Here is a 57,908-nt window from a genome sequence, read left to right as displayed (position 1 = left end):
ATCATCCATTCATTCACAACTTGGGTTTTCTTCTTTCTTTTGCCTTTCTTAATCGCCAGTAGAATAACTGGATGACTAAAAAGACAAAATGGTCCTTGGAAATCACACGATTATCTTACATTATTTTAAAGATTTTTATTAAGTTGCATTAAAAGGTGAGACTCTCTATCTTTTGGTTTAGTAAAAATTCTTCATGATTGGTCATAGATATTAATGGACCAATTTTGTAAACCAACCAGAAATTTGTCTATCGTTTTTCTTCTTGAAAAAAAGAAAAAGAAAAAACGTGATGCTTCTAAATATTGAATATTAAGTTAGTGTGTAATAAGATTTTCCTCTTCTTGCTTTCTTTTCACTTATAAAGGACGAGTCCTAGTTTTCAAAAGAAAAACAAATATGTCAATATTTGCTTCTTCTTTTTTTTGTGCGAGGATGAAATTGAGGATTTTTTTCATTAATTCGAGAAATAGTGGGTTTGTTTGGATACATTATTATTTTTTTAAATTACATTTCACTTACATTATAAATACATTTTTTAATTTACTTTTTTATTTCACATACATTAAGTTACAAAAAATACTACAATAATTATTGTAAATAATACTCTATCCAAACAAATTTACTTTTTAAAAAAAAAATAATTCCAGAAGTACTTCGGTCCCGTAGCGTTGAGTTGTCTCAGCAGAATGTTTTATATATTCTCTTTTTTACGATTGGATTTGCTCCAAAATGTCGAGCATTCGCTTTGAGATGCTATTGCCTAGGAACAGAGAATATGCGACTTCGTCAGATGAAGTGATGAACAACAACGAGGAGGGTGGCACCCAAAATTGACCAAATCGATTCCATGCTCCCAATACTTTCCTAAGTAACACACGTTTCTTCTAATCTTTTGCCCTTTTTGTCCCAAATCCAAGTTCATTATGCAATGCCGCAATTTTGCTTCTGCATAATTTTGCAGGATAACTCGCGGCCAAGTAATTTTTTCTTACCTTGCTCCCTTTTTCTCTTTCATTTTGAGATTTGACACGGTCATTGACCAACCACCCTGAATGAATGTTCATTCACCGGCGTAGTTAAGTTTGGCAAATGTCACATATGATGAGTCATTTGATAAGGTCAAGTACAACAACAACATTTTTCTCACAAAATGTTTCGTGTGTGTGTGTGTGTAAATCCTAAATTGATGTGAGGGTAATCTGTAGTACTCCTATGAATGATTTATGGTCTCGCGAAATATACAAAGAAAATAAGTTCGGCAATTGGTTTATTAGCTCCAATCACATGAAAATAAATTGAAGAATAACTAGCCTATGTAAACTAGTAGTACTTTGAGCTATTTATTTTTTTTGACATAATAATGATAGTCTATTCTACACCTACTCCTACTCTTATTCTAACATATTCTATGAAGGACCCAACTAGACCTATAGAGAGGTCCAACAGGAACTGAACCACCATTGGATCAGTGCATCCATCTGAATTTTTTGAAGAGCCACATACTGTGACGATTAGTGGGAGACGGTTCAAAGTAAGGCTCAAGATTTGAATCTTTATCTCCCACCCCACCAAACTTTCATGATTTGATGGTGGCCACCAGCCCTGAGCTGGTGGTTACTCTGAGCGGTTTATGCATACCTATATTTCTTGTACACTATTTTACTTCCCAACAATTAATAAAGCCACAACTGTGACCAATAAACTCAGAAAAAGCTGTGCGTACATACGTATATTTTGGCTATGGATCACCCCTACATCAGAACTTGTAAAAAACAAGTGCAATAAATAGATTTTGTTGCAAATGTAGAAGCCAGCAAACAAGTTGAGATTGTGGTCAAAAGAAGTAATTTGACAGAATGATTAGGCATAATAGCCAAGCTAACTTGCATAAGTCTATAGAAAGGAGTAATTTTACACATATGTTAGGGTCATTATTAGAAATTAAATTGTGAATTGGAATAGGCATGCTCGCACTATCATCCTCATGACACCTTGGTGGATGAGGCCACCACCGCTTGGTATGATTTGCCGTGACGGTGCCGTCCTGCACCCAACCCTAAGAAACGAATTATTTGCATACCAGGCTCCTGGATTGTTCAACAAATCTCATAATTTTCCATGAAGCAAATTGACATCAAAGACGGAACCAAATAACTTTACTGTTTGTATATGGGTTTTTCAAACGGATACCCACATTAACACATCTATACGTACATTAATAATTATTAATTTTTCTTACATTTATACATTTTTTCTAATTAATCCCTTTGCATTTATACTCTTTTTCTAATTAATCTTATATTTCAAAAAATTTAACAATTACGATAAACCTTTACGAGTATCCATAGGGCAACCGTTAACCAGACCATTTCAATATTGCTAATCAAAGTTTTTGATTGATGATCACGGAGACGGTTGCTTATTATCACACTGAATTCAGATTTACCTCTAATGATTATTGGATTTTCTTAGATAATATCAAATTTGGAAGATTACGGTCTTGTTCATAATGCAGTTTTCTAAAGAAAATTTTTATATTTTTTGTAAATATATTTTTCAATCATATTTTTACTTTATATATATATATATATTATAAATAGTACTGTTGTGATATATTTTTCTTTAAAAAATCATAAAAATAGAAATTCAAACGGGACCGTCCACTGCAAATAAATGTACTACAAGTTCCCCCTCTCCCCTCCTCGAGTCTCTCCGACTTTGAAGGTTGGAGGAGGCCTAAAGCAAAACGCAAAACGGGAAGTAGTAGTATTATTTGTTTTATGATCCAAGATTTTCTTTAGACATGGACATTTCTGAACAAAATAAAGTATTTTAAGTTAATCGCGCATGGCAATTTTCCTAAAGAACAAGCACAAAGTAGAATTTGGAAATTAGTACTCATGAATTTTTAGAACTTTTGAATTGGTCGAAATATCAAACATGAACAAAAGAATTAGGCACTTACTTTCAATTCGCATTAGGCATAAAAATTCAATGTGTCCCTTCAAATTATGGGAAGGATTGAAAATTCATCCACAAGTACGATGAAAAAGGATAAACCAGCAAAAAATTATGAAAATGAGTAAAAAGTGGAGTTTTAAATAGTCGTACACCTTTGACAGGGAAAGAAAAAAAAAAAAAAAAAAAAGTGGCACTCCTGAAAAGGAAAAATTACCTTGACCAGCATGACCATTAAGTCTCGACCAGGCTGCGGGGTCAACAAGGGACAGACTGTAGACGCGCAACTATCGATAATCTAAACCTCGCGGCCCACCAACCGAGAAAATTGCTTAGCCATCCCTCTTCCATGATAAATATAGTAAATTATGATAATCTCCCCTAGAGTTTGTAGCAATTGCACTGACTTCCCTTAGTATATCTTAGACTACAATATTCTCTCTTATTTTTCTTATGTTGATTTTGTTAATTTTGATAGGAAAAATGATATCCAAACACTCCTTTGACTTTTTTTTTTATATAAATATCATCTTCACTCTTTTTTATCGCAAAATTTTTACATAAAACTTACTTAAGAAGTTAAATAAACCCACATTTTTTCAAATAATATTTCACTTGTATCATAAACACGTTTTTCAATTCATATTTTTATATTTTCAATCATATTTTTTATCTCACATACATTATATCATAAAAAAGTGCTACATTAATTATTTTAAATAATATTCTATCCAAACAAACCAAATGTATAGATATCATTTTTGACACTTCATGAAATTTTGAAATAATAGATATCATTTAACATTAGTTAGTTCAGAAACCATTGATAGCTTACACTACGAAATGAGCTTTCAATTCCTAAACTACTGTCTCAAAGGTTTTGCAAATGCTATATTTTGGATTATTATAAACATAGAAGTGTGTTGTACTAGCATCGCAATATAGGACAAATGAGAGGCTTATTTAACAAAAAAAAAAATGGGAAGAGGTTAGCACAATTTTGCAAAACGAAGAAGCAGGGGCAATTATGTAAGAGTTTAGGGAAGGTCAAGGTAATTTGGCAAACAACTACGTGTTGAATTTCGAATTTTCTACACACACCAAGTCATAATAAATACACCAACCCGCGACCCACCAGCCCGACCCAACTCAACCTCCCGGGGACCATCCACCCTCATAAGTCATAGCCTTCCTCAGCAGAAATTATTTTGCCATTTTGTACCCCATATTTTAATGCTAATTAAAATATGGTAGTAGTAGCAGCCTAGTAGGTACTACCATTTCTCAACCTCGAGAGGTATCTGGTGTGCGGGTGGGATCCATCCAACTGACCACGTTGTCAGCCAAACACAATCATGTGATCCAGATCTTCCCGCCTTTATTCAGCTCACTGGCTAGGCTAAGGTGAGTTCCGGTAACCAGTCGTTGAATCGGCGGGAGAGTGGGGACATAAAGCAAGCTGAATCGGGGGGCCGGTCCACTCTGACTAGTTGACCCATTATCTCGTAAATTGAGGGGGCTCCGTGTCACGCCAACCGGCAGATGGTTTTGGCTTTCACAAGGCTTGGTTGAACAATTGAGCTACACGTATGAGGCTTCGCATTGGATTTTAGGGATAATTTCAGTCTCACGACCCTCTCCTAAGGTTTTTAAAATATCAGAAACTTCCCTGTCAGATTATTGGGTTCAATTGCCACGTCAATCCTGAAGAAACGCCTTAAATACCCACACAACTAAAGAGACATTTCACAATTATTTTCACATGACTAGTTAAATTGTTATTAACTAAATTTAACAGAAATAATGACATTTTATAAGTTTTTTTTAATTCAAATATGCCATTACAAAAGAGGGGTCAAATATAGGCATCTTTCTGTGATTGATAATTGATGTGCGTAAGCGGAAACAATTATTCAAACTTTTAGTAGTTCTTGTGGAACAAGAGAAATTGAGTTTCTTTGAGCATATCTAAGGATTTATGAGACTTGAAGAGGAAATTTGTCCTTAATTTTTTGGTGATTGTGAAAATCTTAAGGTCAGCCTCTAAGATTTTTCTGCCCTTAAGTTTTGAATTTTTTATTATTTGATTGTAGATGTTAAAGTAATTCTTAATGGTCATGCTTAATAGTGACCTTGCAAGTGAAATGAATAACTTTGATCAAACAAAAAATGAAAAATATGACATTATCTAGTTCGTATTATGTTCTATATGATCCTCTTCATTTGATGATTGGTATTCAATTATAGTGTTTTTTTCTTTTTTCTATCCTAATTGTTACTTTTATTATAATGGAAAATAGGTGTTGATGTTGTATAAAATATAGGTAAAGATTGTTATTACTAAATTGAAAAACCTTTTAACGATGACAAATTTTTTTTTTTGTTTCTGATTATTCAACAAATGATATTTTTTAAACCAAAATGTTGCCTGTAACTGGGTTAACATGCTTTATTTCTCTTGTAGCAGATTATGCAACTGATGTGTTATAATAGATGTGATAGTATGATATTACACGTGCAATATGTAAATGAGACATTGAGTTGCTAAATTTGTTGTAGAGTTAGAAAGCTGATCTTTTGTTTACACTCTATGAATATGGTAATAGTTACACTCCTCACATTTGATAAAGTTAAAAAAGATATATATTGTTCGTAGTAAATTAACATCCTAATGCAAAAATTGAGGGTAGTTATGGAATTAAATTGCGTTCTCTCTCCTAATACCAATTTTATATTACTTTTGTATTTGAATTGGGCTGATTTGTTACTAACTAATTAGTTTTATAGGAGGTTTCTGATATTTTGAAAACCTTGGAGGAGAGTAGGGAGACTATTATAAACCTCAGGGGAGGTTTCTAAAATTAGCCCTTTAATTATTATTGGGTTTTTTTTTTTTGCTTTCCATGGCCCATTTTGATTTCTTTTTAATATCTAGTGTGAACAAAAAGTTGACTAAGAAATGGTTGTTTGATTTGTTTTTGGTTTGGTGATTTTGTGGCCCAAGGCCGACCACGGCACCAACACCAACAAACCATAAAGAGTGGCACAAGACCTCTTTGCAGCTTCCTCTGCCTGAGTTCGACCTTTTCCTATACCATATTAATCTCAAATCATCAAATACACTACTTACTTGTACACCTAATTTTTAGTTGCCATATTTCTAGCATCTCAAATATCACGAAGGTTGCTAAAAAATATCTTCATAATCATAACATATTGAAGAGTAGTCTATCTAACGTTTAGCTTCGAATGAACGAGGCTCCTAATGATAAATGTACAATTCCTTCAAAAATCCCCTCCCCCATATTTTAGATATATATATATGATTTTGTCTCTTTTTGTTTTTGTTTTACTATGTTCTCCTATTGGAAATATGAAAAGTCTGATTATAGAATAGTGGATTTTCTGATTCCAAATAAAAGATTAGTAAATGCAGAAAAGAGAAAGTAATAGAACTACTACCGTTGCATAACGTTACGGTTACATTTTGGAGAAGGCAGCAAATGAGGCCAATCACTTGCACAAATCAACTTGGAAAGACTTAACTTTTAAAAAAATTGTTCAAAATGTCTCTCACATTTTTGTCAAATAAATTTTTTTATCTCTAACTTTTTAAACATTAGCTTTACGTTCATTACAAATTCAAATTAATAAAATTTAGTCTCCACCTAAGTTTTCGACCACTTTTTTAGCCTAAGATCACTATGTGATCCATATGCAATTATATTTTATATACAAAAAGGCTAGATCCTACTTTTTTAGTAGTGCAAATCAATATAAATTAAGTTAGTTTTCACTTTTTTAAGAGAAAAATAAATATGGATTAGGTTAGATCATATATTTTAGAGGCAAAAATGAATATGGACTGACCTAAAACATGATCGTGTATGGGTCACGTGATAGTTTCAATGTTAAAAATCTAGATTGGAATCAAATTTTATCGATTTCATTTTATAAAGGTTTTAAAAGTAAATGACGAAAAAATTCATTTGACGTAATCTGACAGACATTTCGAACGATTTTTCCTTACTTTAACCTTCTGCTTTTGTTCAAAGTTTGAGCATTCAAGGATCTATAAAAACAAAAGGCCGGTTTTTAATTTCGATTGCAAGTTTTTCAAACAAAAAAAAAGTTTAAAGAATGTTCGTTTACTATATTTCTTAATTATTTATTTTTTACCTTTCTATGAGAAAATGAAATCTGGAGTAAGAATGTGTGAAACCAAAAGTCCGTTTCGATTGCCAGTTTTTGAAGAAAAGTTTTAACAATGTTTTGTTTAATATACTTCTTAATTTTTTTTCACCTTTGTATGAGAAAATGAAAGCTTGACTAACTTTTTCCTATGTCACTCAAGAGGTTCTTGGGTTCTCATCCTTTTTCAAGTCAGGAAACCGTTGAATGCCCTCTAATCTCGAAAAGCATCCAATAAGCCAGCCATGAACCATCCTTGAGAAACATCCCACACACCGGAAAACATCCAACTTAATGGTAGAAACCTTTTATTTGACGCTCAATCTTTTATTTTTTTTTTAAAATTCTTTTAAATATCCTTAACCTCATAAGAGGAAGGAAAGGGGACAAGGGGAATGCTTGGACTCTGCCATTCTTCTTTAGCTTCAACAAGATTTAAATTACAAAAAGGTTTCACTGTTAAAGTTGCAAAAGCCGAAAAGCAATAAACGTGGAAAGCGTACGCATAAATACACAAATACCAGTATGGTGGCTTTGTTAATAATCAGTAGTGAAAGCTGAACCAGAAAACATTAAAAGAAACATTAAAATCTGAAAGGTTTTGTTTACACTGAAAGGTTTTAGGAAAGATTTGTTCATGAATCCAATATTTTTCAGTTTTTTAGCAAAACTGAAAAGTTTTAGGAAAGGTTTTGTTTGTTAGTAAATCTTATATACCCCTGACACTGTATACACTATCATCGTTGGATTCATGACATGTGTGTAAAAGTTAAATTTCAATTCAAATTTTGTATAGTTGTTATTCATTCAATGCTGACAGTGTATAGTGTAGCAGGAAAGATTAATCCTTTGTTTATTCATCAGGCCAGTTTATTAAGGATTAAAATATCCTCCTCCCTCGTTCTAGATCAACCAAAAAAAAAAAAAGAGAAAAATACTAGTAACAAATTCATCCTCTAGAGCCACGCTTGATGTTTTGGCCCCGTGCTGACGACTGATGACATAACTTCAAATGCAAGCTACCGTGATGCATGTTTCGGATGTGGATGTAGTAATCAAAAACTCATCTTCAAATGGGTTGGTTCCTTTCACATTACGCTTGGATGCCTAAAATAAAACGACGCAGCTTTGCCATTACCCTCGCCTTCCGACCATTTTACTTACTTTTCCCCTTTTCACCGAAAGTTTTCTTTTATTTTATTTTATAAAAATTATTATTGTTGTCATCATACACAATGCATAATCAAACCATTACGCAATGAATATTGAGATAACCAATTAACAAATGCAGATATTTCCGTAGACAGCAACCGTTCCTATCACTGTAAACAGATGCATTCGCTTGTTAAAAATACTCGGTTGAATTAATTTTGTGCAATTTCATGAAAATTAACTCCACAAGAAAGGAAAAAAACGCAAATCAGCTGTTATTACTTGGGCCCATGGATTGTAGCTGGTGCAGAGCAAAGTTGTTAATTCTGCCGATTTGTTGGTCTCAGGTGCTTGTCAATTAGTAGAGCGTCCACGGGTCGGGTTTGAGTCGAAATTGAAAATTTTTTATCCGAACATGTTTTTATGTAATAGCCTCGGACCCGACTCATATACTCGACGAGTATTGACTTTAAAGTTTCGAAACCAGGTTTGATGGTCCCGGATCAAATCTGAGTCGAATCCGAGTCTACTTGGAAAGAAAAGGTCAAAATTTAAACAATATAAAATTAAATCCAAAACCAATCATAGATCCAATCTTCAAACTTAAACAAATCAAATTACAAAATTAAATCATAAATAACTCGTAATAGTCAATCCAAAAGTAACTACAAATCAATCTATAAAGTCATTACAAAATTGTTAATTTGATAAAAGAATATATATAGAAATATTTTTTATAATTATTAATATATTGTTTGGCCGGGTCGAATACGAATCGTAATCTTATATAGGTCTGTTTGGATTGTGAATTATTAGAGATATTTTTACTGTAGCACTTTTTGTGATGTGATGTATGTGAGATAAAAAGGTAATTGGGAAGGTAAAAAGGTGTATTGGAAATTGTAATGATGATGTAAGCAAATAAATTTGGGGAAATAAAACCCAATCGGCCTTGTTTTTTTTAGAGTAAACGGGATTGGATCTGAATCCAGATATCGAAATTAGTTTTCAACCCAAATCCGAAAAAAATTATCGGATATAAGTCCGAATCCAAATCCCGACCCGTTGACACCCCTGTCAATCAGGCTGGCTTGTGTAGAGGTGAAGTATTCCGTTTGGGTCGCCAATTATTTTGGTAAAATGATGGGATTGTTTGCTAGTAACTTCGGAATCAAGGATTATCGTTGGGCAGGCACCATAAAGAATTGCTTTTTCTTCTCTTTTCACACACTAATGCGACTCGCATGAATTTTTACAGTACAAAATGATTGAGAGAGAATTGCAATGTATATGGACTGATGACGGTCGGTATGATATGGACCTTATGTTGTTCATGTCCATAAATTTGACACGGGTCTCTCTCTCTCTTTTTTTTGGGGGGGGGGGGGAGGGGGTTGCGAAATTGTGACAGCTTGTTAGTCGTAAATCAATAAGAGGGTGCAAAAATACATTCGCAAAAAATGGCCTATTTTTGGTTGCGTGCAAATTGCAATTCCTTAAGATGTGATAGAAAGAGATCTTAAAAAATGATCATTTTATGCTTCACACGGGCAATTTCCAGTTTACTTGGAGAAAATCCCATCATGGGACTCCAGATCACAGGTTAAAATAATATTTTCATACGTTCTTTATTCCACAGTATAATGCTATTTTACGTATCTCACGAGAACCACCTAGAAAATACTCAGTATTGATCCCTGTGCCGATGGAAGAAAAAAGAAAATACAACGTTGGTTTCGTTCTGTTGTTTGGGTCACAGACATTCATTGTGTAATTGGGTTTTATCCGCAAAGGTAAGCCGTAAGCCCAGACCTGGTCACATAGCTATTATTCCTCTTTTTTTCTTCTCCTGAAAGAAGAACAAAGCGTGGGAAAGAGGAATGCACATATAATACGAGAATCTCTACACTCCTGAATACTAACTAAGCTATTTTCAATTCATCATTGTATTAAAAAATACACTCTTCAAATCACACTACAATTTAGTCAGTAAACAATATTTGATTTCTTTTTTATGGTTTGTGAATTGTGTCAATGTAATAATCCCCCTAACGATTGGTGATAGAAATGCAACGAGGCTACTACAATTATGTATATTGAGAGACAGAAAAAACTTCCGTCTAGCTACAACTGCATCAAAGGTTACATACACTTTGCTGATGTTTGCGATCTTGTTTTTGGAGATTTTTGGCTTGTAACTGTAATTTCTTTTACTTTTTTTTTCCCTATCTAGATTTGGTTTTTTTTTTTTTTTTTTTTTTACACAGGTCAGTAAAGTGAAATGGGCTGCACAAGTAGGAAAATTTGAATGTTGGGTGGTGGCTTAGTGATATAACAACATAGGCTGGTCCAACTCCATGTTAAGATTCATGAGCTTGGGCTCCCATTCCATCGTCAAATCTAATATTTCTTGTGAAGATTTCTGCACGCCAGCCACAAGCTCTCGCAGGAAATCTGTAGTGAATTTTAATCCTTGTCTTGAAAGCAAATATGATTTAAGTCGTGGCAGAGTAGAGTAAATTTGAAGCCACAGATGAGGCACTAACTAGAGACCATTCAAGTTTCTAGAGAGATTGATTACTAACTAATCATGATAGATATCTGATCACGGGAGAGGAAGAAAGCGTTGAAGCATATGATATAGCCGACCTCAAATTCTAAAATTGCAACCAACCATGGAAAACTGGAACTTTCACGAAATCTAATCATCATCATCAACGCACCAAAGAGTAGGTATTTAATTACGGAGAACAAGTCAAATAGCCATACCAACCCGATATATAATACTACTACAGTACTACTCTCTCTATAAAAAAAAAAAAAAATGAATTACTTACATGATAATTTTAAAAAATAAAATAGAGTCCCTGAAGCCAACATAGCGCAGCAACAAAAATTCTGACCTAACTCCACAATAAATTCCCTATGTAATAAAGGGCCACTAGTAGTAGTACAATCAGTTTCCATCGCAATGTCCCTGTCAATAGCCCGTCGGATAGTTGCAGCTCCCATACTCTGCAGTACAAAACCAAGTCAAATTTTCCATCGATACACACATAATTATCCGGAATCAAATTGGAGAATCAACCAATAATTACATTGCTAATTATTTAAGTATCCATCATTTGAGCAATTAAAGGTGGCTAAAAAGTATAGCACACGGGTGAATATAATCAGGTTCATAAATTAATAATGCAATATATTCATTAGCACCCCCATGAAAAAGCAAATCCCCCCTCCTTCCTTTTTTTTTAAAAAAATTACTACTAGTATAGTATTTTGAAGAGAACTTACCGGGAGATTGAGAGACCACGTAGGCTGCACCCCCAAAATAACAGGACCCACTTCTTCGTGCATTCTTCTGATAATAGCTATTGAAAGCGTATGATGCATGGGCCACAAGGGTGTTCGGATTGTAACACGTGGCACCGCGCTGAATCGGACGGCAATCAGCAGCTCCTTCCCCACAAGCATAATCCAGTGCGTCCTTCAACTTCTCCTCCCCAGCATCTCCACTCGCCACGCACCAAGTCTGGCCCGCGCTGCTGGGGGAAAAATCACCACCGCTGGATGTGGACGGAGGCTTCGTCGCCACCCGACTCGTGTTCGACGGCGAAGCCGTGGGTGCCCTGGCCAAGGCCTCCAGCGTCAGCGGAACATCGTAAACTTTCTGCTCGCTCGGATAAAAGAGTCCATAATTCCTCTCGGAGGTGGGCCCCGTCTTCTGATTCTCATTGAACAGAGCAAACAAGTAGACGTTGAGCGGCTCGTCGGGTCTCAAAGGGGTCCCACCACCCGCAAGCACCCTGCGCACCAGGTTTCCGTTGTACGACGCCGCATTCTGCTGGCTTGCACCCACTTCATTTTCGTCCCCCTTGGACGGCCACCCGGTTTCGGACACCACGACTTTGACGTCTTTAAAACCCACCGCATTCATCGCTGCGAAAACGGCGTCGAGTTGGGCATCGAACAGGCTCTTGTAGACCAGCCCGTTATTCGGGTCTGTTACGCCTTTGTTGTTGCGAAACAAGGCGTAGTCCAACGAAATCGTGTCCGTGTTCGCCGTGTAAGCGAAGAACGGATACGCATTGACCATGACATACGAACCGGTTTGTTTCAAGAAGTTCAGCATCGGTTTGATCACCGGCTCAATCAGCCCCGACTTGAACGAACCGGAGGACGATGGGTACGAGGTTTGCAGTGCGCTGAGAGCAATGGGGGAAGATATCTTGATGGCGGAAACGTTGTACTTAACCAGCGAAGAGTAGACGTTTTTCATGGCGGGTACGAGGAAAGGAGTGGTGTTCTTGGGGTCCACGAAAACTTCGTTCCCGACGGCAATGGCTTCGATGAGAGTTTTGGGGTAGTAAGCAAGGATGTTGGACTGCACCCACGAGTCAGTGTAGGATTGGCCGGCAGCGGCGGAGGAAAGCTGTTCGTTGGGAAGTGCAACGGTGACTGAGATGCCGGAACCGGAGAGGGCTGAGAGGACATTGGAGTCTGTGTCGTAGAGCTTGACTTTAGTGAGGCCTTGGGCTTTGAGAAGCTGGACGACTTGGGGCGGGGATGGGAGGTCGTTGGCAACACGGCCGTAGTTGATGGCAATGGAGCCGCCGGCGGAGAGGGTGGAGGGGAGGGAAGAGAGGGAGATGAGGGAGAGGAGGAGGAGGAGGAGGAGGTGCGGGGCGGAGGGAGTTGCCATGATGCTCTGGATCTTTGGTACGCAGAGCATCGAGGAAAGAATCTAAGGGGAGATTTCTTTTCGGTGTTACAAGTATTTGGTTCTAGTTCTATGGTGGTTTTATAGATAGAAGTGCATGGAACTTGCTAAGTTTACTTACCGTTGTGGTATATTTGGGCGGGGGGAATTCAGGTAAAATAAAAGGATCGTGGAGTTAGTGGGGAAGTGTGTGTGGGAACGTAAAGATGATAAGAGGGCCGAATGGGAATGGGAATGGGAGATGAGATGAGATGAGGAGGTGGAATATTGGGACAACGTGGCCAATTATTGATGATTGATCTCATCCAAATTGTAAAAATGGACTTGATAAAATAAAGTAAATTTTTTATCCCAAATATATATTATTATTGTTCTTTAGTAGATTTGATTTGGCATTGATGTATTTATTTTTGAATTCTTGTCCTCTATTAGGCCTTACCCCATGAAATTGCCCGAATGTAAGCACACTGTCAAGTTGCAAATTTTACAACGAAAAATCAGAATTGGAAAGAGGAAAAAAAAAAAGAAACTCTTACATTGCCTTACCTTGGAACTCACCTTCGTTTAAGTTCTCAAATTTGGAAAACGATTTCAAAAGTTTATTGGTCAGTGGTAGTTTACAAAGAGTACTTAGTTACCTTGGAAGTATGAATTGGTAAGATTATGTGGTGCCCAAGTGGACGTGGAGTCGAGGCTGGTGTCACCCACAAATTCTCTGTCGCTGCTATTTTGAGCTCCCCAAACTTTTCCAGACAAAAAAATATATTGGGTAAAAATAACGGTGCCGGGTCAAAGAAAAGTATGATATTGGGTAAAATGTCGCAATCTTGTTGGCCTACTTCCTTCCTCGAAGAGAAAAAATAAATGCCTCCCCATGCTAGCAGTAGTATTTGGGGTTTAGGATCAATCGAGTGTTTATTCCATGCCAGTAGTAGTATTTTTTTAAGAAGTGCAAGTGAAATGTTGGGTCATTTTACCATAGTAAACATTAAAAAAAAACAAAATTGTCATGTCTAATGTAACTCTCTTCTAACAGACTAGTTTTTAAATGAATTAGTAACAAATAAAAATCAGGTGCCACAGCAGTAGTAGTTTGAGAAGGGATCATTTTCTATCGAATGCCAAATTCTGGTGACTCTTGATGCCTAAAAGCTAAAATACAAAAATTATTAAAGGATATTTATCAAGCAAATGAACTAGCCGTCCTTTTAACTTCTGGAATTACTCATTAATGTACATGCTTACAACCTATAGTTGTATGGTTTCCACCTTATGGACAAAATGTCAATTCATGATGATCTTGTTGAAATTATCTGATTTCACCAAATATGAACGTTGGACTCGATCACTTGCCAGCTGTGATTGGCGTTTCGCAAGAGAGTCTTATTATAACTTCAGTTGATGCTGGCCCAGGTCAGGTCATGTCACTGTACGGATGGAGGCGCTACCATTTTTCTAATTGCGTAACGGCCCAAAATCTGTCGCACGGGAAATTAAGTCAAAGTCTGCAGCCTCGGAGATATAGCATGTTAAGTTATCGAACTCTTGACTGTACTTTGATGAATATGAATGCTATTAGTGACATTCAAGACGAATTATAAGCTACAATTCAGAGTGAGAAAAGTGGCAAAATAAGGAGGGGGAATATTAATATTAATATTACTATCATGCTTTTTGTAATGTAATATGTGCGAAATAAGAAAATGATTAAAAATATAAAAAAATTTTAAAAAAATGCGTTTATAATATAATCAAATAATTTCCTTCAAATAAGAAACTATCTGAACACATTTAAAAGAATAAAATACTCTATGCTAGTGGTGGCCCGAAATCATAATCCTACTGCTATTGCTCCATTTTTCCTTGCTTTCATATTTCAAGTTGTGCATATGTCTCCATCAATTCATTGCTTCGAGGGAATAACAAATCTTTGCTAGGGGTGTTATCGAGTCGAGTTCGAGAAAAATCATATTCGAGCTCGAACTCGATCACAATCAGTACTACTCGAGCTCGAGTTTGAACTCGAACGAGTAAATAAATTTGGACTCGAGTTCGATTCGATAAAATAAAATTAAACTCGAACTTGACTCGTTTGAATTTGAGTAAATATCAAACCCGATTTACTTGAGCTTGAGCTCGAGTTTTAAATTAAACCTATAAATTTTTTTCAAAATATATAATATAAATATAATATGAAAACTCGATTAAACTCGTCGAGCACTCTAGTATTTATTTTTGGAGTTCAAACTCGACTCGTTGAATGTAACGAGTAGATCGAGCTCGAGCTCGAGCTCGGTCAAAGCTTTTGACCAAGTCGCTTGCAAGCTACTCGCGAGCGGTTTGACTTGATTGTATCCCTAATCTCTATCCTTGGAAAGGGATTTTTCATCAAAAAAATTTTCACGCTTTTTGTAAACATATTTTTCAATCATCTTTTTACCTCACATATATCAAATCGTTACAATGCATTTTTTATTACAGAAACTCTAAAACATGCAATCTAAACACGATAGCAAGAAGAACACGGGCCAGATGTTGGATCAATTCCAGAAAATAAGCCACTCGGTTGGTACTATATGAGGATTGAGGTCGTTTGGTTGAGAATGTAGTAATACGTAATGGACCCTTTTTATTAGCAGAAAACACGATACTAACGACTAACGTAGGAGGACCTGCAGGCCTCCACCCAAAAGAATAAAAAACCGTAGGAGGACCATTGTTTTGTTTAAGGCGCGTCTGTATCCACCAAAACAGGGATTTCAAGGTTTTCGTCAACCACTAAAACCTACGTGGACTTTATCAAACAAAAGCCTGAAGATCATACGTGGTAATTGGTAAACTAATCACTACTAACCATTCCGACAATCAGACGTAACTCATCACTAGAGGTGGCAAAATGGGCGGGATGGGCGGGATTTGCTTGGGTTTGAGATGGAACCGAGTCATATGGGTTTGGGCCCAATCTTACCCATATGTGTTTTGGGACTAACTTGGGCGGGATCATTTTGGGATGGGTTTAGATTGATCCCGCCCAATACCCAAATCCATTTTCTACATATTTTTTTTCCTTTAATTCATTTTTTATTTTTATATAATTTTAATATTTTTGATTTATTAAATTTCTTTTAGTTTTATTAAATAAACATGCAAGTGCTTTATACTCAAGATTCCCACCAAAAATTGGATTAACAAATAAAGGAAAAGATAGATATACAGTCATATTCCAACATATATCAAGATGACCAAGGTCCTTAGGATGTTGAATATTTATCCTTATCATTGTCCAAGGATGACAGGTCTAAACTAACTGAAATGCTGGAAATTCTTGTGGATAATGACTAGGAAGACTACTAGATTATATTCGCTGGTATGACTATAAAAATTGTTAAAGATAATTTTTGAATCTAAGATTCCGTTTGGATTGACTTTTTTTTCAAAAAATAAGTTTTTCAAATACAATGTTACAGTAATATACAATAACTCAAGAAACATCCCATCCATATTAATATATCAAATATTTCAAAAAAATTTTATAGTAAAAATTTTTCATATACACTGCTACAATAAAATATTTCAAAAACACCTACCAAAAACAGCTAATCCAAACGGAGCCCTTGCCATTTGAGCCCAATGGGTACCCAAGTATTTCCCATCCTTTCCCATTCATTAATGGGTATAGTTGGGATGTGTCCCAACTTAAACCCAATACCAAATTATAATACCCATCCCGCCCAAAGTTCCTTTGGGAATGGGTAGCCCATTGGGACTTGGGACAAATTGCCAGCTCTACTCATCACATACAAAAACATATTCCGAGAAGAAGGATGAGAACAGGCCAAATCTCGACAAAGCCAAATCTTGTGTCTCCAGTTTTAACCGTTGCTTTCGTCCTTCATATACAACGGGATGCAACCAAGACTGATAATTATTGGAAATGGGAATGCGTTAGGGCTCCAGCAGCCAATCAGGAATTTCGGCATGACATTGGCAGTGGAGAGATAATGACATTTTAATGGATAATATCATCATAAGCAGTTGTGCTTGCGTAGATTTTTCTTTTTTTGTTTTGGATCAGAGGTTAAATGAATCGGGATGAGGGGCAGGAGATGAACCGCTCCTCAGTTGTTCAGTGTTCACGGCCAAGATTTGTGCTTGCATGGATTTTTCTCTTTCTGTTTTGGGTCAGAGGTTAAATGAATCCAGATGAGGGCCAGGAACGGTCATCAGATGGACCGCTCCTGAGCTGTTCACTGCCAAAATTTGGTCCCAAAAAATTATACGGTTCAGATCACTTCTTGTATCTCGTTTTTTAACAATGTGTGTGAGACCCACAAAAAATTTTTCTAAAGTTATACGTTGTACAAACAAAATTACACCGTATGCAAACAAAATTACGCGGTGTGCAAAATGCACAACCGTTTCTGCCCGTGGTCCAATGAATCCATACTCCTCTGTCTAAATCAATACTTTATCCGATTATCATTATTCATTACTCATGATACATGAAAATTTCTACAGTCCCTTTAAAGCCATTCCCTCAAATCAATATTGCTCCATATTTTTGAATAATTCAAACTACAATAATAAGATTCAAAAAACACTTATTTACCATCTAACGATGAATTTGACTTGAAAATATAATACCCAAAAGAAACAAACGGCAGAAGAATCTCAGGTAGTATAGATCACCACAATGCATCGAACTTGTGGAATAAAGACGGAGGCTTTTTTTCTTTTCTTTTTTTTTTTTGAAAAAAACCTGGCAAGGCAATTACGGTTTAGTCTGTATTGTGCATTATACTAATTGAGTTTTTCTTGGAAAACATAATTTATTGTGTATTACTGTCTCAGACAGGAGAAACATGATTAGATTATGCTTGTTCTTTATTGTACCTCAAAATCCGGATGAGATAGATAATTTACAATTTTAACACTTTTCGACTTGAAATAAAGATATCCCGTCAGCATGGCTCTCCAAAACCGTAGAATTTTCACGAAAAAGGGAACTCATTTTCTATCTTTTAAGCTTAGAAGTCATCTCCTAAATGAATCAAGTGATTGATTATAGAAAATCTCCTGCCTTTCTTCCTTTGGCGTTGTCTTACAACACTTTATCCCAAAGTCGGTAGAGGCAGTTGAGAAAATGTGATTTCAGTTTAATGCTTTCGCCAGAAGTGGTGTAGTGAATTACTCCACGACTTGCCATAGGAAGCAATTCGTGTAGTCCTGTGATGATCCTATCAAGTCTAAACTCTCCATCAGTTGGTGGGCTTTTCCCTGGCCAGTATTTCTTTCTACACAAATTCGTATTCCTTTTGTCACCTTTCCGAATAGTAGGTGCAACTTATATCCTAGAGAAGTTGGACAACACTCCCTTTGGATTAACTGTTTTTGGAAATATTTTTGAAAAATTTTACTGTGTATATGAAAAATTTTTACTATAAATATTTAATATATTATATGAATGAAATTTTTTTGATTTATTTTTATTTGTGTATTACTGTAGTATTGTATTTGAAAATTTTATTTTTGAAAAAAATAGCCAATCAGTTTTTTAGATTGTGAGTGCATGGTAAAGTGAAAATCAATATAAGGATGTAGATGTATGTTTTGATATTTATGCGTTTGCTGGCGTAAGCCTTTTTGAGTATTGAATAACAAAAAGCGACACTTGTGCAAATACATAGGTGATAGGTCGGCCGAGATTGTGGCCTCTGCTCCTTCAATCATCATTTGATCAACCACCAAAACAAGACAGTGGCTAGTGTGTGGGGGATTCATTAAAATTCAGGCATGTCGGCCTACTTAGTGCCTAAGCTAACAACCCAACACGGGGACGACGGAATGGGGCGGCATTGCTCTTGGATCTCCATAAGCGGTTGCACTTGATGCTGCCAGGTTATGCTACTACTAGTTTACTATCTTTTGCCGGTTTGGCAAACAAGTTTTTAACTAAATTTGTCTGTAACAATTTTAAATACAGTTATTTTTAAAAAAAAATTCAAAAAAATTAAATTATATACTTCAAAATATCCAAAAATTTACACATTTCAAAATTTTTTCTTACAATTTATACAGTAAGTTATAGTAAAATTTTTACAGTAAATTATAGTAAAATTTTAGACAGACATCCAAAAAAAATTCATTTGTCAAATGGGACCTAAGATTTGAATTTTTTTTTTAAAAAAATTTCCCTTTTTGGTGAAATCTGGCATGTTATGGTTGGCAAGCATAGGCAGGTAAAAAGGAATGGTTGGTTTTCAACTATTGCTAACTACTAAAGCGTGCGTGACTTTGATTGAGCAGATGATCGCCAATGCCTTTGTGATTGTGGCAAAGTCAATCGAAGTTCTGCGCTTTTGGGGTTGGGAAGGAGGAGTAGGTAACGGGCCTTGTCGCAAGTACACGCACTCTTTTGTGTTGAGAATTTAATCCATACTTACGGATAACTCCCATGGGTGGACAATAATTGGTCCATTAAGTAAAGCCTTGTTCACCTTTGGATTAGTTATAGCAAAAATTAATTACTAAAATTGACACTAGAGAACAATTAGAATTAGTAAAAGCTAATCTTTTATTGACTATAGATTTTAGCCTTTTTTGGTTCGTAAAAGAAATTTATATTTTAATACAAACGCAAACAAGAACATTTTAAAAACTGCAGAATCTATAATCAACTACAATAATCCATCACGAACAAGAGCAGGAGTTTTTTTAAAACAATTATTTTTGTTTAACGAGCAAAGTTCAAGCATTATAAAGAAAAATGGGGAATCGATAGGATTTGAGAGTCGAACCAGGGTAACTGCAGCATGAAAGAGCCCTTCGGTATTTACATTAGTGTGATTTCAACAAAAAATTGTTACTTGAGTCAACATGTTTCAAAGAACGTTAGAGCTCATTGGGGAAGTTGAAAAGAATTCGTGCGGAGATTCTAAGAAATTGGGCTTTTCGTGGAGCACCGACACATCCTAATTGGGCCAGTTGATATGATGATTGCTTTTCTTGGAGAAACGACACATCCTACTTGGGCCAGTTGATATGATGATTAAGTCCAAATAGCATCTTACACGGGCCAGGGCCATATGCACATTTTGATTCCCCGTGAACAGTCGAAATATCATGCGACAGTACAAGCCTTTTAGATAACCAATCTCGCCCATTGATCATGTTCAGCCCCACTACATCTTAGCCGTCCACTTCCCCAATTTCACCCAAAATTCACTTCAACATTTGGCAGTGCCCGCTTTTCCCCGAAGTTTCTACATCAGCGGCGGCCAATTCAACGGCGTCAACAGCGGCTGTAATTGGAGGAGGAGCTGGAAAATGTCAGGCGTCACTACTCAAGAGGAAGATAAGAAGCCCTCTGAGCAACACATTAACCTCAAAGTCAAGGGACAGGTCTCCTATTATTTTGGCTTTTGTATTTTTCTGAATGTTTTATGTTTCATAATCTTTGTCTTCTAGCATGGTATAACTCCGTTTTAGGGGTTTCTTTGTTTTCCATTTTCTTTCTTAAACAGTTAACGCGTGTAAAATGTTTGTCAGGGTTTCGTTTTTGTTTTGTAGTACTATGTTTCTAAAATTAAGTTATTTTTAGGAATTTGATTTTTCTTGTGCTATTCTCCGAATGTTTGTGGACTATTATACATGGATCTGTGCCATGTTCGAGTTAAGGTTCCTAAGCTAAATTTCGCTTTATTACTTGGTGTTTTGGTGCTTCAATTTCCTGCTGGCATTTAAGCTCTTGGCTAACATGATCAAAATATCTGCATTAATTTTTTTTGGCCGTTGAACAAGTAGTCGATGACGGTGGTGTTTGTGTAGGATGGGAGCGAGGTGTTCTTCAGGATAAAGAGGAGCACACAGCTGAAGAAGCTCATTAATGCTTACTGCGAGAGACAATCTGTGGAACTGGGCTCCATGGTATTCTTGTTTGATGGCCAACGCCTCCAAGGGGAGCAGACTCCTGAGCAGGTTACTTTCCTTCTTTCCTTTTAAGATGTCTTTCCAAGACACTACTGTTATGTAATTTGCAATCAATCCATTTAGTTTTGTTTACATTTTATTTTGTACACAGGTGAGTATGGAAGATGGTGATGAGATTGATGCTATGCTGCACCAGACTGGAGGTGCCTTTGCCTAAGCGTTGATATGATGGGGGAATCTGGAAGGCTTGATGATATTGTAAATTTGTAATATTAAAAAGTGAGATGTTACTTTTAACCTTGAGGGCTTTTATATGTATCTATATATTAGTAGTTGATGATGGATGCTAGAGGTGCTGTTCTGGATTTTTGACGTTATGACATATAGTTACCACGTTTGGTAATTATCTTTTAGATTCGATGCTTTTTCATCAGTGTTTCAGATTTTTCTTCATTTTTGTTGTTGTTGTTGTTGTTTTCCCTTGGCATGGTGCAGTTTTTAACTTGTGATTATGTTCTTCTCGTTTGTTCGCCTGTTCTAGGGATGAGGGCAGATGCATATTTCCGTCAGCAAGCTTCTCCGGAAGCTAGCTATTAGATCAAAAGCAAAGGTGTTGTTGGTACAATTTCAATGGTTACCGGATTCTGGGAGACTGAGCGACCTAAACTAACTGCTTGCAGTCCTGGGAAGGAGATGTAAATTGAGCATCATATCATAGGATAGATTTGTTGGAATGAAGACGTCTGACCACATTAGTCATGGTAATTGGAATGAAGCCTGTTCTGTTCTGTTCTGTAAAGTACAGAACGAGACAATTTATTAGAGGAGAATGGTTTGTAGGTCAATAATTCTGAAGGCTCAAAAAAGTCCTTTGCAGCTGTTGTGATTCGGGTGGGGGTTACATTGCAGACTTCTAGGATAAGCATTTTCTTGAGCAGTAACGACTCCTCTGCTTCGTACTGGCTTCATTGTATCAATGGAATGTAGTTGCTGGGAACACCATTTGCATATTTGTTTTACTACCAATCTTGACTGCTTCATGACCTTGGAACACCATCTACATCTTCCACTTGTTCTACATCTTCCATTTGGATTGGAAGTTGTTATAAAAAAAAAATATTATACTATAGTGATGCGACATATGTAAGATAGATAGAAATGTGATTAGCAAATGTGTTCAGAGATTTTTTTTTTTTAAAAAAAGTCCATGATAATTTACAATCCAAACATGCTCAGTTTGGGAGTTGGAATTTGAAGAGGAGAAAAGATAAGTTTTTCCCTTGTTTGGAAGTTTGAGATGAGAAGAGAACTGGATACAAATGGAGCTTTTTTTTTTTTTTTTTTTTGGTATTTCGGTTAAAAGGCTCTCCAAAAGTGGAGATGAATTGAGAGATAACCAATTAAAAAGCTCCATAACTTTTTCAAAAAAAAAAAAAAAGAATTTTAAACAACAAAATGGTAACGCCTAGTTAATCCAAATCATTCATAAGGGTTTCATTCAATTTTTCTACGTCTTTCACTTCTCTTCTTTTCTTCTCTCTTGTAAGTTGTCATCTTGTCTCTTTCCTTCTTCGTTTTTTTTCCTTTTTTGTGTTTTTTTTTTTCAAGTCTAAACTCTCAAACAAGCGCAAGAGTCGTTCTCATTGACGAGAAAGGACCTTCTGCGGATTGCCTAGTTAAGGCCAGGAGAAGAACAAAATCCTTTTTGAAGAGAAAAGAGAAAAAAAATAGAAGGTGGACAGGAAATAGGAATGGAAGAAAGATGGGGACCAAGGATTACATCCGATTAAAAAAGAAAAAAAAATGCTACATCCCTATGATTGGTGATTGGGAAAAGAAAAGTGCTTAATAATATATTATAGAGTATTTGTGCAAAATAAATGTATCGAAATAATAGTGCAGTAGAGCTGGTTAGGGAATTATAGGTATACTTACTCGCGCATGGTAGTAGATTCACAGTTACGAGTTGGTGGAACAAGTGCATATACTGATCCTCAAGTAATGCTATACATGCCACTGGCCATTTGGTCCAGTGGTCATCACCATTAAAGGTGATGCTGGAGGTCAGGGGTTCAATCCCTGCCTCCCACAAATTTGCCACAATTTGTGGCGGTCTTAATTGACCTTCATCGATGGAGTCTGTACTCACATCGAACCCCCTCCCCTTCCCCTTAGACTAGGCTAGATTAGGTTATAGGACATCTATCGTTTAAAAAAAAAAAAAAAAAAAAGTAATGCTATACATACGACCGTTGACCGGGGGGATAATGATCTTCTTGTTCAGTAGTCCACAGTGGAATAATAGAAGTACTACTAGTAATTTCTTAGACGGAACCAGCACGTCCTAGTCATATTGATCCTTCTGCAAGAATTCCTTTGTTTGGATTCCATTTCTCTTCAAAAAAAAATTTTTTTAATATTTTTCCTGAATATATTTTTTAATCACTTTTTTTTTTTATTTCACATACATTAAATCATTATAATATTTTTTTTCTACAAAAACTCCAATAAATAATAATTCAAACGAATTACGAAAAACAACCAACAAAAGGCTATGGCAAAAAGATTGTTCTCGTTACCCTTTTGAAGGACTCTGTTTGGATTGACCATTTTTTCTAAAAACAAGTTTTTCAAATATAATGTTACAGTAATACATAATAATTCAAAAAATATCTCATCCATATATACATTACTACAGTAAAATTTTTAAAAACACCCCAAAAAATAGCTAATCCAAATGGAGTAAAAAAGGGGGAAAAAAGAAATGGAGAAAATTTAAAATTCGAAAATCTAAAAAAAATAAACTAAAATTAGAGACATAAGCCACGTAATGGCACAAGCGAACTTTTTTAAAGAAGTCACATGCCTCAGATGTACATACGAAGGCGAAGAAGAAGAGGGAAAGGTGGAAGTGACTCAAAAGCTGAGAGAGAGTAATGGAGGAAGAAAGGAAATGCAAAGCTCCCAGGAGGCAATGGGCTGCCGCTCTAGTCTCCATCTTTGCCTTCTTCCACCTCCTCCCTTTCTCTGAATCTTCAAACCATTCCCGTTACAGAGAAGCTCTTTCAAAAAGCCTCCTTTATTTCGAAGCGCAACGTTCCGGTCACTTGCCTTACAATCAGAGAGTCCCTTGGCGACACCATTCTGGCCTCACCGACGGTTTGGAACAAGGGGTTCGTACGACCACAATCTCACCTTCTTCTTCTTCTTCTTCTTTTTTCTTCCGTCACATTCTACTTATTATGATCATATACGGTACAGCGTGTAATTGGAACATTACTTAAGATTTTCTTGTACACTTTTTTCATGTATATATATATATATATAAAAAAATAGGCGGACTTGGTAGGAGGTTACTATGATGCAGGGGACAACGTTAAGTTTGGTTTGCCAATGGCCTTTACCATTACGATGCTTTCCTGGAGCGTCATACAATACGGGGAAGAGATTGCGGCCGCGGGCGAGTATCGCCACGCGCTCGAAGCAATCAAATGGGGGACTGACTATTTCATCAAAGCACATTCTCAGCCTCATGTCTTGTGGGTTCAGGTAATTTATACCCAGTTTTACTGCACCCAATTATTAAAAAATAAGTGACGACGAAGCAAGCGATTCAAATTTCAAACTGTTTTTCTTTTTAAGCAAAGAAATTATGCCCATGTTGAAAAAATTATGGACTTGTCTAAAGTCTATATGTAGCAAGACATGCTAAGTCATATCAAATGTTCCCTCACGCGCCGCATTCTGCCCCGAAGAAATTGCTCCAATCACGCCGGAGACGTGATTTTATTCATTCACACCATAGATTTTTTGCGTGGGTCCAAATCTTTTCTGGTCAAATATTTGTGCAAACAAACTGTTTTTGTCCTAAGCATGTCAAGTTAACGTTGATCCTTCAGGTGGGTGACGGGGACACGGATCACTACTGTTGGCAAAGACCGGAGGACATGACGACGTCCCGAAGAGCTTACAAGATTGACGAGGATCATCCGGGTTCGGACGTCGCCGGAGAAACGGCGGCTGCAATGGCGGCAGCATCCATTGTGTTCAGGAGAACCAATCCTCATTACTCCCACCTTCTCTTGGATCATGCGCAACAAGTAAGTTGAGTTCAGATGGTTAATGAGGTTGTTATAACTTGTTAGTTAGAGGGATAGGTACGTGGGGTTTGATTGATCTTCACTAGATTAGATTCAACTAATTACGTACACAATTCAGACTATAATCTATACCCGCACGCAAATTCAATTCAATTCAGACTGCTTGAATAGAATATCTTTGTGCTATGCTATCTGTATGATAGCGACCAACCAAACTGAACTAAAGGAGAATGTCTAGTTGTTAGTGAATCTGATTAATGTAAGTAAAGGTAGTATAAGTATTTCTTTTGGAGGTACCGTTCAGCTAATCAAAGACTTAGGTTTGATTAAATTTGTTGCGCAGTTGTTTGAGTTTGGTGACAAGTATAGAGGGAAATACGATAGCAGCGTAGGAGCGGCGAAGGGGTACTATCCGTCGGTGAGTGGTTACATGGATGAGTTGTTGTGGGGAGCATTGTGGCTGTATAAGGCCACCGACAGGGCAGATTATTTGAATTATGCAATTGGAAAGGCTCAATTTTTCGGTGGGATCACTTGGGCCATGCAAGAATTCAGCTGGGATGTCAAGTATGCTGGTGTCCAGGTTATTGCTGCCATGGTAAACTTGCTTTTCCCTCTTCCCATTTTTTCCACTGCCTCATCCAAGACCAACACACTTTAGTTGTGGCTCTTTTTAGTTGCCTTTTTCCCATTTCGTGTTTCACTGCATCGTTTCTTTTGCTTTCATTTCAGAAATCAACCAACACACTTTAGTTTAAAGTTTAAGGTTTTACGTACAGAGCCCAGGTGAATATCATTTCATATATATCGGAAATACTACCACTGTGGTTAAATCATCATTTGATTAAAATGATGATGATGATATGGTGGTACCTCCAGCCCCAGTATGCAGACCTGCCCATCCGCCGCCATTAATTTTACTGTTAGGTGTTGAATAATTTGGGAAGGACAAAAGGATGACCCCTCCGACCTCCAGAATCCAATAATCCAAAAGATTTCATGTCTTTCTCAGCTATCAACCACATTATTTGAGCGGCAAATAGTAGTAGATTGGGGTACTGAGTGCAAGACAGAATTAGGAAAGAAAGCAATTAAAACGTCACATTATTATTGTTAGATTCATGCACAAGATTCGCACAGATTCCATGACGGTGGGGAAGAATTAGCTGTTCTTAGGGTCCGTTTGGTTCAGTGCAAAATATTTTCCGAAAAATCTTTTCCAGTGTTTGGATGCAATTAGACCACTGAAAACCTTTTTTTTTGGGAAAATGATTTGCATCCTCTAGTGGAAAACCACTTACACAATAGATCTTTAGAAGTTATTTTTTCCACTTGCCATGAGTTATGAACCTAATATTTCAAACTGCCTATTCGTATTACCATTGCATATTCTTATGGAACCTTGCTTTCTAGTTTGGAAAAGAATCAGTTTATGCCTTTAAGAATGATAGACAACGTAGAGCAGAGTACTTGCAGATAGAGCTGCAAACGAACTGAGCCGCTCATGAGTCAAGATCGAATTCGAGTTCAAGATATTAAGCTCAGCTCGAGTATATATATATATATATATATATATTATTTTTTTATTTTAAGTATATATATATATTTTTTATTTTTTATTTTAAGTATATATATATTTTTTATTTTTTATTTTAAATATATATTTTTTTTTATTTTAATAGTAAAATTACATATATATTCTTAATATTTTATTATTTATTAAGAAAAAATATTATTTTGTTTATTTTTTAAAAAATAAAATAATTGATTGGAGCTTGAGCTTTAAATTGTCGGCTTGTCGAGCTCGAGCTCGAGTTCGAGTTCATTAAAATTAAGTCAAGACTTGGCTCGATTAGATCAAAACTCAACTCGACTCGTTTGCAGCTCTACTTGCAAATATTTTGTCGAAATGATATTTTAAAAATTAACCAAACATCAGAAAAATATTTTCATGAAAAATGTCTTTCGCTGAAAATATTTTCTCATGGAAAACATTTTGCGTCGAAACAAACGGACCCTCAGTATAATGATAACGGGGTCGACTTGCTAATGGCCCTATTTGTATCCCAGACTGGGTCGGTCAGAAGGAAAAGCAAATGGGATTCATCCCATACATTCAATACTGCATTGAAGGTAAAAATTAGAAATTATTTTCCTTTTTGAAACTGATGAAGCTTGATGGGGATTGTGATTTATGCACTAGGCAGCACTAAATACAACAACAAATCAATACTTGAATAAAATTGAAAATACTTTTCCCTGTTTAATGGCTTTTCTACAATTTATCCATACGTTTCCTTTCATGCAGCTGGGAATGAAAAAAAAGCATGAAGAACACAGTCAGATTCTCCAAGAATACCGCTTCAAAGCAGAATACTACATCTGTGCCTGCCTGAACAAGAACAATACAACCAATATACGTCGCACCCCAGGCGGCCTCATCTACATCCGCCAATGGAACAACATGCAGTATGTTTCATCTGCAGCATTTTTGCTTATAGCCTACTCTGATCATCTCCGAGCTGCCAATCAAAAGCTCAATTGCCACGGAGGAGTCTTAGTGGGTCCAGATGATATATCATCCTTCGCGAAATCACAGGTTGATTACATCTTAGGCTCTAATCCGATGGCCATCAGCTACTTGGTTGGCTACGGTTCAAGGTACCCCCAGAGGGTGCATCACAGAGGAGCATCCATGGAGTCTTATAGGAATAACAAGGGATTTATCGGATGCACACAAGGTTATGATAACTGGTATGGACGCCAGGAATCAAATCCTAATGTCCTGGTGGGAGCACTGGTAGGTGGACCAGATATTAAGGACCAATTTAGAGATGGTAGGGAAAATTATGTGCAGACAGAAGCCTGCACTTATAATGCTGCGCCTCTTGTTGGAGTTTTTGCTAACCTGCATGCATTAGAACAGAAGAATACTAGTCACGTTTTTGATCCTCCGTTAATTGCTTCAAGCTAGAGCCCATGTACAGTAGAGGAGTCAAAAGACAATCAAGGTGCCGTTATCCCACCTCAAATAATCTTTGCAGATTTGAAAAAAAACCAAATGATATAGGAAAAAAAGAAAAGAGTGACAAATCTTGTGTGAAATTTTGGTGTTCAACATCCTTGTATTTTCCTCCAATTTGACTTGGAGATCATTATCATTTTCTATGCTATACTTTGAGTAAAGGGCTACTCGAATACAATGGGTTCCACTTGCAATTCACCACCTTCAATTTCTACCACTACCCAACAATTCTGAAGCATTAGAACAATCTCAAAAGTTAAAGACAAGCATGAACTTCCTTTTACCAGCTTTAGAAAAAAAAAAGAAAAAAAAGAAAAGGGCTAAGTAACCAGATAACTACTCAAGATTACTGGTATCATTTCTAAATCGTCATTCACCACCTTCAACTTTCTCAGAAATTTGACCAGATTTAAAGCCCGTTCAACAAACAGGGTTTTCTATATAAGCTGATGCATCCAACGATTAACATACACCAGACATGAGCAAAAATATAACATTTCTGGTTTTCTTTTGTTTCTCTCTCTCGATTCCTTGGTTAAATGAGCTGGAGTTGCTCTTGTTTCTTGGCTGGTGTTCAAGGTTGGAGAAGGTAAGAGAGGTTTTCTGTTTTTCCTTGTTGTTTCTCGGTTTTAGCCAACAGAGGAAGTGAATGGAACGTGGTTTGTTTTCCTTTCTTGTTTTCTCTCAGCCAACTAAGAATGAAGCACTAGCTTTGATTCTTCCATTAGTTCCTCCACTAGATATTAGTAATGCTTGGACACATGTGAAGGCAAGTATCTTCCACTTTTTCTTTTCTTTCTTTCTTTTTTTCTAATACCACAACATATTCTAAATAATACTAATGGTTTATGGTGTAAAACGGTTTTCTACAAACATGAGTGCCAAATAAATCCGACGGTTTAGTCCACTAATCTATGATCTCATTCCAAAAGAAAAAACCTCTCATGAAAAAAGCATTAACTGCCTATGTCTCTGCAGTCTGAACTAAATTTGCAACACTTCAAATTTTATTCATCCGCCAGGAGATTACAAGCTTTAACACAAGTTCGGCCACTAATGAAACTTCTGTTCTTCAAAGATCTGAATCACAATCAGTACTATGCTATGTATCTGCAGAACAGAGAACATTACATAAATGGAAGGACCAAACCAGAGAATTACACTAATGGATAAGACAGCAAATAAACAATTGCACGTTCAACTACATCGGATAAAGAAATGAAAACAGCACAATGAAGCATAGAATCTTATACACGAGCCTTGTATCCAACCCTCTTTCCTTCCTCCCAAATTCGATATCCTGTTTTAGTCACTACGTCATGTTTCAAGCCAGACAATTCTATTGCTTTGTGTCACATTTTAAATAAGACAATTTGCAATGACAATCTAGCTGCAGGAGACAATCTTAAATCTATTTCTCAAATCAATACGATTTCTTCTGTTCATCGTCATCCCCACTTATCTCATCTAACCTGAAATTTTACAAACATCATCCTGATATAATTTGTAGAGAAAAAAGGTCCAGCACTACCCTCACCAACCGCAAAACACATCACCATTTTACCTGTAGACACGTTATTAATGCTTTATCTACCTTCAAATGTGTGCTTCTGTGTCTGTGTTCACTTGTATGTAGAGAGATTAAAGCAGAAAAATAAAAGAAGCATGCCTCGAAGAATCTCTAAGATAACTGAAAGGATTCAGTCTTTGGGGCTGGATGATGACTAATAACCAACGGTGCTCGCAGAGCTCTGTGATTAGCGTCTCTTCGTTTCCGAGCCTCGTGCATTTCCTTTGTCTCAATTGCAACCAATCGTTTTACCTGATATGAACCAATACACATAACAGAAAGAATAGTAATGACTATTTGCAATCTTATTGAAGAATTGTCAGTTGCCAAACCAGAGTATGACCACATAAGACAAATATGTAGTTGGATCAAGCTAATTTCAGAACCTGCTGAAGCATTCCACGAACTGTAGGAGTATTTTTTCGCACAACTGTGCGGTTGCATTTGCGAAGGCGCAGCGCCTCTAATGTCCGCCTATGGAGCTCCCTGGTTCCAGGTATACCCCTAACAAGGGTTATGTAGAGCTTATCACTCCATTCAATTGGCACGCAAGCTTTAAAAGCCTTGAAAGCGCTCATTTCTTCCTGGTTGAGCAATGCTGTCCAGTTTCCAGATTGATCAGTAACTGAGTGTGGCTGTAACTTGGCAGGTCATAACATAAATTATCTTATTAAACCTAGCACTCAACAATAATCTGCTAGCCAAACAGGCAAAGCGAGAAAGAATTTGTTACCTAAGTGGTTAACAAAAAAGAAACTGCTTTGACATTTGAAACTCACAAGCAAATTAATGTGCTAGTAACTCTAGGGTGTTCATGAGCCTAATCAGTTGGACACTATGTTAAAGCTTGGATTAATTTTTCACGAGCATAATTTTGCAGAAAAGCTTTGCTTGGTTCTTCTATATGCAAATTCTCAAGTGTTATCCTTGTCAAGCAGAGCCTGAGCTTAAATAATTAAAAGGAGTAAGAAATCTTGCTCGCGTTAGATTTGATTACTTGACGAATCAATTTAGAACATATTGTCATTGAACAGAGCTCCAGTCTAGTATTGACAATTGAATAGCATGATTATGTTTTTCAGCTGTAGCTAAATCCAAGTGCCAATCACTTTAAACTTGACGTAAACCAAATAAAATCCATATGAGACTGGAAAAAGTTTAATTCCCCAAATTTCTAAACCTAGTAACTTGATAAAAAAATTTAAAAAAAAAGCGAAAAACTCTATAATCCAGAATATCCGTTTCACAAAAATCCCCAATCAAACAAGTTTATTCGGCTAAGCACAAAGACTCAATTTTTATTCACACCCCATGTTTACAAAGTAAGAGAAGCGCACAAATTTATTAGTGCATTGCGAATGCTGCTATATATGATGTAATTACTCTTGAACATCCGGATTAATAAAAGGGCAAGAAGAGTAGTACAAATGATGTTACCAAAGTGGTTTCCGAGTCCTGGGAGTTTCAGTTGGAGCAGAAGACGGGTGAGGTTTGTATTCCGGCTACAATGAAAAGTTTGAAAACTCGACTCCTGAGAGAAAATGGGCTCACTACTGAAAGGTCTTGGTCCCACCTGACTGAAATGGGTCGGACTAGAACTCAAATACTTACTTTTTCTTTTTTTATCCTACCATCCACCATACCTTTTTTTTTTTTTTTTTTTTTTTTCTTGAAGTAACCATCCACCATTCTTCGCAACCTTTTTAATTTTTATCTCTAATTGTGAGATATAAGATTTAAACTTAAATCCTTCCCTTCAACTCAAATTTTTAATTTGTGAATAATAATTTTCTTCACTAATATACGTCCAATAGCCGGAACACAAGATATGTCAGTATAATTGGAACCAGCAGTTGATTAAGATAGTTGATATATAATGAAAAAATATAAAAAAAAGTTATTTATACTTCCATTTTTTGTTAATCAGACACCCGCTATCATATTAATCATATAAATTTTATTTATTAGATTATATGATAAAACAAATGATGAAAATACAAATAATAAAAAATAAAGTGTAAATAACATTTTTCAAACATATACATAATAGCTAGGCAATATACATTGCGTAATTTACCCATCAAAAGCTACGAAGTGGTAAGGTAAATCATTCTCGTTCAGTGAGCACCAAACAAAGATGATGCATGATCAAGTGACATGCCACCTGATGCTTATCCTTCCTTCGGCACCTTTCCAGGCTATCATACTCAGTATACGTAATTGAGGCTGCGTTTGTGATTTGTTATTTGGGATAATTGCAGAAACCTCTCTTGAGATTTCCAACAGTTTTACTCACCACTCTTAAGGTTTGAAAAATAACACTAACCTCCTCTAACGTGAATTTGGGGCATATAGTTGACTTAAGATATGATAAATTTACTTCTATATCATAAGAATTTAACATTGTTAGTAAATAAATTTGGGGCAAAAAAATTAGAGCAATAAACAAGTCTAAGATAGCTAATTAAACAAAATTAACATTTACTTTATTAAGCACTGTAAGTGCACTTACAAAATGGCACCAATTGATGATCCAACATGGTGTTATTTTATGATTAACAACACTTGAGAAAACAATGCAAATAATATATTTTCTACATAGAAAAGAAGCAGAAGCAAGAAATATGTAGGAGAAATAAACCTCCAAAGAAGGCTTCATAGAAGAATAAGTTTTGGTGGTTTTGGTTGGATTTATTTCATCTCATGCATTCATGAAACAAAAGAAGAAAGAAAGTAGAAATCAACGCAAAATCTGAGGATTTTTCAGTTAAAAATTTGTGACAATCAGAAGATGATAGGTAAGTAATTTGTTATCATCTCAATTTAATACACAAAGTTGTGGTGTTAGTTATAGTATGATAAAATTGTTGTGTTGATCATGAGAGAGCATAACTATGTACGAAATATAGTAAATAGTGTAAAATCAATATACTATAAGGATTAATCTTTTCAAATTTTGCATAGTTGTCATTCATCCAATGCTGATAGTATATACACTGTCAGTGTAGGAAAGATTTACTCATACTATAAGGATTAGCATGACAATAAAAAACTATCTTGTACTGATCAAAGGTGAATTTTCTTGTTTGATCAACAGTCACTTTATATGCTTTAGAATATCAGATTTCTGAACATATGTTTGTTACTTCTTGTAGATTTTACTGCTGCCATTGTTCTTTTTGCACATATATCCTCTAAGTTTCACTAATTGTTCTCATCTTTAATGTTTTTCATTCTTTTACTAATACAACCTTGCAAGAGGCAAAACGAGTACAAATGAAACAAAATTATTATCTCACTTTTCAAAAGATTTTTTTAATGGCACTTTCTCTAACATCGGCTAAAGTTGCTATCAAAATCTTAAGTTCAGGGGAGTTAGTGCTATTTACAAACCTTAGGAGAGATGAGTGCAACTATCAGAAACCTCGGGGGAGGTTTCTGCAATTATCCCTAAATATTTTTGCTGCCTGCCACGTGGCAGACTAGTGTCTTCAAGCTATAAGCTTTGCACCAGTGACTTGCTGGCCTTAGCAAGTGATGAAAAGGTACATAGCCAATTCAATTTCTTTCTCATTATTTTCAATTCTTCTGGTGCTTTAGGATCACCGAGACAAAGAGTAATCAGGATTTGTGTAAACCAACAATTCTCTTTCTTCATCACTGCTCGAATTCAGTATGGGAGGCAAACTTCTGCAATTCTATAACTTGTCACAGACTTGCCGAATCAGATGTCTACCTGTCAAACCCATTAGCTTCAGGGTACAAGTAATCATCTAATTCCTTCCTGTTCATGCCTTTTTTTTCCTTTGTTAAGTGTTTTAGTGTTTGCAGTTTACCTAAGACATGGTTTGTCTGGTGATGGTGATCAGATGTATAGCCAACTTAGCAAGCAGGGACAGAAAGAAAATGGTTCAAAAAAGAAACCAGACCACCACCGAGATGGCCGTCCAGCGGAGAGAGCAGCTTCGACGGCTGAAGAGTTCAGACGAGTGGCGGAAGAAAAAGCTCGCCAGGGAACAACTAGTCAGACCGTAGAAAAGGAAGCTGATGCGTTTCAAGAAACCATGGCTGGTGACACCAGTTTTGAAACTGTGAAAGAAAGTTTCAAGAAGCCTCCTGGTAGGGGAAACATCCACAAGACGGGTGATGAGAGTGATCCCGTGGAGAAATAATCAAGTCTTTGCAATTTTCCAAGGCTTTTGTATACATGAAAAAGAAGTCAAGTGATCAGTCAGAACCCTTTTTGTGTTATGCTTAGACGTTTGATTCTGGGATTTTGTTCTTAATTAATGTAGTATTTAAAGTGCTATATGATCCAGTCTTTGATTGCATGGATGTTTGGTTTGTTCTTGTTCTGAAACACTAGGTGAAATGGCTTTTTGTATGTAATATTTGCGAGATAAACTGCAGATCTTTTCGTACACAGTGCTGAAAGAAATAATTGCTTTTATCTTATTTTCAACTCCGTTGAAAACGGATGACCATCTTGTATTACTACTACTACTACTACTACTACTACTACTACTACTACTACTACTACTTGAATAGAGAATTTTCAATCTTCCTATTCTGGATGGACGTATGTTTTGTTACAGATTAAGCAACGCCATGAAAAATGATATAAACTGCAAGCAACGTGGGGAAAGTTGGAGCAAAGAGTGCAAATCGCAAGGATTTGGCAAATAGTAGCCAAATATATCGATTTCATCATGCAGAACTGAGGGTTTTTCATTTCTCGGGCACATCATCATTGATTAGAATCGGAAAATGCAGCAAAAGTTAGCCATCAATGTGTGCCAAAGTAAGGTACAACTCGGCAGCAAGTATGAATTTTGTGCTCATATCAATCGTCAAAGGAAAATTAGCCAAAAAGCCTCTTAAAAGTGAAACCTAGCTGCTCCACATAGAAGCAAGCACCACTCGCTACTGTCGGAAAGAAAACCCATGGCCGTCTTCTACCAACCAAGAAGTAAAAGCTTTAAAAGAGCCATTCTAATGTAGAGACCATTCTTCGCTTGTCTGAAGTAGGCAGCTCTTGGATCTTTGTCCACATCCACCGTTATCTATATTACAGAGTGAAGGAAAACAGCTGGTAATCAGGGAAAATTATGGATGCCAAGTATCACCTAAAATCCTGCTAGTACGGGTGGCAAGCTTACCTCGTCAAGCCTTGGGAGAGGATGCATCACTACTGCATGTTTTTGCAATACATTTAAGACGTCCTGGTTAACAATATACTTGCCTCTAGCTTCTTCATAAAGATCAATCCTTTCTCCAAATCTTTCTCGTTGGATTCGGGTTTGATAAATGACGTCACATTTAGAAGCAACATCCATTAAATCTGCACTTTCTTCCCATTCAATCCCCATAGATGTCAGATAATCCTTTATGTCATTCTGAAAATACAGTTGAAAAGAAATTGCTGAGTGGCAATCCTCTGTTTCACATGTAATTAAGCGTCCAAATTATTAGCAGAAAGCAGGAGGAGCATGACTCCCAGCCTCTCTAAATCAACAAATTAAGTTTATTGGAATTGCTTTGAGGATGCAAAAGCAGAAGAAAAAACCAAATTTTGAAAAATACTACACCGTACCTTCATTCTTACAACATCAGGTGACACAAAGTAGATTTTCACATCATGGTACTTGGCTAGTAAATGAGCAAGTGATCGAACTGTTCTTCCATAGGCAAGATCTCCAACTAGTCCGACTTTAATTCCATCGAGCTTTCCAATCTCTCTTTCAATGGTGTATACATCAAGAAGGGCCTGTGTTGCAACATGTGATAGAAATTATTGACAAAACATTATTGCAAAGAAACCAAAACATGAATGTATTGCCCCAGAAAAAATCAATGGAAACATGGAAAGATCTTATTTAGATGCTTGAGACATTCCACATAATCATTAATATTTGGAAGTTGGATGAGAATTGCAGTGGAAGTACTTTTAATCCCTCCAAAACCACATCCCATCCAGAATCAAGATAACACTCCGTATCGCAGAAATGCATGCTACTAATTCACAACTTTTGAGATACTTGTGACAAATGGAGATGAGTAACATTATGGACAAACCATAACCAGCAAAGCAGAGCAGAATCTCGAAAGAATTATCAGGATTAAATTAAACGTAGCAGAAAACCTGAGTTGGATGCTGTCCGGGACCATCTCCAGCATTAATAATGGGAATGCTGGCTGTTGTTGCTGCTCTTCTGGCAGCACCACTTTCAAAGTGTCTCATCACAATTATGTCTGAGTAACCTTCAACTGTCCTTATAGTATCTGCATATAAAAAGCCCAACTTACAATGGAAACAACAAAACCACTTGTCAGGGGTTTGGAAAATGACTACCTTCAAGTGTCTCGCCTTTTGCTGCTGATGAGAACTCGCGTGCATTTTCTGTCGTCAGAACCTCCCCACCCAAACGCTTCATGGCAGACTCAAATGACAGCCTAGTCCTAGTTGAGGGCTCATAAAAAAGTGTGGCCATTAGATACCCTTTAAGAAGTTGACTTCCAGGAGTATTCTTCTCAACCAACTCCATCTCACGTGCCACTTCAAATATTGCATTCAGTGTCTCTCTGTCAAATTGCTGAGCCTCAATGACATCCTCAAGTTGAAACTTATTCCCAACCATGACTGATGGTGTATTCTCAACCTTGAATGCACTGCATATGATTCTATTCTTGGAGACTAACCTTCCATTTGGTTGCAGTTCAAAAGGAATTTCGACCGACAAGGAACTAGGCTTACCACAAATTGATTGCTTTAATTGCAGGATTGAACAACTGTAAGTATGCTCATTAAAAGTATTGGCCCACATTGTCCGCGAAGCAAGCTTACTTCCATGCAATGCATATGTAGAAAATGCAGCAGAAGATGCCATTACAGTAGGAATATCTACCAAACAGAAACATGAGAAGTTCTTATTAGAAAACTTTCTCACTAGAGAAGGAAAATGAGCAATAAAATTAAAGAAACTATTGAAATCATTTAGGAATAAGAAACAGCAACACCCAGGGTGTGACAGACTTAACAGCTGAGAGAGGAAAACAAACACAGAATTCCCAGGCAATGACTCCAGAGAAATATAGTACACATTGAATCAAATTACAAGATGATGATTGATGTAGAAATCCCTTTTTGTCTTTTACCTTAAATGCTCATTCTCAACTAAATCTACTCGAGTACTTGTCTTAGGCATTTTATCAAGCACGTAGAGGCTATCAACGTAAACATCCATGGCCTGCTCCGAATACAAAAGCATTGATGCAAATGCCGCTTCAAGTTGTAGGCTACGATCAGGCAAAAAGTTTGAGAAAAGAAGGGTAGTGGAGAGTACCTCAAAATCCGAATTTTGCGCCTTGCGGGATGGCTTAGAAAAGGCTTCCAAGGGTGTTCGATGGAGACTGCGAAATTATGGAACCCAGACTAAATTTCACCGTCCATACGTATCATGGATTTTCACTACTATTTTGTTAAAAGGAAATACTTATAAAAGCCGTTTTCAAATATTAGAATTTACATACTTTCAGGTGAGCATCAACATTTCAAGCTTTTTTTTTTCCGTTGATTTTCTCCAAAGAAAATCTTTAATGCTCAAACTTTCTGGTCATTAGGTGCATTTAAACAGGCAAAGAACTGAAAAACACCATATAAAATTTAAAGGAAAAAGAAAACGGCAAGTAATTAATGGTCGGGACTCGGGACTCGGGATCCTCTGTCCAACGGCATATCTGTCCAAGTCTCCTGCCTCGAACAAAACGACGGCGTCTTAATCTAGAACTTGTTGACGTGGCTTACCTTTTCTATCCTGTCTTTTCCTTTTGTTTTTGTCAAAATTCTACCGTCTTTCGGCTTCCCCTTTATCCAGATTTCAAGTTTTACTTTCATGCGGGGTAAAAAACACAAAAAAAAATTACTACTATCATTCTTTGTGAAAAAAAAAAAATGCAAATCTGAAGCTTCAAAGAACCTTGCAAACGGTAGAGTCCATAATTTGATGGCAAATCATGAGTACTTTCAAGGGATATATACATACCTCAAAAAGATTAAAACGCAACCATAGCAAAAAAAATTTAGTGGAGAAAAGCAAGCCAGAATTTTGATATATACATACTTCTTCTTTTAGAAGGGTTTAATTGATCAAATTTTTGTTTCAGAGAGTGGTATTCCTCAGCTACTCTGGATTGGCATTTTCCAAACCGTTTGGAGTAAAGAATTAGAAGATTTTCTTCTATTACTCCATCGACACAAGGCCCTGTAAGATATTGCAGTATAAAAGGAGTTCTACCTGAAGGTGGTAGACGTTGGGAAGGGTAATATTTTGACTGAAACCAATTGGGCCTTGTTTGTTTGAAAATGAGTTTATTTGGATGATTTATTTGAGATAATTATTATAGCACTTTTTATAATGTGATGTATATGAGATAAAAAGGTGATTAAAATTTGTTAAGTAAATTATTTTATTTCAAAACATATCAATCCAAACACTATTTTATTCCAACGACGTCGTTCGTACTGGATAGTGAAATCGAAACTTGGAAGATATTTTAGACAGAGTTATACACAGATCTGACTAGATCAAAGGAATGCGTTGACACCTCCTTTGGATTTTTTTCACTGCAGGTAGAATTCAAAGCCCCAACATAAAGTTCAAAGAGGGATTTAGTCCCTTTTTAATGGTAGTTTCAGACAGAAGTTCTCAAGGCAGTAATTATACATTACCCCTCTTTCACATCAAACATTTTAAGTTTTTTTTTTTATTTCATTGGTGTAAGTTTCTTTTTCTTAAACATGTATGTATGGGTAACTGGTTTCCATTTCACTTGCCTAGCAAGGAAAAAAATTGGTAAATGCGGTCTGTTTGGATTGAGATTTCTTTATAGAAAAATTGTTGTTACATAATATGTTTCTCAATTACCTTTTTTATTTTTACAATTGTCTTATTTATCTCACATATATCATATTTTAAAAATGCTACACCATTATTTCCACAAAAAAAAAATCTTCCAACAAATAATATGATTCTTAAACGAACACAGTTTCCATATCAAATAACCACAACGGTTCACATAACAGTGCCTTCTTCCAACAATAAACGAAGAGCTTAAATCACAGTATTCTCCCCCCCCCCCCCCCCCTTTTCCCCCTTCCAGCTTTCTTGACTTTGGCGAAAGATTACTAGTTAATCACGCCATGCAAATTAATTTAGCTAGCAATCAATCCGAAATTTGTCGCGCTTTCGTACAAAGTTTAATACTTGTCTCAACATGCTTTGGCGCAAAGGGAAATAGGATCCCACTTTCGGCTTTTACCTTACATTCTGATTCTGACTCCTTGAGCCTTGTTGAACTATTGGCAAGAGATTACTAAGCAGAACAACCTTCATCATTAGTAGAGAATTTAATTCCTCTCGCAGCATAAGAATCACCATTTTGCATACAGATCAGAATACCTCAAGCGAAATTTGAACATAATGCATACGCCCCTTCCCATTTGAGTTCAAAAGCTGGCCATTTAGCAAACGGTGGCAAACCGGCTTTGTCGAATCAGACGCATATCATCTCTGCCCAATAAATTAATTCTGCCTCTTAAGGAAAATATGAGAGATTTTACGAAGTCTCTAAACGAACAACTATTACAACATCAAAAGCATTTTAAATGACTCGCAATTCCGAGCTCATGTTTTGCAAAGCCAATAATACACAGTAAACAGACAAGTGACAGCCATAAAAACCCAGCAAAGACCTGGTTGCGTTATTTAAGCCATATCACACAAGGAAAGGGCAACTGAACTTCATTAGCACAACAACACAGACCATTAAAAAGGGGGAAAAACAAGGTACCCAAACTGGTTGAACTAATGGTTATCAGTTTCTATAGTATATATCGTACTAGCACTCAGCTAGTTGGAATAGATAGTCTGGAGGAAAAACTTCGTCCTTTAGATTATCATGTGAAGATTAAGGACCTCTAACATGATAAACTTATGTTTGCAAAACTAATCATAAATGAACAATGAAGAAAATGAGCGATCTCAAAACTAAACAAGTAGAAAGAATAAGATTCAATGCTAAGACAAGTGGTTGTTGTTTGCCTAAAGAAGAATAAGCCTAGAAACTTGCAGGCTGCACCAAGAAATGATAAGAATAAAAGAAAAGGAAATAGAATCTAACACCTTGCATAATCAAAGGTACATTTGTCATATATCCTTAATTCAACTTGGCAGAGAATACCGTTAAGATCCAAAAGAAAACAATAACAATTGCAAAGAAGATGAAAGGACAACCAGCAGATACTGAAGCCCTTGGTATCCATTCTGTGAAATATTACCCATCAATGTCCATAAGAAACCATTAAAAGTTGTCAATTATGGAAAAGAAATGATGAAGCATATGTGCTACCATGCACGATAGTGTAATGACAAATGAAAACAAGGCATTCCATATTTGGTTCAGGGAAAACATAGAAATGTATCATTGCTCCTGCAAGTGAAAGGATTTACTTCTCTTCTGTTTCCTCTACCTTCTGTTGTTCATAACGACGCTTAAATTTTGCAATCTGGCCAATGCCTTCGGTCCTCTCCTGTCTACCCCTTATGTGATAGACTTTAACAACTTGGTGTATTTTTGTCATCATAACGTTGATCAATCGCCCACTCTGGGTTACGTAGGAAATCCATTGACGCTGTGGATGAATTCCTTTTTTCATCTTCTCCTAATACAATCCAAATTAGGCAAAATTACCAGCAATTTACTATCAAAAACAGGATTCAGAAAGATATAAACTTAGGCTCACGAAAATATGAATGGATACGTTTAAGATGTGCTAGAAAAAAATGAAACTCTCAAGCTGCTTAATCCAAACACAGAGCCAAAAAAAAAAAAAAAAAAAATCTTTTCCTTTCCTAGTTCTCCTAAAACATATATTCCCTAACTAAACAAGTAAGCAACCAGAGCAACAAGTAATTCTTCGGAAGAGACACCCAGCGTGGCACAGACTTACAGCTAGGAGAGGAAAAGAAGGAAAGAAAGAAATTATTCCCAGGCAACGAGTAATAAGAGAAGTATAGTTCACAGTGAAACAAATTACAACATGATGATTTACGTCACAATCCCCTTTCTCTTTTTGACCTCACACGATCATTCTTAACTAACCTTACTCGAGTACTTCTCTTGGGCATTTTATCAAACAAGTAGAGACAGTTACAATGACCATAAGCAGGCATGGCCTTCCCTCCAGGTGAATATATTGATGCGAATGTCGGATTATAATGAGGGATAAATTTGGAAAGAAGGGCAGTGGGCGTTACCTCGAAACCCAAATTGCTCCTAGCGCAATGGCTTGGACGAGAGTTTTGTGGAGGTGCGTCTTCGCTTTCGTTTATGAGAAGAAGAGGCTTGAGGGTGGGAGACTGCAGAATATGAAGGAACCAGAGAGACTAGCACTAACTTTTTTGCTTCCCCGTAAAGTAAATATAATGCCCTGCAAGTGCTTCTCCAATGTGCCCATACTATTTATCTTTGAATGATTTAACTATAATATTTTGTTAAAACTAAAAAGCACATTTATTAAATGTTACAATTTTATAAAATAATTTCAAGTTTGTTTCCTCTAACGAAACTCTTCTATTATGCTTAAACTCTTGTTAGTTTGTTTAAGCTCTTTAGCTCTCATATGTTGCACATTGGTCCAGATGGTTTTGTGGGTGATGGAAATGACATTTTTACCGTTTTGACCACAGAAAACAAAAATAAAAGTTAGGTTCATGTGATGTGAATGGGCAAAGAATTACTAATAAACACCACCGTTCAAAATTTAAATGAGTAACTAAGCGGATGTCCGAAAAAAAAAAAAAAACTAAGCGGATGTAAATATACATTATGCCTTTTCAAATCAAACATTTTTAACCTTTTCAATCAATTGATTATTTGGTACTAAGTTTTTTTTTTTTTGGTTAATAGAATATGTGTTGCGAGGCGTTTTCCGCCTTATTTTGCCCCAGTACCACATCAAGACAACATCCTTCAACAAACACAATTTACTTCCCCTCTAATTAACAAGCCACTTCAAACTTAGTTCATCGTTTGCCATCTTATAAACAAACAGCTTAGACACCTTCCGGTATCTCCAATCGATTTCCATCTTAAATTAGGTGAAAGCCTATTGGTTCATTTGTTGAACTACTGCATCTCATCATCAGCCGATGCTAATTACTTTAGTTAATTGTCCAGATTATCCGCAATTAATTGGAAGTTTGTCATGGTTCGGTGCTACATAGCTACTCGTCTCCCCATGCTGTCACCTGAAAAGAGATGGATCAAACTTTCGGCCTTTTTCTCTGATTCTGACTCCTTAAGCCTTGGCAAACTATTGGCAAGTTTTCCCAACACAGAGGCTACTAAAGCAGCATGCCTTCCAATTAGTATACTACAGTATACAATTTAACTCCTTCCGTAGCATGAGAATTGCCGTTTGGAATGAAAATCATAATGCCCTGATCAAAGTTTCGCATCATACATAAACCCTATCTGATTTGAGTTCAAAAACCTGCATTTTTTGCAGAAGGTGGAATCCTGCTTTGTTGAATCAGAAGCATATCAGCTCTGCCAACCAAACACAAGTAAATTTTGCCTCTTATGAGATTAGAAGAGATTTTAGGAACAAGCATCCATTACAAACATCAAAATATTCTACATGACTCCCATTACAGATCTCAGGTTTGCAAAGCCAATAATACACAGTAAACATACAAGCAACAACCCTAACAATCCAGCAAACCTAGTTGCATTATTCAAGGCACGAGGAAAGGCCAATCCTGTACTTACTCTGACCTTCATTAGTACGACAACAGACACCATATCCAATCTAAAATGTTTTACATGACTCGCATCATAGAACTCAGGTTTGCAAAGCCAATCATACGCAGTAAACATACATTATCCAATCCCACAAACCTAGTTGCATTATTCAAGGCATGTCAACCAAGGAAAGGCCAATTCCTGTAATGACCTTCATTAGTATGACAACAGACACCATATGGTCCACATATCCAATCTAAAATGTATCGGCCAATGCTCAGCAGGAACCAAGCATGCTTACACAGACACCATTGTTCGCTGAGACCCTTTGTTGAGGGTATCAACATCCTCAAGAGGCTGATGTGTGACATCTGGCTTCTCAAGGACGCTTGGATTCACACTGTCGATTTCCTCAATGCTAGAAGAAATGGCTTCAAAGATCAGAGCCTTCACTTCTTGGAACCTCTCTTCAGAAAGGGATACCTCAGCTAAGAGCCTCCAAGCATTTTCCTCAGATGCCTCCTCATAATCTTTCTTCTGTTTCAGCACCATATGCCCACTAATCTCCCAAACTGCTGGGTTAACTTGTGTGTCAAGTAGCTCAGCGCTTACTTCTCCAAGAGCTTGTTTCTCAGCATAGCACTATCAATTCCATCCAACAAGAAAGAGGTCAGATGTTACAGCCAAACAAAATAAACCAGTAAGCAGGAGTACAAGTAACACTCACGACGTGCAAGGTCACCATGAGAAAATACATAACCGGAAATGCTTACCTGTGGGAACAGGAAAATTCTTTTTCCAGAATCCGAGATAAGAACATTGTAAGGGACATTAGTTTCTTGAAGGCAGATGCAGGAGTCAGCGACAACATTGGACAAATCCTTGAGAGTATTTCCACCCTCAAACACAAGACCCCTGACTGGATATTTCAGAAGTTCTGAGAGTTGCACCCCACCTTTTGTGGTGGTGATCTTCTTAGAGGGAGCCTTCTCAATGGGAAATGGCACAGCCAGGTAGTAGGCCTTTAATTAGAAAAACAAATTACTTAGTCCAGAATTCGTTATAGAGAACTTTCCAACTATGAAATCAAATTAGCAGAGCTTAACGGTACACCATGTAGATGGCAGATTGGAACCTGGAAATGAAGATGGTTGATGGTGGCAAATGCACCCAAGCTGTTGTAACCCAATCGGAAGTATGGGCTTCGAGCCTCTGCAGCCATGTACAGAGCAAGCAACAAGCTATCATGGTCAATGCTCTGAGGCAAGCAATCGAGAATTTGAGGGATTAACAGCACATGTCCATACTCAATAGGACTGACCTGTTAATTAAACAGGACGAATTCAGCTAAAAACAGATGAAATTCTAACAAAAATCAATTACAATGACCATGAAAGGTAAAGTAACAAACGTTTATGGCAACAACACTTGGTGAGTTCTCAGTATCAATGAGTGCACTTGGCAAGAACTGGACTTCATCGCCCGGCTCAAACTGAAAGAGGATCTCTTCCTGCCCAACTTTAGTAAAGTTGAATTTGGTCTCATCAAAGGGCTGCAAAACCTTATCAACTCGAAACTCAGTGGGCCTCTTCTTAAGGTGCCTGCCCTCATTCAGCTGAGCAATAAAGCCATATTCACCAGGAATCACCTATTCCAACATTCGTTGTTTGCATCAATGTCATATAGGATTCTCGAGCAAGACATTTTAGAGCCTCAAAACCAAACAGATAATAGATAGTAAAAAGGGAGAAAGCAAAAACCTTGGTTTCACAGGCAGTAACATCATAGCGAAAGAGCCCTCTTTGCATCCGACCCTCCCACTACAGTCAAATTGCTACTCTCAGCACGCATATGTAAAAATAAGAGTTTAATTTAATACCCTAGCATTCTTACGAAATATACCTCCCCGAGCAGGAGAGATTCCAGGAAAGGAACCGGAGGTTCTTTGTTCTCACAGCTAAGGCCATCCTTCTCATTAGCAACTTCGTTCAACCTCTTAAAACGATACAAAGGCAGCTTTGCGCCTAGTGTCCAATCAACAGACAGAACCAAATACTACACTTCAGCCCCAGAAACACGAACATATAAAACAAGAAATTTAATAATCACGGTGCAACAATTGATCAAGTACCTGGAAGGCAACAGTTCTTGAGGCAATTTCGGCCGCACCCCCCTCCTTGGCGAGCAGCACCTTCCTCCGCCTCTTCCTTTTGGTAGTTGGAAACGACAGTAGGAACCCTCTTAATTCTCAGCATTTTTCATACAAGTTTTCAAATTTCCCACAGGGCAGCAATTAAAAGTCAATGAAACCAATCAAAAGCAGAGATTCTTTGTTGGTAACAGAATTCGGCGTACTTAAACACTTGAGCGGTGAAAGTATAATTTTAGTAGTGCGAAAAATCAATTTTAACTTTAAAATACTGCTATATAAATTAGACCTAATAAAAAACTTAATGACCGCCGCCGGCGAGGAAGAGGAGGTCGGAAGGGCTGCCGCCTTCAGAGGGCAAGGCGCCTCGTCCGCCGTGCGGCGAAGGGTTGTTGCTCTCGCTTAGACAACCCTTGCGTCGTACTGTTCGGACATGTATGAGAGGGCGGAAAGCTCTGTGTATAGCCGTGATGTCTGCAACTCGTTTAATCCTGGGTCTTACCCCTGCACCTATCAAACCTGCAATTACCAAATCGCATTAACACACCTTTGTTTCCAGCCTCCAGGGGGTGGTTGATAGCGATTGCAGAGATTCAATCGATTAAACTATATCCCGCTCGGTTGGCTAGCTGTAGAAGCAAGGCAGGAAGGGGAGGGTTTGGTCTGCAAAAGTAGGAGATTTGCTGCTGGTTTTTTGCTGGGTGATTTGGAGGGCGGAGATGGCAATGAAAGGCGGGTGTATATATAGTAATTACATTATCCGAAGATAAGAGTTGGGCGGGTTGTAGCAGTGGTTATGGTTGCGCCTGATTGGAGGGAGTGGTCCCTATGGGCTATGAGTGTGTTTGGATTGTAAGTTATTTGAGATATTTTTACTGTAGCATTTTTTGTGATGTAATATATGTGAGATAAAAAGATAAAAAGGTATATTGGAAATTGTAATGGTGATATAAGCAAATATATTTGGGCAAATAACTTACAATCCAAACACACTCATTGACACTGCTGAATGGGGACCGAATCCGGGTATGGGGTCAAAAAAGGGTGTATGTAGTGGGGCAAACCCACGCATGACACGTGTCAGCTCGGCGTACCAAGTCGGCACTTGAGATCCCGCAGTCCGGGCGTATCAGCTTGAAATAAGGGAAGACAGCCCGGTCTTGGCCGCCGCCTCCGAACCCTAAGGGGCCATCGTACAAAACCCTAGGGGGACTCCGAACCTAAGGGGACACTCACATCTACATGGAAACTACTACTCGTTAAGCCTATAAATATAGCACTTCTTGACAACTCAAGATACGCTATCTACAGTACTATACACTGTTATCCTATTTCCTAAGCTCTACTGACTTGACCGTCAGAGCTATTCCGGGGACTCCAGTCCCGCCGGTGTTCTTTCTCTGCAGGCCTGCCCGCTTGATTTCCCCTCTCAGTCCGGTGGCACTCAGCCAGCCCGGCGTTGAGCAGCTCAGCTCGGACAGCATCCTTGGCAGTCGCATCAGTGTACAAAATTTTTACTTCTACGGTATTTTATTATGGAGTATTCATATTTTGTGATTTCATTGGATACTTTTATAAATATAAAATTTGTAGTGAAGTTTATTCATGTGTTGTTTTCGGATTATCAACAACTTAAAAAGAACGCTGAACCCTTGATACTCTCCATTTGTCCAATTTGAGGCTGAGGCAAGAGGCAAGAAGTGAGTAGTGATTTCCAAAATAATGAGCCAGTGTTTGATCGGAGCTTTTGAGACGCAAATTGACTTACGATAACGACATGATGTTTGTGAAGTAAAAAATTAATTTAAAAATATGTTAAGATAATATTTTAAAAGTTTTTTTAAATATATATGAGATAAAATGATAGTTAAAAATATGTCAATAAAATATTTATAAATTTTTTTACATAAAAAGGTATTTTTTAAAAAAAATTTCATATAAAATGTGGTTAAAAAATATGTTACGAGAATATTGTACAAATTTTTGGTGGAAAAGTCGCATTCCAAATGGGACCGCTCTGGGAGAAAATTAGCCTCCTTTCGTGAACCGCTTTTTGTAAACGGATGTGGATTTGAGTTGAATACAATCCCAAAAAAAAAAAGAGCCAAGTATTTATGTAGTGTCATGAATCCAACGCTGATAGTGTATGCGTCGTCAGTGTAGGAAAGATTTACTTTTAACATAATTGAGCTGAACTTGACTTTTAACCTTGCTCGGACTCCGTGGAGAGCTCTAAAAAGAAAAATAAAAAAGAGAAGAGCTCCCAGCGTAAATCTCGAGTTTGAACTTGAGCTCAAGTTCAATCCTGGATTAAAATTAAATTTAGTACTAAACGTAGAAATTTAACGATGAATAGCCTTTTTATTACAAATTTTTTTTTTCCAATAGGGAATAAATAGATTTGCAAAGTGCAGGAAAAAAATTTTTGAATTCAAAACTGCTAATTCAATCTTACTCACTACACCAAATATCCATTTGACTATGAATAGGCACGAATTAAATAGGCTAGTTGGATAAGCTCCCATTGAAGTTTAATTCATTCGTCGCTGGGGTCAGGTTTTCATCATTAAGCTTAGATAGATTATAGGATCAACTAATTGAGTTTTATACGTAATAACCGAATAGATGTACCGATGGAGTGACGAGCTAAAACGAGTCTATTTCAACGCTTTTGTCTGAAATTTGAGTCGGCTTAATTCTACGGGTCCTACCTAAGACGTGTCCGAGCGTCCAACTTTTATTTAAGTAGGATAAGCATTTCACCGTATCAATAATTGCGATGGGATGGAGTTTTATCTTTTGCAACAATATCATTTATGTTGACGCTCAATTGTTGGCCTATCATCGCGACGCCAGCAATAGGATTGGAACGCAACCTTCCATGCTATGTTTTCAGAACCGGACCGGATATCGACTCGGCCGAGATCAGGGGTCAGGGGTTAATGGGTTCGATCGGGAATCGATAGGGGTCGAACCGAATGACGTCATAAATAAAAATTATTTAAAAATTAAAATATTATATATAAAATATCTAATAATATATTAATATTAATAAATGTATATTCATATATATTTGATGTTTCAAATATATTTAACAAGAAAATAAAAAAAAATTAGAACAATCAAGTAGCAATTTATGTTATTTAATAAATATTAACAAGTTAAGAATTAAAATTATGAGTTTAATTGAAAAATAACATCAAATTTTAGGACAATATTTATAAAGTATGAAATATTTGAGATATATTAATAAGTTTTAACAATTTAGGGGGCCAAAACATAATATTGAAAAAATTGAGTTTTTTTTTTAAAAAAAAAGCTACGCCACCCCACGCCCGTTGCTATTCCTACCGAACAGTGGTAGTGTTAGCGCCAATTGAGAAAAACTGAGCTGATGACAAGTGACAACAGGTTTGTCTAACAATTAGCTGGTGCCTGCGAGACGAGGACACGTAGGTCCCACCTTAAACGCTCACCTTTATAGATTATCGAGGTGCTGACTAACTAGTCTCGGCCACATGAAACTATTGAACCGAAAAAATCGGTTTTTTTCCGATCAAATCCGATTTTTGACCGACTTTGACCGGATTTTAAATTTCCGATTTTCTACCATGACTCGGACCGGATACTTGACCGGTTCCCGGTTCGATCGACCGATCTGGTCCGAGTTTCAAAACAGAGCTTCCATGGTGGGGATGGACCTCCCCTTTTGCATTTCCACGGAGAGAAGACGGATAGGGACGGGAGGAGAGCGGTCCACTGGAGTTAACTGTACGGGCATCTGTACCAAGATAACGGCGTTCATAATTCGTATTTTGAGAGCTGATTAGTGATTACGTGAGAAACACGCACCACCGCAAGGGAAACGGAAAAAAGGTGAGGCACGTACTATAAGCAATAGCCTACACGAACTCATTAACTTTTTTTCTGAGAAACAAAAGAAAATGAATTCACGGCTTCATGATGGATTGGGGGAAAAATACAAAAAAATACGTGCACACGGAAATTTCTTGGCTTGGAAAAGGATCTCCGAAGTATCTTCCGCCGTGGACTCGACTGGCCTGATTGTATGGCGAGCGTTGCCCGTCGTGTAATAAAAGTAGGCATTCCATCTTCCCAGCTTGTGGGTCCCACCGTCAACGATCGTTTTACATTTCAAAGTACTATTTTGCAGCTGTGCAGACGAACACGCTCTTCTGCTCAATGCCGCAGTTAATTGGACGATTTCTTTAATATATTTTCAAAAAAAAAACTTTTTTAGCCCTTCATATTTAAAATTAACCACAATAGTCTCTCAAATATAAAAAGTCTGCTAAATTGGTCCTAAAAGTCGTTTTCGCTCACTTCTCTAACCAAGAAGTGCGCGCTTCTCTCACTTACCCATAAATTCAAGGACAAAAATAAAAACACATTTCATTTCCTCTTAAAAAATATGTTAGCCACCAAAATCCTAAATACAAACCTCGATTGAACAAGGGAGGTTTTAATTTTTTTCATTTTTCAATATCATGTTGACGATGGTGCCAACAATCAAGGTACAAAGATCATATTGCTTTTACACCATATGTTTTGTTTCTTCTTTTGACTGTAATTAAATTCTTATTCAACACAATCAACAAAATGCACATTCAAAAAGTAAGTAAAGTAGCCCAAAGTAATTTTTTTTTAAAATCCTTCTTTCATGCTCAGCTTCCAACCGATTGATGGCCTTTAACAAGGTAGGTATTATTGACATTGATTTATTGCACATCAGATGATTATACCACTTGAAATAGTGACGAGTACGATTTACCTAAAATGCAATAACAACACATATTAAGAACCTATTTTCACTCTATATTAAGAACCAATTTTTTCTAAAACAACCAAAATAAAATATGCTCGGACTTATTCCATAGTTTCAGCAACCATAGAATCTCTCTATCGGATTTGCAGTTTTCCAAAAAATCACAATCATGGGTTTTTTTTATCACAATGACATCAATCATTATTTGTTTCCAGTGTACTCTTCAATGAGTGAGTTTCTTAAATGTACTTTTTTGCTCTTCTTTTACTACTTGTAGGTGACCACACTAAAATTTTCTTCTTTGATTGGGTGTTTGATGGCTTACAACTAGGATTTTAGTAGCTAAAATAGGGGGGGAGGGGGAAAAGGGGTTCACTGGTTTACATTTTCTTTTTTTTTTTTAAATAAAAAAAGGAAACGAAGTGTTTTTTTCTTCATTTTTACCCTTAAAATTATGGACACGCAAGAAAGATGTGTACTTTTTGGTTGAAAAAGTGAGTTAAAATGAATTTTGGGACCAATTAGGCAGACTTTTTTTATATCTAAAGGATTATTGAGGCCGATTTTAAATACGAGGTATTAAAAAAGTTTTTTCTAAAAATATGAAGGACCAATTTGACAAATTTTTCATTAAAAGTACTATTTAGCAGCTGTGCAGGTGAACACGCTCTTCTGCTCAATGCCGCAGTTAATTGGACTATTTCTTTATACAAAAAAAAAAAAGAAGAAGAAAAACGTGTTACAGCAAATTGTTTTTTCGGAGGGTTGTTACAGCAAAATTTTAGAATAAATGGAATAGTCTCATTGGACAACGACTTGCTGTCCCGTATTATGGATTTCTAGACGCTTGGGCCTGTTTGGAAGCCAGTTTTTTGGGCAAGTTTTTTACCTACTAGTTTTTTAACAACTTTTGCTACAGGAATCCCAAAAAACTTCTCAAAATTTTTTACCTACACACTTCAACATACCCAAAACACACCATAAAAAATTCCCTTCCCTTTTTTCCTTCTTCCTCCCCCATCCCAATCCACCACCACTGTCGGTGCCGACTACCACCGCCGTTTCGTCCCTCATTCCGCGCGTGCAAATAATCTGGGTCGCGAGCCTGGCCTGCGTCTGGTGCGTTGTGGAGCAAAGGAAAGGCTGAGCCTGGGCTGCTAGAGCGTCTGGTGCGGTTGGGCTGCAGGGGAAGGGCGGAGGGGAGGAGAAGGGGAAAGGGATGGTAGAGGGATGGCGGGGGAAAGGGAGGGCAGAGGGTGGCGGGGAGGGCAGTGGGCCGGGAGGGGGGAAATGGAGGGTAGAGGGGTGACGGGGAAGGGCAGTGGGCGGGGGGGTGGGAAAGGAGGGCAGAGAGGTGGCGGGGGGTGGCAGTGGGCGGGGGAAGAGGGAAAGGGAGGGCAGAGGGGTGACGGGGGAGGGCAATGGGCAGGGGGCGGGGAAAAGGGAGGGCTGAGGGGTGACGGGGAAGGGCAGTGGGCGGGGAAAGGGAGGGCTGAGGGGTGGCGGGGGGTGGGCAGTGGGCGGGGGAAAGGGGAAAGGGAGTTGTTGCTGGGAGGTAACGGGGAAGGGGAAGAGGTAAGGAAGAAGAAGAAGAAGAAGAAGAGAGGAAAGAAAAGAAAAAGGAAAGAAAGAAAAAGAAAAAGAAAGAGAAAAAGAAAGAAAAAAAAGTTTTTCATCTTACAAAAACTTCTACAAAAAATTTTTTCACCTTACAAAACCTTCTACAGTAAAGTTTTATAGACAAACTCCTTAAAAACTCAGGTTCCAAACAGGCCCATAATCGACAAAAAAACTCGTGGAAAGCATCGAGAGATTCGTATCTTCCTTTAGAATTTTAGATTATTCTATTGTAGTACTGTGCTACTACTGCTCCAAGCTAACTTAACCTCGACTATTGGGCCAACGTGGACTCAAATGATGGCATCATCGTGTTTCCTTCATTTTATTGATTAGTTGATCTTTCAAAATTGGCTCCATTAAAATATGTGATTAGCCGCCCCCCCTTGATTTTGGAATGCATGAGCACAATTATCAGTTAAGACCATAGGAGATAAAAGAGTTGACTCCCTAGCCCACTTTTCTCGAGTATAAACTATAAACAAAACGAGATGGAAGAATGTTTAGGACAAAAAATTATCCGCTTCATTTTGAATGGTCTGATTTGTAGTTCAAGAATTTTAGTACTAGTTTGCTGTAGATTTTCTTAAAGACCTATTTAAAATGGTGTGTGTTTGAATTGTAGATTTTCAAAGAAAAATTATTACTTTTTTTGTGAACATATTTTTTAATTATATTTTTATTTCACATATATCAAATCGTTACAATAATTTTTTTATAAGAAGTTAATGCTCTCCAAACAAAGCCGAACTCAAGAATGACTACTGAAGCGCTATTAACCACGACCATCAAAACTAGCTAGGCATATTACATGATCAAAACATGGAGTCTAGCATTTAGGCCTTATCTTTGGCTATCACGTTCATACATTTTAGTGAGAGCTAAGAACTGCTACAATTACCATTTAAAAAAATGGACTTCCAAATGCTCAGATCAATCAGAATATTTCAATCCAATGCCAACTAAAATCACCGAACTAAGAAAAGTCGAGGTAAGGAGAAACAAAATTGGATTTTTTTTCCCCCAAAGTACTAAGAAAATTAGGTGTAGTATAAGTTGGCTGCATCAAATAGAGATGTTGTACCAGTAGTAAGTACCCAAAATTTGGAATGACAAAAAAATCTTTCACGAACATGACAATAGTTATCCGATGCAGTTGAAAAAGCATCATGTCAGTCTGAGCGAGGCAACACGACAAGAAGGGGAAATTTCGCAGGCAGTCGTTCTACTCAACGTTCCACAGGGTAATGAGGAGTGAACAGACTTTCTCCAACAGCTTTGGTACCGTACGGGGGGACCTCCACATCACGTTCGCTGACAATCATGCTGCCACCGGGAAACCACGCCAAATGGATGGGTCTCTGTTTTTCTTTCAGCTTTGGCCCATTTTACTGTACACAGCAATTTAGTCTTGCCATGCGTCACAATTTTAAAAGACCTCCACTTTCTATCGTACGGCTTTTTGACTTAACTTTTTCTTTTTCTTTTTTTTGTTGGGGGGGGGGGGGTTAAGTTCCGCTCTGTCGGTGGCGTAGGCGTAGAGATCCATAATCCCCTTACCAATAATCTTGCTAAGCTAATTACCAAGAACTTTGTTGAACTGAAACAAAAACCAAAAAATAAGAACGAGGGCAGCTCTTTGATGAACCATCCATTCACTTCTGCATTCGACTACTGTGGACACCACCTGGGAAGTTCTATACCGGGGTGATTACCCCGGCCTTTAGTTTCTCCAAGTATCTCGTCCTCACCGTTCCGAGGTAAAGAATCATCTCTAGAAATTGGCTCAGCCTCACTCTTACCTCGAACACTGTTATGAATTCTAATACCCTGATAGGTAAAGGTGACTAGTGATTGATATGTTGATATAATCACCCACCGTCCTAGCGATTAAAGTTATGTTTGACTCCGCCTCCATAGCCTATCATATGATAATTAACCAAACGTTGGTGTCAAATTCTGTCCATTGGATTTTCCCTTATAAATACTCATCACCAGCTAAACGCTAGTTACGGATTACCAACCACTCAATTGCTCGTACCTTTTAACTTCCGACCTATAACTAACTTCAACAAAGTGAGACCAGGGGACAAGGCTCCGGTCATTCTCGTATATTTGACAAATGAGCTTGCGCTCCTCGTTAGCAAAAAATGCTGCTACATGTACTGGTTCAAATTCCTAAAGCTAACAATTAACAATTTGAATATCCTATAAACATGGTAAGCTACTGGATCATGGCTTGGGTGGGAGAAGAAGAAACGTTAGCCAAACTTTTGGGCCACATGGGGTTCATTTCTCAATTTAAATACTAGCCCACGACAACTGGAATTGGTCCAGGATTGGGGACTCAAAAGCCCAGCCCGGCTAAAAGAACCCATTTATTTATTTTAACTTAATCCAAATAAATCAAACAAATTGAACAAGGACCCAAAAATTATAATAATAATAATAATAAAAATTAGGATGCTACTACTGTAATAGTAGTTCTATACTAGACGGTGAAGATTCCAGCTTCCGGTTTCTTCCCACCTTCCTCGCAAGCTGGAAGTTGGAACCAACAATTTACTTAGCCCGGGCAGGTGCCCGCGTGAGTCCTCACCACCACCCTCCCCCGCGACGCCCCTGACCGAATTCCTCCAATTGGAAAGCGAGACCCAAAAAACTCCACGTCTCCACCTCCGGGATCCGAATCCACGTTCAACGGAGTAGTTTTCTCTAGATTATAAGCCCTAAGTCAACCTGCAACTTCCACATTTTTATGATCCAAAAGGTGAAATGAACGAAGTAATGACGGCAGCTGATGCATCCTCCAGCTTACGCCCATACTCATCTCCACACTCCATTTATCCCTCCAACCTCCCCCTTGTCTCCGCTTTCCTCGCTTGTCTTGTTGCCCAATTTCTCAAGATCTTTACCCATTGGTATTGCATTCTGATATTCTTGATTTGTTTTTTTTTTCTTTTTGGCTGTTGATTTAACTGGTCTCATATGATAACAGAGAAAAAGTTTTTAACTTTACTCTGATTGTCTATCTTTAACTCTGAAATTTTAGCTTGGTTAATTCATGCTGTTTTAGGAAACTGTAGTTGTTGAAGTGTACTTGATTTTCTGTTAAAATTGGAATGACTAAAGGGTTGCTTCGGTTGAAATAGGGAAATATCTTTAGCTTTGTCAAGTTTATTGGTGTTATGTGGCGTGTTGACCCAAAGTATTTCTATTTAAGGGCTGGTGCTGTACTTTCCACTTTCCCTGTGAAAACTTTTTGAAGGGTAAATTGTTAATTTTATACCTAATTATATTGAGCTTGAGTTGAACCGAGATCAGTTGCCTTTGTTTAGTGATTTGAGAAGCTTAAGTCTGTGCAGAGTCTTTGATGACTTCCTTCAGGAGGAACAAAGGACATAATGAATTTTGTCATTAAATGTTTCTGCTTATTTAATGAACCCTGGAGTGATGTGGTGATAAATGGAACTACTAATGAGTGGCGCTATGATTTCAGTTGGGACGATGGGGTGTTAATGTTAGACTGTCGGTGGTAAAGACGGAAATTAGTTAAAAGTTCTTTGCTTTCCATGTTAGTACCTTTTTTGGAGCTTGCCTTTTTTTTTTTTTTTTGTCACTTTCATTTTGTGCTTGTAACTTTGAAGCATTTGATTTCCAGGTTCAAGGAGAGGAAATGGGATTCGAGAAGGATGCTTAGCTCTGGTGGAATGCCGTCATCACATTCAGCAACTGTTACTGCTCTTGCTGTAGCAATAGGTTTGCAAGATGGAGCGGGAACATCTGCTTTTGCCATTGCGGTCGTTTTGGCATGTGTTGTATGTACTTTCTAAACCAGGTTTTCTCCATTCTTTTACATTTGTATTACATAGCTTCAAAAATGCTTTAGTAATATTTAAAGTAGGAAGGTCAGTGGGCAACCAAACCCCTTCAACATCAACCATAATGTGTTTATTCTAGACGGAATAAGGTTTTGTAGTGGGAAACTGAGATGGTTTTATATGTCAGATGGCGGATCAATTGAATCTACTTGATAGTATTTAGAAACATACACCATTCCATTTAACCAACTAACTTAGGGTCCTGATATCTCTGGCAAATAGCTCCCTTTTTTCCTTTTTCATATTCACTCTCTCTTGCTCTCTGGTTGGGTTCTTTGTTTTGTTGAGGCTGCAGTAGCTACTTTCTTTATCTAACTTGCTTTGGATAGTTTAACAAGGAGCAATCATTTTCAGTTATTTCTTTTTGCATTTATTTCAGGTAATGTATGATGCTACTGGTGTTAGGCTTCATGCTGGTCGGCAGGCTGAAGTAAGATTTTACCTTTTGCATTCAATGATCCTTCGCTAACCGTTTATTAGTGTCTCTCCCTATGAACTTCATTAACTGTTTATGAGCTTTCCTGTCTTTTGTGTTTTAGTTACATTCTTCATTGGATGGGTATGCACATTTTGAATTGTGTGTATGAGTTATCCTATTTACTAGAAACTTTTCATATGGCTTCTTATACAATGCATGTTGTATTCAGGAGTCTACCCAAGTTGTTTTTCTTGCTTTTTGTTGATTATATAGTTTGACCTTTGTTTGTGCAGTTATTGAATCAGATAGTTTGTGAATTGCCCCCTGAACATCCTGTCGCTAATGTTAGGCCTCTGCGAGATTCACTTGGTCACACTCCTTTCCAGGTTTGACTGCAGAAAAACTCCTCTAGTTTTACTTATTCTTAAGTTATACAGAGACTGATTGCTTGTTACTGTCTTTTAATTATTTTATTTTTCTTTTAAATGTGGGTTTTGCCTTTTGGGGTCTTGGTTTGGTCGTTGAAGGCTGGACATCTGTGAGCAGCCTTTACTGATATACTTTCTGAACTCTGTTTTATTCATCTGGAACATTGACTCTGTGTTTGGAACGCTACTGTTGTTTAATACTATGCTCGAGAACGGAGTTAGTGCCTTTCACTAGTTGCTGGACATATAAATCCACCCAATGCTGTCCTCCATCAGGGTTCTTTGTAAACTACGGTTGTTTGTTTTGGGTGTTAATGCTGCCTTTTCTTTTTTCTTTTTTAATTTGTTCCCAGCAGGGGAGGTGGGACTTAAGAAGCGGGAAAGGGGCAGGGGGATTTGAACCTAGGACCTCTAATTCCTAAGGCCTCAACCTTAGCAATTAGACCAAGGCCTTCTCGGCTTGTTAATGCTGGTTTTAATATTCTCTTAATGAAATTTAAATAATTATTTAATATCTAATTCTCAATGATGCGCCACTTATGTTGCTGCGTACTTACCTAGAAAATAAGTACTGTGATACCCATCTCGTGCCTGAGGTTTATATTTGGGTTACATGCATTGATGTCTGCTGAATTTATCTTTTTAGCGTGTCACTATTATTCCCATATAGAGGTATTGTGGCTAATGTTCCTTGCAGTGATATCATGATGAGCGGTACCATTCAGAGTCACTTCCATGGTATACTACTGTCTTCTTAATTGCAGCGATTAACACACTGTCCAGCTTTTTAGGTTCTTAAAATATTATGTACTACAGCATGAGGATAGCTTGACCCCACCAAACCACCCCCCCACCACCACCACCACCACCACCACCCCCCCCCCCCCAAAACCAAAAAAAAAAAAAAGAAATTCTCATAGTGACATTATGTGGTACAGGTTGTTGCTGGTGCTTTGCTTGGATGTGTGGTAGCCTATCTCCTGAGTAGCTCTGCTTAGAATGGCGCTGGTGATTCTTCAGAGCCAAGTGCTATAAGAGGCTTTTGTACTTTCTGATTCGTTCAGGCTGCAGCTTGACTGGTCGCTGCAAGTAGAAAGGAAAGAGCTAGGAGTTAGGAATCGGATCCTTTGTGGTGGAAGATACGCTCATTAAGACACGGTTTGGGAAATTTTGCGTGGTGGGGTCATTAGAGGGTGTGGGTGATCGAAACTGTGTATCGGTACAAGTAACATATATAATGTCATTTGTATTCTGTGTTATGGTATCCGTTTTCTAAGATCTTAGATAAAGAATATCCAGTGAAATTGGAGGCAATTCTCAACATTTGTATTTGTGTACACATAGTCAAATTGGTGAGAAATGAGTTCTACTGTTGACTCAGTGACATATATAGTTGTTAGATTGTTGTCGATGCTAATCCCCTGTAATTCATCCTCATCAATTAGATGAGATGTAGAATTGATATGTAGCATGTTCCTGGATGGCAAAGTGAGTTTTGATTTAGGCCTCCAAGGTTTCTTTGCGTCCTTATATTATTGTTAATCGAGCTTAGTTCAGTTTTACTTTGACACAAAAGGAGAACCTTCAGCTCAAGAAAATAGGTCCTTTGTTACTGTAAATTTTTTGTTGACTGGTGAATTTGTTTTTAATGGGTTTCTGAGAAGGATGGTACTCTAGCGGATGACCCTGCTTTCTTCCTCAAGGCAGAAACATATTATAAATTTATGCCAATTGCAGGTTCCTTTGAATCTGATTTCTGGTAACAATATTGGGGTAATGACATTGAGGAGAAAGAGAGAAGTGCCGTGATACTTGCATCTAGCTTTTTAGCATCTATTTATCTTGTGACTATTGTCCTCGGGCAGTTTTAAGTAACTTTTTTTTTTTTTTTTGGGTATCTTCGAAAAGTGAATGCCTGCAAGTGAACGTTCGTCTGCATGTAACTGTTTATGTTCTATTGTTGGGATGGTTTCGCAGCTAAGTAGGTGTCAACTGATTCGCAGGTGATAGTTGTCATTACAATTGCACAATTCTTCGGTTCATTGAACCATTACAAGTAAAGCCAATTTGGTGTATTAAGCTTTTATTTTGCAATATATTTGCGGAAGAGCGGGCTGCGTAAAATAAACGTTGAACCACAGAAGTTCGAGTAAGATGGATATGGTCCAGAGACAGTGCAA

General features: G+C 37.3%; 9 protein-coding genes across 12 annotated transcripts; 4 read left to right on the top strand and 5 right to left on the bottom strand.

The window, feature by feature from the left end:
- Positions 1-10,977: 10,977 nt before the first annotated feature.
- LOC113770170 (glucan endo-1,3-beta-glucosidase 13-like) lies at positions 10,978-13,056 on the bottom strand. The gene is made up of 2 exons (XM_027314561.1): positions 11,596-13,056; positions 10,978-11,316 (listed from the first exon to the last, which is right to left on the bottom strand). The coding sequence occupies exons 1-2, from the start codon at positions 13,031-13,033 to the stop codon at positions 11,282-11,284; spliced, it is 1,473 nt and encodes a 490-aa protein (XP_027170362.1). The 5' UTR covers positions 13,034-13,056; the 3' UTR covers positions 10,978-11,281.
- A 7,179-nt stretch (positions 13,057-20,235) lies between these two features.
- On the top strand, positions 20,236-21,403 carry LOC113770561 (small ubiquitin-related modifier 1-like). The gene is made up of 3 exons (XM_027315058.1): positions 20,236-20,422; positions 20,849-20,998; positions 21,102-21,403. Exons 1-3 carry the CDS (start codon positions 20,348-20,350, stop codon positions 21,165-21,167), a joined length of 291 nt encoding a protein of 96 aa, XP_027170859.1. The 5' UTR covers positions 20,236-20,347; the 3' UTR covers positions 21,168-21,403.
- A 2,458-nt stretch (positions 21,404-23,861) lies between these two features.
- Positions 23,862-28,405, top strand: LOC113770869 (endoglucanase 11-like). Its single transcript, XM_027315484.1, has 5 exons — positions 23,862-24,123; positions 24,287-24,499; positions 24,850-25,050; positions 25,394-25,648; positions 27,359-28,405. The coding sequence occupies exons 1-5, from the start codon at positions 23,887-23,889 to the stop codon at positions 28,022-28,024; spliced, it is 1,572 nt and encodes a 523-aa protein (XP_027171285.1). The 5' UTR covers positions 23,862-23,886; the 3' UTR covers positions 28,025-28,405.
- A 494-nt stretch (positions 28,406-28,899) lies between these two features.
- LOC113770887 (50S ribosomal protein L30) lies at positions 28,900-31,217 on the bottom strand. 2 transcript variants are annotated; one of them, XM_027315506.1, is made up of 4 exons: positions 31,083-31,217; positions 30,032-30,280; positions 29,745-29,897; positions 28,900-29,185 (listed from the first exon to the last, which is right to left on the bottom strand). In XM_027315506.1, exons 2-3 carry the CDS (start codon positions 30,221-30,223, stop codon positions 29,757-29,759), a joined length of 333 nt encoding a protein of 110 aa, XP_027171307.1. In that variant the 5' UTR covers positions 30,224-30,280; positions 31,083-31,217; the 3' UTR covers positions 28,900-29,185; positions 29,745-29,756. The 2 variants fall into 2 exon arrangements, with proteins under 2 accessions (XP_027171307.1, XP_027171306.1); XM_027315505.1 differs by having other exon boundaries at positions 30,032-30,243.
- Positions 31,218-33,189: 1,972 nt separating this feature from the next.
- LOC113770266 lies at positions 33,190-34,105 on the top strand. 2 transcript variants are annotated; one of them, XM_027314685.1, is made up of 2 exons: positions 33,190-33,404; positions 33,515-34,105. In XM_027314685.1, the coding sequence occupies exons 1-2, from the start codon at positions 33,321-33,323 to the stop codon at positions 33,815-33,817; spliced, it is 387 nt and encodes a 128-aa protein (XP_027170486.1). In that variant the 5' UTR covers positions 33,190-33,320; the 3' UTR covers positions 33,818-34,105. The 2 variants fall into 2 exon arrangements, with proteins under 2 accessions (XP_027170486.1, XP_027170485.1); XM_027314684.1 differs by having other exon boundaries at positions 33,190-33,410.
- Positions 34,106-34,355: 250 nt separating this feature from the next.
- Positions 34,356-37,337, bottom strand: LOC113770636 (aspartate carbamoyltransferase 1, chloroplastic). Its single transcript, XM_027315157.1, has 6 exons — positions 36,989-37,337; positions 35,998-36,546; positions 35,788-35,927; positions 35,239-35,412; positions 34,805-35,041; positions 34,356-34,708 (listed from the first exon to the last, which is right to left on the bottom strand). The coding sequence occupies exons 2-6, from the start codon at positions 36,530-36,532 to the stop codon at positions 34,601-34,603; spliced, it is 1,194 nt and encodes a 397-aa protein (XP_027170958.1). The 5' UTR covers positions 36,533-36,546; positions 36,989-37,337; the 3' UTR covers positions 34,356-34,600.
- A 2,495-nt stretch (positions 37,338-39,832) lies between these two features.
- LOC113772009 lies at positions 39,833-41,118 on the bottom strand. Its single transcript, XM_027316547.1, has 2 exons — positions 40,961-41,118; positions 39,833-40,365 (listed from the first exon to the last, which is right to left on the bottom strand). Exon 2 carries the CDS (start codon positions 40,357-40,359, stop codon positions 40,150-40,152), a length of 210 nt encoding a protein of 69 aa, XP_027172348.1. The 5' UTR covers positions 40,360-40,365; positions 40,961-41,118; the 3' UTR covers positions 39,833-40,149.
- A 1,150-nt stretch (positions 41,119-42,268) lies between these two features.
- LOC113770288 (GDP-L-galactose phosphorylase 2-like) lies at positions 42,269-45,324 on the bottom strand. The gene is made up of 7 exons (XM_027314707.1): positions 44,581-45,324; positions 44,352-44,473; positions 44,210-44,269; positions 43,861-44,097; positions 43,585-43,770; positions 43,223-43,471; positions 42,269-43,091 (listed from the first exon to the last, which is right to left on the bottom strand). The coding sequence occupies exons 1-7, from the start codon at positions 44,702-44,704 to the stop codon at positions 42,747-42,749; spliced, it is 1,323 nt and encodes a 440-aa protein (XP_027170508.1). The 5' UTR covers positions 44,705-45,324; the 3' UTR covers positions 42,269-42,746.
- Positions 45,325-53,481: 8,157 nt separating this feature from the next.
- LOC113770740 (uncharacterized membrane protein YuiD) lies at positions 53,482-57,279 on the top strand. 2 transcript variants are annotated; one of them, XM_027315310.1, is made up of 6 exons: positions 53,482-53,922; positions 54,663-54,819; positions 55,262-55,312; positions 55,594-55,686; positions 56,426-56,466; positions 56,667-57,279. In XM_027315310.1, exons 1-5 carry the CDS (start codon positions 53,777-53,779, stop codon positions 56,426-56,428), a joined length of 450 nt encoding a protein of 149 aa, XP_027171111.1. In that variant the 5' UTR covers positions 53,482-53,776; the 3' UTR covers positions 56,429-56,466; positions 56,667-57,279. The 2 variants fall into 2 exon arrangements, with proteins under 2 accessions (XP_027171111.1, XP_027171110.1); XM_027315309.1 differs by lacking the exon at positions 56,426-56,466 and having other exon boundaries at positions 53,483-53,922.
- Positions 57,280-57,908: the final 629 nt, after the last annotated feature.

The sequence above is a fragment of the Coffea eugenioides genome, chromosome 5, assembly GCF_003713205.1.
Source record: "Coffea eugenioides isolate CCC68of chromosome 5, Ceug_1.0, whole genome shotgun sequence".
In the NCBI taxonomy this organism is placed as follows: Eukaryota; Viridiplantae; Streptophyta; class Magnoliopsida; order Gentianales; family Rubiaceae; genus Coffea; species Coffea eugenioides.
The sequence above is the reverse complement of the archived record's forward strand: the minus strand, read 5'-3'. Positions and strand labels throughout refer to the sequence as shown.

Bases quoted from the DNA above. Each gene is read 5' to 3' on its own strand.
- LOC113770170 (XM_027314561.1), bottom strand. From the start codon at position 13,033: ATGCTCTGCGTACCAAAGATCCAGAGCATCATGGCAACTCCCTCCGCC. The intron at 11,317-11,595 runs GTAAGTTCTCTT...TTTGTACTGCAG, and splicing joins CGTGGTCTCTCAATCTCCCG to AGTATGGGAGCTGCAACTAT.
- LOC113770561 (XM_027315058.1), top strand. From the start codon at position 20,348: ATGTCAGGCGTCACTACTCAAGAGGAAGATAAGAAGCCCTCTGAGCAA. The intron at 20,423-20,848 runs GTCTCCTATTAT...GTGTTTGTGTAG, and splicing joins ACCTCAAAGTCAAGGGACAG to GATGGGAGCGAGGTGTTCTT. The intron at 20,999-21,101 runs GTTACTTTCCTT...TTTTGTACACAG, and splicing joins GGGAGCAGACTCCTGAGCAG to GTGAGTATGGAAGATGGTGA.
- LOC113770869 (XM_027315484.1), top strand. From the start codon at position 23,887: ATGGAGGAAGAAAGGAAATGCAAAGCTCCCAGGAGGCAATGGGCTGCC. The intron at 24,124-24,286 runs GTTCGTACGACC...ATAAAAAAATAG, and splicing joins CCGACGGTTTGGAACAAGGG to GCGGACTTGGTAGGAGGTTA. The intron at 24,500-24,849 runs GTAATTTATACC...TTGATCCTTCAG, and splicing joins CTCATGTCTTGTGGGTTCAG to GTGGGTGACGGGGACACGGA.
- LOC113770887 (XM_027315506.1), bottom strand. From the start codon at position 30,223: ATGAGCGCTTTCAAGGCTTTTAAAGCTTGCGTGCCAATTGAATGGAGT. The intron at 29,898-30,031 runs GTTCTGAAATTA...GGTTCATATCAG, and splicing joins TTCGTGGAATGCTTCAGCAG to GTAAAACGATTGGTTGCAAT.
- LOC113770266 (XM_027314684.1), top strand. From the start codon at position 33,321: ATGGGAGGCAAACTTCTGCAATTCTATAACTTGTCACAGACTTGCCGA. The intron at 33,411-33,514 runs GTAATCATCTAA...GATGGTGATCAG, and splicing joins CCATTAGCTTCAGGGTACAA to ATGTATAGCCAACTTAGCAA.
- LOC113770636 (XM_027315157.1), bottom strand. From the start codon at position 36,532: ATGGCATCTTCTGCTGCATTTTCTACATATGCATTGCATGGAAGTAAG. The intron at 35,413-35,787 runs GTTTTCTGCTAC...GTTGCAACACAG, and splicing joins CCGGACAGCATCCAACTCAG to GCCCTTCTTGATGTATACAC. The intron at 34,709-34,804 runs GTAAGCTTGCCA...TCTGTAATATAG, and splicing joins CTCTCCCAAGGCTTGACGAG to ATAACGGTGGATGTGGACAA.
- LOC113772009 (XM_027316547.1), bottom strand. From the start codon at position 40,359: ATGAAAAAAGGAATTCATCCACAGCGTCAATGGATTTCCTACGTAACC.
- LOC113770288 (XM_027314707.1), bottom strand. From the start codon at position 44,704: ATGCTGAGAATTAAGAGGGTTCCTACTGTCGTTTCCAACTACCAAAAG. The intron at 44,474-44,580 runs GTACTTGATCAA...ATTGGACACTAG, and splicing joins CAAGAACTGTTGCCTTCCAG to GCGCAAAGCTGCCTTTGTAT. The intron at 43,472-43,584 runs GTTCCAATCTGC...TTCTAATTAAAG, and splicing joins TCAACCATCTTCATTTCCAG to GCCTACTACCTGGCTGTGCC.
- LOC113770740 (XM_027315309.1), top strand. From the start codon at position 53,777: ATGAACGAAGTAATGACGGCAGCTGATGCATCCTCCAGCTTACGCCCA. The intron at 54,820-55,261 runs GTATGTACTTTC...CATTTATTTCAG, and splicing joins CGGTCGTTTTGGCATGTGTT to GTAATGTATGATGCTACTGG. The intron at 55,313-55,593 runs GTAAGATTTTAC...TTGTTTGTGCAG, and splicing joins ATGCTGGTCGGCAGGCTGAA to TTATTGAATCAGATAGTTTG.